Source organism: Osmerus mordax, chromosome 7, assembly GCF_038355195.1.
Source record: "Osmerus mordax isolate fOsmMor3 chromosome 7, fOsmMor3.pri, whole genome shotgun sequence".
In the NCBI taxonomy this organism is placed as follows: Eukaryota; Metazoa; Chordata; class Actinopteri; order Osmeriformes; family Osmeridae; genus Osmerus; species Osmerus mordax.
In genome coordinates this window covers 3,018,356-3,090,444 of record NC_090056.1, presented here as the reverse complement: position 1 = coordinate 3,090,444, position 72,089 = coordinate 3,018,356, and the positions used below count along the sequence as shown (strand labels likewise).

Genomic DNA, 72,089 nt, shown 5'->3' with positions numbered 1-72,089 from the left:
GTAGAATAATCTTAAAAGGGGGTTCTTTATTAATGAATGAATGCAATATGAGTAGTCTAAATGCCTGAAAATATCACGAGAAGGGACAACTTAAAAGGACGTTTAAGTCATAGAGATTAGGTCCATTTGTACACCGGTCTGCCAAATGTATTCGTTTTGATTCAGCCTGTCAGCTGCCTCTTGCAGGGGAAATGAGAAGACATCATATTTCATTCTACACTTCACTCATATTTTGAGTTGTAAATGAGCAGCAAAAAAAAGATGCTTTTAAATCTATGTAATCTTTATAAATAATAAGTAGGCCCGATGCATTTTTATATAAAATATACAGACCCCTGTGCAACCGACGCAAGCAAGCACACCCTACAATTTCCCCAGAAATTGTACCCTCTCTAGTTATTATTCTAGTTCCATGGGAGTCAATGGCAGCCCCTAGAACCCTTGGATAACTTTTTGTGAAATTTGGCACACTCATTAAGGACAGTTCCTTCTATACCTACACCAAGTTTCATGTATCCCATCAGACCACTCTAGCGCCACCAATGGGTCAAAGTTGGACTTGTGTTTACACACGCAACTTTTGAACCGTATGACCGATTTTCAAAAATGAGGTACCATTGGATTCCCTGGATCAAGACGAGTCAATTTCCGGTTATATAGATTTTCCGCTATTTACGGTTGTATCAAATACCTTTGAAAGCCTACTCCTCCTACAATTTTTGTCATATCTTCTTCAAAATGACCAGAGATGAGCTTCAGACCAAGCCTCACAAAAGTTATCCCATGGCGTTTTGATTTTATAAACCGTTTGTCCGGCACAGACAATCAAAATCAGCAATAAAAGAAACCAAACAGGAACTTGGGTCAAATCTCAGCAAATCTTTGAGATATCAACACTAAACTCGGTATATCGGTGGACGACACTACAACATGTTACCATATGCAAAGGCTATTTCATATCTCAAAAAATGGTTGATATAAAGCAAATTGAATTTATCGCTAACGCTAAAATAATGCTTTACACATCCGCCGGTAAAAAACTGATACTCTGATTCAATCACAAGTTCATATGAAGACTCTTGAGAATGTTTAGTACGAAACGAAATTTTCAATGTAATGTCTCCATCTGCTCCTCAGCGCGCGCGCTCCACATTCTCACACACTCAGCCTTTCCCTTGACTCACGCGCGGGCTTGGGGAGACGCATACACAACATTTCAGGCAATTGTGGGCTGACCAAGCCCCCACTCATTCCTTGGCTTGAAGTGAAGGCCCTTGTGGATCTTGATGGTAATGCATTTTAGAAAAAGTTCTCAAAATCCTGAAACATTGATAGTATAGGCCAGGAGTAACTACCACACCACAAATGACGCACCATTATCCAAAGGTGGCGCTACGGCCAAGCCCCAATTTTCCATTTACAAAGTGATGCCATTCGCATCCCATTTGTCCCAAAATTCTGAAATTCATTAGATATGCCTTATTTCTCATGAGGAACAAAAAAGCCTCAATAACCTATAACGGCCGCCATATTGGATTTTTTGGGACAATAAAGATTTAGGAAACACGTTTCTTTGCTACTTCTCCTACAATTTTTGTCCAATCTTCCCCAGAATTGGCAGGTATCATCGTCAGAGCAACCCTGACTGAATTCTTCAACAGATTTTTGAATTTCAAAAGCGTTTGTCCGGTACAGCCAATCAAAATCGTCAACAAAGCAACCAAACAGGAAGTTGGATCAAATCTCAGCAAATCTTTGAAATATCACCACCAAACTTGGTGTGTCACGTGAAAAACACTACATCATGTTCCCATGTGAGAAGGCAAATTAATATTTTAAAAAAGGATTGAAATAAAGGAAATCTAATTCATTTCTAACGCTAAAATAATGCTTTACACATCCGCCAGTCAAAAACTGATACTCTGATTGAATCACAAGTTCATGAAGACTCTTGAGAATGTTTAGTACACAAATCTCAGAAAAAGTTGACTGTAAAATGAAAAGTTGATTTTTGGTGAATATTAAAAAAATGCATGCTTTGCTAATTGTTAAGGAAATTTCCAATGAAATGTCTCCCCTGCTCCTCAGCGCGCGCGCTCCACATTCTCACACACTCAGCCTTTCCCTTGACACACGCACAAGCTTAGCGAGACGCATACACAACATTTCAGGCAATTGTGGGCTGACCAAGCCCCCACTCATTGCTTGGTCTTTAGCAAAGGCCCATGTGGATCTTGATGGTATTGCATTTCCGATTTTGTATGCAATGGTAAAAAGTTCTCAAAATCCTGAAACATTGATAGTATAGGCCAAGAGTAACTACCACACCACAAATGGCCCAATATCACCCATAAGTGACGCTACAGGCCACGCCCTGATGCACAAAGATACAAGGCTTTCTGGAATGGGTCGGCTCACCAAGCCCCCTCCCTTCACTCCTTGGCTTGAAATAAAAGCCCTTGTGGATCTTGATGGTATTGCATTTCAGATTTGGTATCCCATTGGTAAGTCTGCTGCATGGAATTTTACAGTGACTATTTGTAAAGAATATACATTTTTCAGTGGTTTGCAATGTTTGGAGGAATCCGCCATTGCTGCTTGCAGTTATATTTAGTAGGATTCCTCCGTAAGGAGGAAACCTATTGTTATTGTTAGTTTTATTATTATTATTCTAGTTCCATGGGAGTCAATGGCAGCCCCTAGAACCCTTGGATAACTTTTTGTGAAATTTGGCACACTCATTAAGGACAGTTCCTTCTATACCTACACCAAGTTTCATGTATCCCATCAGACCACTCTAGCGCCACCAATGGGTCAAAGTTGGACTTGTGTTTACACACGCAACTTTTGAACCGTATGACCGATTTTCAAAAATGAGGTACCATTGGATTCCCTGGATCAAGACGAGTTCAACGCACCCTATGACGTCAATTTCCGGTTATATAGATTTTCCGCTATTTCCGGTTGTATCAAAAACCTTTGAAAGCCTACTCCTCCTACAATTTTTGTCATATCTTCTTCAAAATGACCAGAGATGATCTTCAGACCAAGCCTCACAAAAGTTATCCCATGGCGTTTTGATTTTCTAAACCGTTTGTCCGGCACAGCCAATCAAAATCAGCAAAAAAGTAACCAAACAGGAACTTGGGTCAAATCTCAGCAAATCTTTGAGATATCAACACTAAACTTGGTATATCGGTGGACGACACTACAACATGTTACCATGTGCAAAGGCAACTTCATATCTCAAAAAATGATTGATATAAAGCAAATCGAATTTTTCGCTAACGCTAAAATAATGCTTTACACATCCGCCGGTCAAAAACTGATACTTTGATTCAATCACAAGTTCATATGAAGACTCTTGAGAATGTTTAGTACACAAATCTGAGGAAAGGTTGACTGTAACATGAAAAGTCGATTTTATGTGAATATTTGAAACATGCATGCTTGGCTAATTGCTAACGAAATTTTCAATGAAATGTCTCCCCTGCTCTTCAGCGCGCGCGTGCTCCACATTCTCACACACTCAGCCTTTCCCTTGACACACGCGCGGGCTTGGCGAGACGCATACACAACATTTCAGGCAATTGTGGGCTGACCAAGCCAACACTCATTCCTTGGCTTGAAGTGAAGGCCCTTGTGGATCTTGATGGTAATGCATTTTAGAAAAAGTTCTCAAAATCCTGAAACATTGATAGTATAGGCCAGGAGTAACTACCACACCACAAATGACACACCATTATCCATAGGTGGCGCTACGGCCAAGCCCCAATTGTCCATTTACAAAGTGATGCCATTCGCATCCCTTTTGTCCCAAAATTCTGAAATTCATTAGATATGCCTTATTTCTCATGAGGAACAAAAAAGCCTCAATAACCTATAACGGCCGCCATATTGGATTTTTTTGTACAATAAAGATTTAGGAAACACGTTTTTTCGCTACTTCTCTGACAATTTTTGTCCAATCTTCCCCAGAATTGGCAGGTATCATCGTCAGAGCAACCCTCACTGAAATCTTCAACAGATTTTTGAATTTCAAAACCGTTTGTCCGGTACAGCCAATCAAAATCGTCAACAAAGCAACCAAACAGGAAGTTGGATCAAATCTCAGCAAATCTTTGAAATATCAACACCAAACTTGGTAGGATGACTCGGAACCCTCTTCTGAGGATGTCCAATCAATTTGGTGTCATGTGATCGTGTCATGTGATCGGCGTGGCCGCAGGAACCAAAAATGTGTTTTGGCCAATAACTGTTGATTTGTTTGCCTTTAGTTCATGAAAACTCTTGAGAATGTTTAGTACACAAATCTTAGAAAAAGTTGACTGTAAGATGAAAAGTCGATTTGTGGTGAATATTTGAAAAATGCATGCTTGGCTAATTGTTAAGGAAATTTCTAATGAAATGTCTCCCCTGCTCCTCAGCGCGCGCGCTCCACATTCTCACACACTCAGCCTTTCCCTTGACACACGCGCAAGCTTGGCGAGACGCATACACAACATTTCAGGCAATTGTGGGCTGACCAAGCCCCCACTCATTGCTTGGTCTTTAGCAAAGGCCCATGTGGATCTTGACGGTATTGCATTTCCGATTTTGTATACAATGGTAAAAAGTTCTCAAAATCCTGAAACATTGATAGTATAGGCCAAGAGTAACTACCACATCACAAACGGCCCAATATCACCCATAAGTGACGCTACAGGCCACGCCCTGATACACAAAGATACAAGGCTTTCTGGAATGGGTAGGCTCACCAAGCCCCCTCCCTTCACTCCTTGGCTTGAAGTGAAGGCCCTTGTGGATCTTGATGGTAATGCATTTTAGAAAAAGTTCTCAAAATCCTGAAACATTGATAGTATAGGCCAGGAGTAACTACCACACCACAAATGACACACCATTATCCATAGGTGGCGCTACGGCCAAGCCCCAATTGTCCATTTACAAAGTGATGCCATTCGCATCCCTTTTGTCCCAAAATTCTGAAATTCATTAGATATGCCTTATTTCTCATGAGGAACAAAAAAGCCTCAATAACCTATAACGGCCGCCATATTGGATTTTTTTGTACAATAAAGATTTAGGAAACACGTTTTTTCGCTACTTCTCTGACAATTTTTGTCCAATCTTCCCCAGAATTGGCAGGTATCATCGTCAGAGCAACCCTCACTGAAATCTTCAACAGATTTTTGAATTTCAAAACCGTTTGTCCGGTACAGCCAATCAAAATCGTCAACAAAGCAACCAAACAGGAAGTTGGATCAAATCTCAGCAAATCTTTGAAATATCAACACCAAACTTGGTAGGATGACTCGGAACCCTCTTCTGAGGATGTCCAATCAATTTGGTGTCATGTGATCGTGTCATGTGATCGGCGTGGCCGCAGGAACCAAAAATGTGTTTTGGCCAATAACTGTTGATTTGTTTGCCTTTAGTTCATGAAAACTCTTGAGAATGTTTAGTACACAAATCTTAGAAAAAGTTGACTGTAAGATGAAAAGTCGATTTGTGGTGAATATTTGAAAAATGCATGCTTGGCTAATTGTTAAGGAAATTTCTAATGAAATGTCTCCCCTGCTCCTCAGCGCGCGCGCTCCACATTCTCACACACTCAGCCTTTCCCTTGACACACGCGCAAGCTTGGCGAGACGCATACACAACATTTCAGGCAATTGTGGGCTGACCAAGCCCCCACTCATTGCTTGGTCTTTAGCAAAGGCCCATGTGGATCTTGACGGTATTGCATTTCCGATTTTGTATACAATGGTAAAAAGTTCTCAAAATCCTGAAACATTGATAGTATAGGCCAAGAGTAACTACCACATCACAAACGGCCCAATATCACCCATAAGTGACGCTACAGGCCACGCCCTGATACACAAAGATACAAGGCTTTCTGGAATGGGTAGGCTCACCAAGCCCCCTCCCTTCACTCCTTGGCTTGAAGTGAAGGCCCTTGTGGATCTTGATGGTAATGCATTTTAGAAAAAGTTCTCAAAATCCTGAAACATTGATAGTATAGGCCAGGAGTAACTACCACACCACAAATGACACACCATTATCCATAGGTGGCGCTACGGCCAAGCCCCAATTGTCCATTTACAAAGTGATGCCATTCGCATCCCTTTTGTCCCAAAATTCTGAAATTCATTAGATATGCCTTATTTCTCATGAGGAACAAAAAAGCCTCAATAACCTATAACGGCCGCCATATTGGATTTTTTGTACAATAAAGATTTAGGAAACACGTTTTTTCGCTACTTCTCCTACAATTTTTGTCCAATCTTCCCCAGAATTGGCAGGTATCATCGTCAGAGCAACCCTCACTGAACTCTTCAACAGATTTTTGAATTTCAAAACCGTTTGTCCGGTACAGCCAATCAAAATCGTCAACAAAGCAACCAAACAGGAAGTTGGATCAAATCTCAGCAAATCTTTGAAATATCAACACCAAACTTGGTGTGTCACGTGAAAGACACTACATCATGTTCCCATGTGAGAAGGCAAATTAATATCTTAAAAAATGATTGAAATAAAGGAAATCTTTTTTATTTCTAACGCTAAAATAATGCTTTACACATCCGCCAGTCAAAAACTGATACTCTGATTCAATCACAAGTTCATGAAGACTCTTGAGAATGTTTAGTACACAAATCTCAGAAAAAGTTGACTGTAAAATGAAAAGTTGATTTTTGGTGAATATTAAAAAAATGCATGCTTTGCTAATTGTTAAGGAAATTTCCAATGAAATGTCTCCCCTGCTCCTCAGCGCGCGCGCTCCACATTCTCACACACTCAGCCTTTCCCTTGACACACGCACAAGCTTAGAGAGACGCATACACAACATTTCAGGCAATTGTGGGCTGACCAAGCCCCCACTCATTGCTTGGTCTTTAGCAAAGGCCCATGTGGATCTTGATGGTATTGCATTTCCGATTTTGTATGCAATGGTAAAAAGTTCTCAAAATCCTGAAACATTGATAGTATAGGCCAAGAGTAACTACCACACCACAAATGGCCCAATATCACCCATAAGTGACGCTACAGGCCACGCCCTGATGCACAAAGATACAAGGCTTTCTGGAATGGGTCGGCTCACCAAGCCCCCTCCCTTCACTCCTTGGCTTGAAATAAAAGCCCTTGTGGATCTTGATGGTATTGCATTTCAGATTTGGTATCCCATTGGTAAGTCTGCTGCATGGAATTTTACAGTGATAATTTTTAAAGAATATACATTTTTCAGTGGTTTGCAATGTTTGGAGGAATCCGCCATTGCTGCTTGCAGCTATATTTATTATTATACTTCTGAAGACTGGGTGTCTATGGCAGGCCCTAGAAGCGCTTGGTCGAAAGTTGTGAAATTTGGCACACTCATTGGGGACAGTCCCCTGGTCCAATTCACAAAGTTTCATGTCCCATACTTTGGCACTCTAGCGCCACCAATTGGTCAAAGTTGGAGTTGTGTTTACACACGCAACTTTTGAACCATATGACCCATTTTCAAAAATGAGGTCATAGAAATTTTGTAAAATCTTCTTCAAAATTACCAGATATGATCTTCAGACCAAGCCTCACAAAAGTTATCGAAAAGAAGGAAGTGAAACCATATCTCAGCAGTTCTTTGAGGCAGTGACACCAAAGTTGGTACGCCTACTCGGAACTTTATTCTAAGGATGTCCTGCAAGAATTGTGTCATGTGACTAAAAGGGGGCGTGGCCGGAAGCATAAACGTGTTTTGGCTAATAACTGTTGAAGTTTTTACCTTAATAAAGTAATTTCTTTGTCTCTTGATGTCTTGTGAGATATCAAGCCTGACTATTGATAACTTTTCATAAACTTCGAATAGACGTGGCCGCCATTTTGGATTTTATGGAAAAGTGTAAAAACCTTTTGCACGCCCCAATTTTTGTCCAATGTTTACCAAATTTGGCAAAGATGATCTTTAGACCTAGTTTCACAAAAGGAATCAGATGAATTTTCAATTTTCAAAAACGTTTGTTCGGTAGAGACGATCAAAAGCGGTGGCAAAGCCGCCAAACGAGGCGCAAGAGCATATCTCAGCAACCATTTGCGCGATTGTCACCAGACTTGGGTTCCATCGTTCCCATGAGGAGCAGAGGAGGCCTGCAGTGTTATACCAGAAAAATTACTTTGAACTCTCAGTACTCTTGAACGCAAACATATTTCAACCAAACTTGGTGTGTTGCATGAGTGCAACAGGTTGTTGTGACTTAATTGTTGCACAAGTGCTATGGAGGCCATGTCCTGCTCTGGACTGCTTGGCCCCTCCATTGCTGCTTGCAGCTATATTTATTATTATTCTTCTTAAGACTGGGTGTCTATGGCAGGCCCTAGAAGCGCTTGGTCGAAAGTTGTGAAATTTGGCCCACTCATTGGGGACCGTCCCGTGGTCCAATTCACAAAGTTTCATGTCCCATACTTTGGCACTCTAGCGCCACCAATGGGTCAAAGTTGGAGTTGTATTTACACACGCAACTTTTGAACCGTATGACCCATTTTCAAAAATGAGGTACTATTTGATTCCCTGGATCAAGCCGAAATCAATGCACACCATGGCGTCAATTTCCGGCTTATAGATTTTCCGCTATTTCCGGTTTTATCAAAAACCTTTGAAAGCCTACTCCTCCTAGAAATTTTGTAAAATCTTCTTCAAAATTACCAGATATGCTCTTCAGACCAAGCCACACAAAAGTTATGGTAGAACTGCTTCTACTGAAGATTCCATCTTCTACTGCCGGGTAACGTCGTAGAATAATCTTCAAAGGGGGTTCTTCATTAATGAATGAATGCAATGAGTAGGCTAAATGCCTGACAATATCATGAGAAGGGAAAAACTTAAGATGACGTTTAAGTCATGGAGATTAGGTCAATTTTTACACCGGTCTGCCAAATTTATTCGTTTTGATTCAACGATGAGGCTGCCTCTTGCAGGGGAAATGAGAAGACATCTATTTCATTCTACACTTCACTCGTATTTTCAGTTGTAAATGAGCAGCAAAAAAAATGCTTTTAAATCAATGTAATCTTTATAAATAATAAGTATGCATTTTTATATAAAATATACAGAAATATCAGTTGTCGAAATATCATTCAAAAACGGACCCCTGTGCAACCGACGCAAGCACACCCTACAATTTCCCCAGAAATTGTACCCTCTCTAGTTATTATTATTCTTTGTAGGACTGGGTGTCTATGGCAGGCCCTAGAAGCGCTTGGTCGAAAGTTGTGAAATTTGGCACACTCATTGGGGACAGTCCCCTGGTCCAATTCACAAAGTTTCATGTCCCATACTTGGGCACTCTAGCGCCACCAACGGGTCAAAGTTGGAGTTGCGTTGACACAAGTAACTTATGAACATCAGGTCCGATTTTCAAAAATGAGGTACCGTTGGATTCCTTGGATCAAGCCAAGTTCAACGCACACCATGGCGTCAGTTTCCGGTTATTTAGATTTTCCGCTATTTCCGGTTTTATCAAAAAGCTTTGAAAGCCTACTCCTCCTACAAATTTTGTCAAATCTTCCTCAAAAATACCAGATATGCTCTTCAGACCAAGCTTCACAAAATTTATGGTAAAACATTTTGATACCCACAACCGTTTGTCTGTGACAGCCAATCAAATTCAGCATAAAAGCCGCCAAACAGGAAGTGAAGTCATATCTCTGCAGTTCTTTGAGGCAGTGACACCAAATTTGTTACGCCTACTCGGAACCTTATTCTGAGGATGTCCTCCAAAAATTGTGTCATGTGACTAAAAGGTGGCGTGTCCGGAAGCATAAACGTGTTTTGGCTAATAACTGTTGAAGTTTTTCCATTTTCAAAAACGTTTGTTCGGTAGAGCCGATCAAAGGCGGCGGCAACCCTGAGACGGGTTGACTGAGGCAAGAGAGGGACTTGGCTGTGCTTCAGAGCTGGGTGGTCTTTCGGCTGGCCCTGGCATTGCTACCCAAGGTTCGAGCTGCAGCGGTTGAGCTGGTGGGAACAGAGCGAGGGGGCCACTTGGCCAAGGGGTTGCAAGTCGTTCATTTGGTGGACTGTTGTCGTTTGTCAAGGGTGCATCACCTGGGCATCAGCGGAGGTTGTTGCGATGAATCGTCCGAAGGGGCCCTTCCTTCCCCTCGGGGCATATCGTGAAGACTGGGCTATCTTGGTAGGGTTGGGTGACTACGATAAAGGGTGTAGGTAGCCACTGGGGTGCTAGCTTCCCCTGGGCTCGACGTCGAAAGTTCTTCATGAGCACCTGCTCCCCAGGCAACAGTGGCATGGTCCTTGCATTGCGATTGTAGCGGTCTTGGTTCCATTGGGTTCGTCGTTCTACATTTCCCCTGACAGTGGCATAAGCCTGCAGGAGTGTTTGGTGATGGCTTCGGACCCATCTCTCCAGGTCCTCTCTACGCTGGGGGGGTGCAACATCATGGAGCATGTCTACAGGTAGTCTGGCATGGCGTCCAAAGACAACGTAATGCGGGGGTATGCCTGTACTCGCATGTGTGGTGTTATTATATGCTTGCAGAAGGGCAGGAAGTAAACTTGGCCAATGAGTTTGAGAGCTGCTCTCAATAGTGCCCAGCAGAGACAAGAGGGTGCGGTTGAAGCGTTCGCAGGCTCCATTTCCCTGCGGGTGGTAGGGTGTAGTGTGTACCTTTTTACAGCCATACACCGTACACAATTGTTGCATTTGCACTGACTCAAAGGCTCCGGGCAGCCAAACGGGACTATGATGGCCGTCCATAGAGCCTTCACAGTTGTTGGAGCGGTTTGGTCCTTTGTTGGTACTGCCAGAGCGTAGCGGGAGACGAGGTCGGTGATGACAAGGATGTACTGGTAGGTGTCAGAAGGTCGCCCGAGGGACAGGAAATCCAATGCCACAGTCTCAAAAGGGTAGCTAGAGGGAATAGAACATAACGGGGCTTTTGGCTGCGCACCCAATTTTCCCACTATGCAAGTGGTACATTCTGCTGCCCATGTCCGTGCTCATTCCTACCCAGTAGAATCTTCTCCTCAAGAGAGACACCATCTTGTCGCCACTTGCATGGCCCCTGACCTTGTGGTAGTCCTCCCAGAGCCGGCGGGCATGTTGTTCTGGGATGAGGACTTGCTCGACTGGTTCGCCGGTGTCTGGTTCCGCGACACACCTCACCAATATGTCGTTTCGCAGCTCTAGTCGATTCCACTCTCTGAGGAGGCAGCGAAGCCGAGGGGACAGTGAAGAGCAGTCCGATGGAGGCCTGTTATTCACTTTCCAAGAATGCAGAAGTCGGAGGTCTTCTTTCTGTTGTTCACCCCAACCCTTGGGCTCGACAGGCTGTTCCAGGGAAGTGGTGCACCCTGCCACATGCACCAACAGGTTGGTAGCTTCCCCTGGGAGCCGGGATAGAACGTCAGCATTGCGGTTTGCTGTCCCCGGTCTATAACAGATGTCGTAGGAGAGGTTTGCAAGTTGGGCCACCCACCTCTGTTCGGTTGCGCCAAGGTTCGCAGTATCAAGATGGACCAACGGGTTGTTATCTGTGAAGACGGTAAATTGTGCCCCCCACAAGTAGTATTTAAATTTCTCTGTAATGGCCCATTTCAATGCTAGCAGTTCTAGCTTAAAGGAACTGTAGTTTTGGTCATTGCGCTCACCAGCGTGGAGGCTACGACTGGCATAGGCAATGACCCTCTCCCTCCCATCTTGAACTTGAACTAGAACTGCACCCAGCCCACTCAGACTAGCATCCGTGTATAGTCGGAAAGGCAGTTGGAAATCGGCGTAGGCAAGGATGGGGGCAGTGAGGGGCTTGCTTCAGATGGTCGAATGCGGCCTGGCAATCCGTTGTCCATTGGATGCGGGCAGAGGGTCTTGTAGAAGTTGGTGTAGTGGGGCTGCTACCTTGGCGAAAGCTGGAATAAACCGGCGGTAGTAGCCGGCAAAGCCAAGGAATGAGCGTACCTGCTTGACAGTTGATGGTGTGGCCCAATCCTGGACTACCGCAGTCTTGTCAGGGTCAGTAGCAACGCCTTGCTTGCTGATGACGTGTCCGAGGTAGGTTACGCTACGTTGAAAGAGGCGGCACTTGCGAGGCTGTAACTTGAGGCCATGCTCCTCGAGGCGGGTGAAGACCTGCTCAAGATGCTTCAAATGGGCATGGAAAGTTGATGAGTACACTATGACATCATCGAGGTAGATGAGAAGATAATCATACACCTGGGCTCCTAAGCAGCGTTGCATTAACCTCTGAAATGTGGCAGGAGCATTACAGAGGCCAAAGGGCGTGGCACAAGCTGTTTTCTCCTGGTCTTCTGGGGCGACTTCTACCTGCCAATAACCGCTGGCGAGGTCAAGGGTGGAATACCATTCTGACTTCCCCAGGCTGGTGAGGGATTCTTCAATCCTGGGCAGCGTAAAGGAGTCCTTGTGGGTTACCGCGTTGAGTTTACGGTAATCCACACAGAACCTTAAGGAGCCATCCTTTTTTTTAACAAGGACCACCGGAGCAGCCCACGGGCTGGCGCTTTCTTTAACCACCCCACTGTCCAGCATCCCTTGCAACAAGATCCTCAGTTCTGTGTAGAGTTTTGGAGGAATTGGGCGGTAGCGCTCTCGAGTTGGCGGTGCTGTGCCAGTGGGAATCTGATGGGTGGCAATGGCAGTCCTGGCAAAATCCTCTTCGTTAGCTGCAAAGACATGGGACCACTTGCGCAGCAGGGCTTGCAATTGGGCCTGTTGGTCGCTGTTCAGTCCCTCGCCACCCAGGGACAGGGCTGGGTGGTCATTGACTGGGCTTTCCTCTGCATGCCGTATGTCGACTTCAATGACTTGGGGTCCAGTGTTGCGCAACACCAATCTTGACTGCCCTTGGATGTCCTGTTGGTCAATCTGGACAACTAAAGCCAGGGGGCACCTCTGGGGGAGTTCAAGGGAAAACGGGTTAGGGTTACACAGGCGCAGGGTAACCCTACCCCCTCGGGTCCAACTCACGGATCTAGCTACTCTCCATTTTTGGCCACAGTTCTCTAGGTCTTCAATCAAAACATTTAGTCATTTAGCAAACGCTCTTTGGGCAGTCAGGCTGGCTGACAGCCTGTGGTACCTGAGCCCAGATGATCATCTTGGTCAATGGTGGAATCACCACTTGGGGCTGCCGTGGAAGCCTAGCCACACCTTGTAGCTCCATGCAGGTCACAGAGACTTTGTCCTTTGGCAGGCGACAAAGGCAGCATCCCAAGCTTTTTCTGCAGCAGGAGGGAACACAGATTTAAATGCAGCCACCCCAGGATCCCCACTACCGAAAATACCTTTCCAGCAGTCCGCTATGACGTTAATGCCCAAGAGTCCATATTCCGTGTTGATGCAGTCATCTCGGACAACAAGTACCCCTTTCCCTTTCACATCTATACCCCCTATCTGGAAATCTAAAACCGCATACCCCACATAAGGAATGTTCAGCCCATTGGCTGCTTTTAGGGCCAGCCACGATATACTACTAGGGTCAAGCATACTGTCTTCACCAAAGTGGCGCTGGAATAGTGCTTCACTAAAGAGGGTTACTTGTGAGCCAGTATCAAGTATGCATGGTATACGTTGTTGTTGAAAGAACACTTCAATCTCAGGGCATCTGCCCACTATCGAGGGCTTTTGTGGGGGTGCAGTGGGGGGCCCCTCCCGGTTCACTCGCCCTGTTGTGACCGGGAGTACCGAAAACCCATCTGGTTTGGATGTCGCCGGGGGCAGAAGCGCTGGATGTGGCCAGTTTCCCCGCAGTCTCTGCAGATTGCTCTACCTTGAGCATCCCACTGGTAAGTTGACTGCCCTGGGGGAGCTGACCCCAGTCGTTGACGTCGGGGGGAATTTGACTGTGGAGGCCAGGAGGGTTGAGTGGCTGTGCCGCTAGTTTGTGATCGCCCAGTCGGGTGAGAATGAGCCGGAATTAGTGGTGAGGGGCGGATGTTCATCCACAATAGACCTTCCTAGCAGAGTCACCTGCTCTTGTAACTTCACGCAACTCGGCCCGCAAAGCCTCCTTTTTTCCGTTGCCAATCTGCATTACCTGGGGGCTCAGGCGTAGGTGTCCTTGTTGTTTTAGCGAAGGTTGGGCAGACTTGGGCGCCTTCGGCTTGGCCCTGCTCCCGTTCTAATGCTTTAGCTTCGTCAAAAGCCTCTGCGAAGGTGAGTGTGGGGGTCCTGCGGAGTTGTCTCTGTATCTCTTGGCCAATTGGGCCAGGCCCCAGGCCCATGGAAAATTGCGTGCGAAGAAGTTCATCATCAGTCCCGTCTGAAAGGGGTTCTCTCCATTTGTGGTGCAGTTCACGTAAGCGGAGGGTAAAGGCCCTTAGATCCTCCCCTGGTTCCTGTTTGACATTGAAAAATCTGAGGCGCAGTTTAGCCACTGGCTGCTGGTTTCCAAACAAGAGTGCTAGTTCTTTCAGAATTGTGACATCTGTGTTGCGTTTAGCCGGTTCCAACAGTGCCACTTCTCTTTTAGCATTTCCCTCTAATGCACTCAGAATAAAGTCAACCTGTTGTTCTGTATTCAGCCCCTGGGCCCTAATCAAGGCTTCCATTTGAAATTTCCATTCACTAAACCTGTCTGACTCCCCATCTCCACTAAACTTCGGGACCCACGGTACACCCATAAACCATGGCATAAAAGTATTCACTATTTGAGGCTGGGTTGCCAGTTTTTCCTCATTATCACTCATGATGCTGTGTGCGTCAAGGATCCTGCCGACTACGCCAATTTGTAACGGATAGAATGTTGACTTTATGATCCTTGAGGCACACAACCAACACGGTAGGGATGGGTATCGAGAACCGGTTCTTGTTTAGAACTGGTTCCCAGTGAATCGATTCCTTGGAATCGTTAGCAAAATTCCTTAACGATTCTGTTAACGATTCTCTGTGCCGTTAAACCATTAAAATGCTAAGTTTAATAATGGATTAAAAATCGATATGCTCAGTTTTATAATGGGACACGCGAACGTCTGTCTGAATAAACTAAAAGTTTGCGCATAGACAGACTGCAGCAAACATGGCAACTAGGAAGAAGCGTTCTAAAGTTTGGTTGTATTTCACACGACAAAACGCCACTTGTAACGTGTAAAAAGTCTATTTCGTCGAAGGGAGGAAATACTACAAATATGAAGAAGCATTTGAACACACAGCATGGAACAAAGTTACTGGAACGTCATGTGTTCGATGCATGCAGCAGCGCAGCAGCGCAGCAGCGCAGCCAACGTTCGCGCTTCATCTAACTATCTAAGGTAGAGCTAAACTGCTCAAAAGTGATCACAACCACTTGTTACTGTGTGAAGCAATTTGCCTTTATTGTGTGTAGTCGATCTAGTTATCTTCTGTCCCGTCGTTTGAAGCATACATTAAAGCTCCGGCATTTGTCTCCCATTAGTATTGATCTTATTGATCATTTCACGTTATCGGGGCGGCATGTGTTATCAGCAAACGTTCGCGTGTCGCATTATTAAAATGAGCATATCGATTTTTAATCCATTATTAAACTTAGCATTTTAATTGTTTAACCTTTTAATAGTCCTGTTAAATGCGCCTGAAAACGCCTAAACAACATACCCAAAGTACATTGAAAGCTGTTGTTGAACCATTTGGAGTACATGCATGTAAATGGTCTCTTTTGAAAGGTGACACTGAAGTTATTTCCCCTGTTGTTAGGACCCCTGTAAGTCCTACTGGTTTTGAGTAATAGAAGCTTGAACACAAGGAAACTGAAAGTTTCTATCTCCGACTAGATTTAGTTTTGAAAACAGAGGCCTGAAGAGGCCTAGAGGTGGTAGGTATTAGCTCATTTCAGAGCCAGTCAAAGCCAGTTTGAGAAATTCGTTTAGAGCGAGTGTGTGTGTGGGGGGGTGCAGGACGCACAGACCTATGGCTGTAGAGGGGAACATCAATAAGAGAATTGATAAGGAATCGAATCGATAAGCAGGAATTGATAAGCAGTGGGAATCGTTAAAATCTTATCAATACGCATCCCTACAACACGGTGAGGTAGTTTATAAAAATATACATTTATTGATATACAGCTCTAAAAACAGAATACTCAGTTGTAAGCACTTCACAATTTTACATCTGGTGCCAACAGATAGGGTGGGCTAACCCCCAGGGGACTATTGTGAAAATGGGCCTATGCCTTACAAGTAAAAGCACCGCAACAGTTATCAAATCCACAACAAATCCACAGCACCGCAATACGTATATCGTGCACTATGCATATACAGTTAGGTCCATAAGTATTTGGACATTGACACAATTTTCATCATTTTGGCTCTGTATACCACCACAATGGATTTGAAATGAAACAATCAAGATGTGCTTTAAGTGCAGACTTTCAGCTTTAATTTCAGGGTATTTACATCCAAATCAGGTGAACGGTGTAGGAATTACAACACATTTTACATGTGGCCCCCCCCCTTTTTAAGGGACCAAAAATAATTGGACAAACTAACATAATCATAAATCTAATTGTCACTTTTAATACTTGGTTGCAAATCCTTTGCAGTCAATGACAGCCTGAAGTCTGGAACCCATAGACATCACCAGACGCTGGGTTTCGTCCCTGGTGATGCTCTGCCAGGCCTCTACTGCAACTGTCTTCAGTTCCTGCTTGTTCTTGGGGCATTTTCCCTTCAGTTTTGTCTTTAGCAAGTGAAATGCATGCTCAATTGGATTTAGGTCAGGTGATTGACTTGGCCATTGCAGAACATTCCACTTCTTTGCCTTACAAAACTCTTTGGTTGCTTTCGCAGTATGCTTCGGGTCATTGTCCATCTGCACTGTGAAGCGCCGTCCTATGAGTTCTGAAGCATTTGGCTGAATCTGAGCAGATAATATTGCCTGAAACACTAAAGAATTCATCCTACTGCTTTTGTCAGCAGTCACATCATCGATAAATACAAGGGAACCAGTTCCATTGGCAGCCATACATGCCCACGCCATAACACTACCTCCACCATGCTTCACTGATGAGGTGGTATGCTTTGGATCATGAGCAGTTCCTTCCCTTCTCCATACTCTTCTCTTCCCATCATTCTGGTACAAGTTGATCTTGGTCTCATCTGTCCATAGGATGTTGTTCCAGAACTGTACAGGCTCTTTTAGATGTTTTTTTGGCAAACTCTAATCTGGTCTTCCTGTTTTTGAGACTCACCAATGGTTTACATCTTGTGGTGAACCCTCTGTATTTACTCTGGTGAAGTCTTCTCTTAATTGTTGACTTAGACACAGATACGCCTACCTCCTGGAGAGTGTTCTTGATCTGGCCAACTGTTTTGAAGGGGTTTTTCTTCACCAGGGAAAGAATTCTTCTGTCATCCACCACAGTTGTTTTCCGTGGTCTTCCGGGTCTTTTGGTGTTGCTGAGCTCACCAGTGCGTTCTTTCTTTTTAAGAATGTACCAAACAGTTGATTTGGCCACACCTAATGTTTTTGCTATCTATCTGATAGGTTTGTTTTGATTTTTCAGCCTAATGATGGCTTGCTTCACTGATGGTGACAGCTCTTTGGACTTCATATTGAGAGTTGACAGCAACAGATTGCAAACACAAATACCATACTTGAAATGAACTCTAGACCTTTTATCTGCTCCTTGTCATTGAAGTAACGAACTCCCTTTATGAGGGAATAACATACACCTGGCCATGGAACAGCTGAGCAGCCAATTGTCCAATTACTTTTGGTCCCTTAAAAAGGGGGGGGCCACATATAAAATGTATTGTAATTCCTACACCGTTCACCTGATTTGGATGTAAATACCCTGAAATTAAAGCTGAAAGTATGCGCTTAAAGCACATCTTGATTGTTTCATTTCAAATCCATTGTGGTGGTATACAGAGCCAAAATGATGAAAATTGTGTCAAAGTCCAAATACTTATGGACCTAACTGTATACAGCAAACCGGCAATAGGCTCATAACCCAAAACCTCCCATGGGAATAGCATAAATACACAGATTGGCATAAATAAGAATTAGCCACCTAAGACCACACTTGAACTGAGGAATAGTAAAGTGGAACACTTCTATAAGAGGATTTATCAATAGTTACGCCGGCAGTCCATACACCACTCACGACCCCAATGATGACCCAAAGTTCCAGTGCACCGTAGTCGCGACCGTACTGTTGTTCCACCGAGATAGTCATTTCCCCGCAGCGGCTCGTACACGATTCCCCCAGAACTGCGGAAGAAGACAATATAATCAGGACGCACACTGGTAGCGAAAGTAAATCACCATTTCACGGCAATGTGAGATAGGCAAGAGTATTTCCTTTTTGTAGGAATAGAGGGCATTGTATCTCTACGGTTTCCTTGGCGTTGTCTCGTTGAGGGCGATGAACTAGTTGTTCTTGTTCGATCGCAACGTTGCTTGTTGACTCACTCCCTGTAGGTTCGTTTTAGGGTCCTTCACGGGCGCCTGCTACTAACAAGGAATCACCCCGTTGAATGCCGCCCTCGGCATTTAATTCCTCCAGCCACCAATCGCGTCAGTCTCATTAGGGCTATTCGGCACACCTATTAGGGAACGCAACAAGCCATCCACACACTCCAACGTAACCATATACAATTGTCCAACCCCGCCCCCTACCATCAGTCAATGTTCACACATCACAATACACACAAACATTTTCTGCCCCGTTACATAAACCATCAAGATTAACATGGTAGAATAGTCATAGTTGATGGGATACCATTTACTCAGAAGTTTTTTTTAAACAATGCAAATGTATTGAAAGCGCTACTCAGGAGCTGCAAAGCATTAAAAAATGAACGTCTCCAAAACTGATTCTGAAGCCAAAATCGTGTCAGTAGTATGTGGATAGGACGAAATACAGTTGATTTGAGTCAGTTGGACCTGTTTTAGGCTGAAATATAAGCACTGTCATGTATTGTGTGGCACTGAAGTAAACATGATATTACTGACTAGTAACACGCCATTTCAATGCCAAAAACGTTTTCCCATGTATGAACCACCAAGATTAACATGGTAGAAGTCATAGTTGATGGGAAACCATTCACCCAGAAGTTTCATACAAATAATGCAAATGCATTGAAAACACTATTCAGGAGATTAAAAGCACTTTAACCCTGGTGTTCGGGTCATTGTGATTTATTTTCTTTTAACCTTCCGCAATGTCCCCCCCAGTGCACCGACACCCTAGCGCTGTCTTTGGGTCGTTGTGACCCACAGCCATGTTGTGACAACTTTTCAAAATACAAAAATAAAGTGAAAGATTATTTTATTCCTCGCGCTTGCGCTAAGTACTAATTTCTATTAAAACATGTGTTAGTATTTAAATAGTTTAAGAACTACCCATTGTTCACCTGGCTACACTACAACAATATACTCTTAAGTGTGCATTCATATTTATACAATCATTTTATTTGATTACAATCATGTTCAAAATAGCCTGTTTGACAATAGCTAGCTAACCAGTTTTTTTTTGTTTTTGTTAACTTCATAGTCTTCATTCGTTCTGCTCGCCATAAGTTAAGTTAACCATTTAAAACCTTCAGCTACTTTAATAATAAATTGTGACATAACATAGTTAGTCACAATAGTTGCTAACAATCTAAAACGATTGTAATTTACCTGGCTTGAAAAGACACAAGTGATGCTAGTTTTCCACAGCAGTTTTCAATCAAACGAGTGCGAGCAAGAAGTTAGAAGCAGTGATATGAAGCTACTATAGCAAGCAGTCCCCTCTTTTGACCAAAACAAGAACACAACACATCAACCAATAGGTTCTGCTGCCCGGTCTTTCTTGTACACTATTATTTCACGCCATGTACAATAATATTTCACTTTGTGGTCTGTTTTTTACGCACAGCAAAAACATTACAAATAAAAAAATAACAGGGACAGTCTCTGGAAAACGGGGACGCCTGGTCACCGTAAATTAAGGAAACACAAAAGCTGGGCCTGGATGGACATGATTCAAAACAATACAGACAAATAGAGAGAGTTATTTTCCAAAGGCAGACTAGCTCAGGAGGCACCTTGTGATTTTTATTGGTAGAGAAGTGATGGACAGTGTAACAGTACAGGCGTCACACAGAGCAGATTTGACCGGAGGCAAGCAAAACAAATGGTCAGGTAATCAGACCTCGATACAAATATATATAGTTCAACATGTATTTTAGATATGTATTTTGCTTTAAGTGAGTTTAACCACAAAACAAGTATTTGTAAAAAAAAATATTTTAGTCACGTCTGGTTAACTTAAGTTCAGGCTAGTTCCAATTGAACCAAGATCCATTTTGAATTACTACTTGGGTCCATCAACTTATGATCTTTCTGTAGTTGAGGAAACTTCTATTCTAACCATTCCCCCTCCGAAACAGTTAAAACCACTGTCAACAGCACATATTTATTTTAGTCTAGGGCCAGGAAGCCCTTTCAATTGAGGAGCACCAACATTTCTACCAAAGCTCAGTCTATGTCCTGGAAAATGTCCAAATAGATTTACAGTATGCATCACCAAGTCAGTCATTGTCAACACAGTCACAGATACATAGAAGTGGTGCCATCCTCATAAAATTGGCAAAAACAAAATAAAACTGGGGCTGGTGGTAGACAGAAATCCCAATTCTTATCATCAGAACAAAAGAAGACATATACAAATAGCTGATATAACAAAGATCCTTAGTGTTGCCAAGAAAAATCTGTATCAGTACAGCCAATGGCAAGAAGGGGGAGGGGGGATTGTACCTTGTCGATTTGAAATATCACACATAAAAAAGAAAAATAGCACATTTGTTTAAATGAATTTGCCCCTCTTGGCTGTACCGCTAAGAAAACACACACACAGAAATTAGGTTTATGCTTTACACATAAAAATGTCATCATAAAAAAGTGACCCAGGTCTGACATTAGACAGTACCATGTCTCGAGTATCAGCTCACAAAGTTTACATCCTATACATCAGTGCTGCTGGGTTAAGGCTTATAGAACCATACACACCTTAAATGTCACCACATGCCCCTGGAGGTAGAAATACTGCAGGAAGCCCTTGTCCATTACCAACCAGCTCACAAATTCAGGCCTGACAAGCTTGTTTAAAACTGAACAATAATAGTGTCAATCCTTTTATTTAAACTACAAAATGATATTTTAGTGTGAAGAGAGAAAAAAAATGTAACGTGCAAAAATCAAAATAAAAGACGATTCGAGTGTTATGTTTTGAATTCACAATCTCTTATGGTCACCAGGGAGGGATTAGTGTATAAAAACAAAGGCGTATGACTGGGATGTGTAGTGTGGGAGGGAAGGGGGTTACAGGGCTGTTACCGTTTGCTCCTCACCCAAGAATTCAGGCTGTCAGAACTGAGATGTGTTTTTAAAAAGGTGAGGCGCATGTTTCCTGCAAAAAAATCAACCGAACTATGAGAGCATTTTACAATGGGACGTATTGAGGAGGCATTGGAGCGCAGTCAAAAATCGAATAGTGTGCGACCTATGAACATTTGACTCATGTCCTCTGACCCCAACCCCCTTACAGCCAACACACCTGCAGAACTCCCATTGCCTACAGAAGAACCTGTGGTGGAGTCGGATGAAAGCCAAAGACACCGCTTTTCCTGGGGGGGGGGGGGGGGGGGGGGGGGGGGGGGGGAGGAGCTGTCTTTCAGCTGTCATCTGTTTCCTATGTGTTATAAAGTCAAAGACTGACTAACTATAGAGGCTGGATATGTGTTGTCTGTTCAGAGGCTCTGTGAGTATCTCCTCGTCTGCTTTTGGTTTGATTGGTAGATTGGTGCACTATGAGACTGTGTGTGGGAGTGTGTCTGTACATGTGTAAGTTATGGAGAACGTCTGTGGTTTGTATTTGCGTGCCCGTGTTCAGAACAGTCTGTAGAGAGGGTCGTGTGTGTAGTAGTCTGTACAGGAAGGGGGCTTTAGTGTGTTAGTCCTTGACAAGGCGGTAAACGTGGTATTGAGCTCCGTGTTCGCTGGTGGAGACCTCGAACACAAAGGCAATACACAGCAGAGTCTCCTGAGTTTCCCTGTTAGACACCACCTACGGAGAAACAAGGGAGGTGAGGGGATGCAAATGCACACTACTAGGACACTGCACACACAAACACCTAATTCACACTGTTCCCTTCAGGATAGATAGCTCATCAGATATCTTGCTTGTGTGATTGTCTGGAGACACCTTTACTCACAATTTAAAGTCCAACGGTACATGGGTGACACTGGCAGGCCACACTGTGCCAGTACATAATTCAGTAACATGTGCCATCTCCCCAGTTCTCCAGAGGCCTGTTCCATAGAGCGAGTTTACCGAATAAGCCAGACTTACGTCTGACTAATTTCTAGTTCATTCGATAGCTCAACGTAGTTCGAACTCAGTTACTATGGTAACTTATGCTTCGAAACGAGTCTGGTCCGGGGCAGGCTAATTGGCAGGCTTACACCGTGTTGTTGCTTAACCAGACGTGCCTGTAACACTGACCCAACGCGAAAACGATGATTTACCACGGACATTCTCATTTTCTTATTTTCATCAGTTCAATATGTAGGCTACATTTATAGAAAATCAACTTAAATAGCCTACATAGGCTACAACATTTAGCCTAATGCATTAAACAATGATGAACAATGATTTGATACACACCATAGCCGTTAAATGTATGGCTATGGTGGTTTGTGATTTCAAATGTTTAGGCATCAGGCATAGGCCCTATATCTCAATCTAAACTAGAGAAGGTACAATTTCTGGGGAAATTGTAGGGTGTGCTTGCTTGCGTCGTTTGCACAGGGGTCCGTTTTTAATGACATTTTTACAACTGATATTTCTGTATATTTTATATAAAAATGCATAGGGCCTACTTATTATTTATAACGATTACATAGATTTAAAAGCATCTTTTTTTTGCTGCTCATTTACAACTCAAAATACGAGTGAAGTGTAGAATGAAATATGATGTCTTCTCATTTCCCCTGCAAGAGGCAGCCTCATAGCTGAATCAAAACGAATAAAATTGGCAGACCGGTGTAAAAATTGACCTAATCTCTATGACAACGCAACGCAAAATGCGATGCCATGTGTGGAGAAGCTGCCCCGGTAAATTCTACTTGTACAGTACTAGACTACTGCTGTGTTCGTCTTGGTAGCGATTGCGTTGGTTGAATTCGATGTAACGTTCCGTTGTAAGGTTTAGGCTGAAATTTATTATTTTCATGAACAGATTGACAAAGTTTAGGCTGTGGCAATGAAGTTCAGGTTAGTAGTTAGATAGTTTCACCTATTGAAAGACTTTTGATTTAAGTAAGGGGAGTGCCGAACATGTTCTGTCGCCGTTTGACTTCCTAAACAGCTGTGTAGATGTTTTTGTAGTGTGTCTCGCGTAGGCTACAGCGTTGCAGTGAGCAACACTGGTTTGAAACCACAGGTAATGATAATTTCACCAACAAATCGTTGACTTGTAATGTAATGTCATAATAAATCCTACAACGAAAATGTATTTGTGAGGAATGTTTATTTTAACGATTGAAAACAGATGCATCATAGACCACTGTAGTATGTGTTGCCCGGGCAACAGAGGCTAATGTCATGCTAATGCTTCAGTGAAATAGTAGACTACCGTTTCCGAAAGTAGATGTGGGCCTACTTCCTTAATAATATCAGCTAATATTGTACATTACATTTCACAATTGTGTTTCACATCACAAAGTAAAATGAGTAAATAGTTACCACCCTGGCCTCTGCTTGTGGCATTTCTGAAGCTGCCTTGCAGTAAAGCTATAGTTAGCCTAGCTATCACCCAAGTTAACAGAACGAATGTTCTGCTACAGGTAGTCACGCGTGTTTTCGTGACGTTAGTGACGTAAGTAAGGTCAGTGACTGTGGCTAGCTTCACTTTTCGCCACCGCTAGCTTCACTTTTCGCCACAAAAACTTAACTTGAGCCTAAACCATGCAACGGAACATTAATAATCCATACATCTATCCTCCATTTTCCCGACACAAAAACCATGTTAAAAAGTTAGGCTACTGGATAATGTATCGATTAATAGTAAGCTATTTATTTTAAACAATGTCAAAGTTAATTTAGATGTGTGTAGAGGGCGTCTGTTTTTTAATCAACAAAGTAAAGGTCTAAAAAATACCTTGACCTTGTAGCCTATCGTTCACCTCAATCATGGCGTGTCATTTTATTTTGATGAAGCGGTGGATGAGAGCTGTCATAGTACACGGCTTAAAGGGAACGTTCTTTCTGGAAGAAGTCACGTGGCCGTGTGCATTGCTTTTGCCGTGGTGGATTGTATGATCCAGGTTTTACCTCTCGGGCTGCTTAAGAATAGGGTGCACTTGCAATTACATTGACTACTTAAATCTACCTTGAATTTGTAGGAGTGCGTGAGATGAAATTGGCCTTTATGGAACCGCTTTAGCCCCGCTTGACTAATTAAAATAATTGAAGTCTGGTTTGGGACTTTAAGTCCAACCTTTTTGAGCTGCCTTTATGGAACAGGCTTCAGGTCTTGACTGAGCCCACAACAACAAGTGAAGCAGAGTGATGTGTCAACGTGCCCTTCCCCAAGCCTTTGTAAGAAAGGGGTCCTGATCTACTTCAGCATGGACAATCCCTAAACATGTGTCTTTTACCGATGTAAACTGCCATATGCCATAGAACAGTGCAGTGTTATATGTTGACAATGCTAAACGTAGGGCACCTTCACTCCACTGCAGACAACTCCCACAGACAAATCCAAACCATGGGTTTTTCGTAATTAAGCACATTATTGTCTCATACAATCTTATTTGTCTCATCTCAAGTGTCATACAAAATAATTACACACACACCTGTAGGATGGTGAAGTTCTCCAGGACGCTGTTCATCATGTACTTCTCTGGCAGGTGTTTCAGCTTGTGGATGAAGTTGACCATGTATTCACACATGGGTGAGCGATGGATCCTAAAGACACACTTCCCTCCCTCCATTCGGGCATACTCCGTCTGGGTAGGACAACACAAACGTTTGAATAGAAATCCATCCATACCTGTCAAATGCATAGCCCAGGCATGCAAACAGGTAAGGGGTAAAAAAGGTGAGAAGGATACGGCGAACCCCTGACCCTCTAGGGGGTCCGGGGGCATGCTTCCCCGGAAGGAAATGTATAACATTTTAAAGTTAAACGCATCAATCTGGTGCACTTTGAGAGCAAAACCTTAAGGTTGCTTTCCGACGGGCATTTCGTTCTGCAGTTCGGCAGTGTTCAACTTCAGTTCGGTTCAGTTGTCGACGGACAGCTCAGTGTTGCAGACTTTGAAAAAAAAAAACTCTCCCCACTCTGCCTCTGATTGGCTGTGAGGTTTAGGCATTAGGAGTGACGATTGGTTCCAGAGCAAGTTGTAAAGTTGCGAAGCACGGGTAAAATGCTGTGCTGGCCACGGCTATATTTTCTCATCGGATCTGCACGAATCACGTAGGTTACCCATTTTGGTTTCAAAAAGGTTAGTTTCACCTAAAGGTGAGTCAGGTGGCTGAGCGGTGAGGGAAGCGGGCTAGTAATCTGAAGGTTGCCAGTTCGATTCCCGGTCATGCCAACTGACGTTGTGTCCTTGGGCAAGACACTTCACCCTACCTTCCTCGGGGGAATGTCCCTGTACTTACTGTAAGTCGCTCTGGATAAGAGCGTCTGCTAAATGACTAAATGTAAATGTAAAGGTGAGGAGTTTGCATACCTAAAAAAAAGAACCCTGCTAACAGCATACATACACACACATTTTTCCCCACTCACCTCCACCTTCTCCACCACCTGCTTGCCAAAGGAGCAGACCTTGGTGGAGACGCTGATGGTGATGTTTTCTGTGCCGCTGTACTGGCTGCTAACGCCATAGAAGGCTCCAGGTCCCTCCTCCAGGTCACTGCTTAGGTCCGCCTAGGACATACACACACGCACACATTACAGCACATATGCTCTACAGCAGGGGTCACCAACCTTTTTGAGAACTACTTTAAGGGCTATCTGTTGCACAGATCACCTTTTAATAATATATGTGAAGAGACTGTCTGATCACGTCAAAGTCAATTATTCCTCATAAGAATGATAAAAAGTGTTTCCGACAGTGTTTACCCTAGGATTTTTTCAGGGGGGCAGGAGACAAATATGTTGCCTCCCATTTATTTTCAATGGAAGTCACATGACAGGCCCCCAAGGCAGTGTGAGATACCTGGCAGCGTGAACAGGTAGCCTAGCAAGAGAAACTAACCCTATTCTATGCGTTTATTAGGGGATTTGTGGACGAGCAACGTCAGTATGTTACCAGTCAAAATGAAGCTAGCCAGCATAACACAGCTTGTACAGAATATGCAAGGAAGTAAATGCTATTCCTTGCACACAAAATTGAGGTTTGACTTCAGACACGGTCAGAGTACCGTATTTTCCGCACTATAGGGCGCACTGGATTATTACATTTACATTACATTTATTCATTTAGCAGACGCTTTTATCCAAAGCGACTTCCAAGAGAGCTTTACAAAGAGCATAGGTCACTGATCATAACAACAAGATAGCCACAAAAACATTGCGAGTAGCCAAAACATGAAGCACACATTGTGAACAACCAAAGTAAGTGCCAAAGGGAAGAACCAAAAGAGCATGTAGTTAAACAAGTCACAATTAAACAACATGAACCGCTATAAGTGCAAGTGTACCTGTGGAAAAAACAAGCAACAATAATAAAAACAATATATCACAGCGAGTACAACATTTTTAAATCAGTTACCACTAACCACAAGAGCAACAAGTCTCTAAGCAAGAGTCATTGTGATCCTTGAGGAAACTAACATCGGGTCAAGCAAACCATTCCTAAGTACCGTTGTACTCCCGGAACAAGTGCGTCTTGAGCCTTTTCTTGAAGGTGGAGAGACAGTCAGTGTCTCTGATGGAGGTGGGGAGTTGATTCCACCACTGGGGGGCCAGACAGGAGAAGAGCTTGTGTTGGGACCGGGCGGTCTTGAGCGGTGGGACCACCAGGCGGTTGTCTGAAGAAGACCGTAGGTGACGGGTGGGGGTGTAAGGCTGCAGGAAAGACTTGATGTAGACGGGTGCAGTCCCGTTCACCGCTCGGAAGGTCAGTACCAGGGTCTTGAATCTGATACGGGCCATGATAGGTAGCCAGTGGAGAGAGATGAGGAGCGGGGTAACATGGGAGCGTCTGGGTAGATTGTAGACCAGGCGGGCCGCTGCGTTCTGAATCCTCTGAAGAGGGCGGGTTGCACATGCTGGGAGACCAGCGAGCAGCGAGTTGCAATAGTCCAACTTGGAGAGGACAAGTGCTTGGACTATAAGGCGCACTGTCAATGAATGGTCTATTTTCAATATTTTTTCATACATAAAGTGCACCGCAACAAAACAGTCAGTCAGTCAAACTTTATTAAACGTGTTCACAATAACTCTCAACATTGTTCAAACGTTAATGAGCGTATTCACAATTACTCTCAACCTTGTTCAGTTGTAACACGTAAAAAAAAACTGTCTGATACAGCTAAATCAAACGTTAGCGTATTCACAATAACTCTCAAAATTGTTTAGTTATAACACGTAAAATACATGTTGAATTCTCTCGTAGCGGCTTTATTCCCATGTTCTACTGGGTGACTGATAGCCTTGAGTTTGAAGTCCGCGTCGTAAGCATCTCTTGACAGGTGCAATTTTGGGGTCCTTATACACACACACACACTGTAATATTATGGTGAAGCACAGTATGTATTACTCCGCAACACTCCTGACTACGGTAGCCGTAATGCTGCGGCTTTGTAGTTTACCAAAGTCGTACTAAAACATTGACAGAGCGCCGTGTACCACACAAAATCCAGTGGCGGCTGGGAAGCCCCCGCAGCCCCCGCGAGGCGGGGGGGCCCCCACGCCCAAAGGGCCCTGCCCTCCATATCAAAAAACAGACTAGGACTATATATTATAAAAAAACAAAAAACAAACAAGGAAAACACTTTGAGGGCGCTCATTGAGAGCCCCAAGTTTAAACTGCCAGCCTGGTAAAGTAATTCCGTAATGTAGGCAACGTGACAGATCTTCATCCACTTGCATGGGCTAAATAGTCTAAAAATCCCTGAATCTGGCAACAATATCTTTATCACAACTGAAGTTACATAATTTTAAAGTTGACCTGTGTCAAAAAGTGATAATGGAGAAAATTGCATTCAAAGATTCCACTCCGTTTCATTCTAATTCTGTGGCGAATATGGAAAAGAAATCCTTTTGTTCGTAATCACGTTGTAAATGTCCGCTCTGGATAAGAACGTCTGCTAAATGACTAAATGTAAATGTCAGTTTAAGTATAGGCTACATTAATAACTTCTCAGCAAGTTATTTTTAAGTTTACAGCCTGACTTAATTAATCAGTTGTTTGGGGCTGCAGCAGCACTCAAAAGAGCAGGCAAACTGAGCATTTGATTTTTAAATGGCTTGGAAATCTTGCTAGCTGACATGTCTAAAAACCGTTGAAATTAACTGTTTTTCATAAGTAATTATATACTTTTTGTACATTACAATGAAGTTTAGGGTGTTAACTACAGAAAACATCAAAAATCTCCATTTTGACAGAAAACGATTTTCGATCTTTTATGGCTTATAGCCAACAATGAGCGGCCGCGACATCCGACGGGTTTCCGCAGGACGCCACACAGATAGGCTGCTGTTGTGCTTTTGTTATTTTAAAACTTTGTTATGTCTCTCTCACATTGGTGAATATAGGCTATATTTAAAGGTAGACAGCAATGTATAAGATAGGATGGATATACATTTTGAGTGGATGTCGGGGAGGGGCCTCAAGCTCCAACTTTGCAGGGGGGCCTCTGCAAAGTCCCGGCCGCCACTGACAAAATCGCTTCGAGGTCAGTAAGCACAACCAGAATTAATCCATATATAAGGCGCTCCGGATTATAAGGCGCACTGTCGTTTTTTGAGAAAAATTAAAGGCTTTTAAGTGCACCTTATAGTCCGGAAAATACGGTACATATATACATAAAACATTTTTGTTTTAAAAATCTATCCATCATCTGACGCTTTTCCGGGGGTCGGGTCGCGGGGGCAGCAACCTAAGCAGGGAGGCCCAGATTTCCCTCTCCCCGGCCACTTCCACCAGCTCTCCCTGGGGGACCCCGAGGCGTTCCCAGGCCAGCCAAGAGACATAGTCCCTCCAGCGTGTCCTGGGTCTTCCCCAGGGCCTCTTCCCAGTGGGACGTGCCCAGAACACCTCACCAGGGAGGCGTCCTTATCAGATGCCCGAGCCACCTCAATTGGCCCCTCTCGACACGGAGGAGCAGCGGTTCTACTCTGAGCGTCTCCCGGATGGCCGAGCTTCTCACCCTATCTCTAAGGGAGAGCCCGGACACCCTGCGGAGAAAACTCATTTCGGCCGCTTGTATTCGCGATCTCGTTCTTTCGGTCACTACCCACAGTTCGTGACCATAGGTGAAGGTAGGAACGTAGATCGACTGGTAAATACAGAGCTTCGCCTTTCGACTCAGCCCCTTCTTCACCACGAAGGACCGATGCAGAGCCCGCATCACTGCGGACGCCACACCCATCCGCCTGTCGATCTCGCGCTCCATCATTCCCTCACTCGTGAACAAGACCCCGAGATACTTGAACTCCTCCGCTTGGGATTGCACTCCACCCTTTTCCGGTCGATAACCATGGCCTCAGATTTGGAGGTGCTGATTCCCATCCCACCCCTGAATAGACTTTCCCAAGGAGGCTGAGGAGTGTGATCCCCCTTAAGTTGGAGCAAACCCTCCGGTCCCTCTTTTTAAAGAGGGGAACCACCACCCCGGTCTGCCAGTCCAGAGGCACTGTCCCCGATGTTCACGCGATGTTGCAAAGTCGTGTCAACCAGTAGTTGAAAAATTTATATTAAATATTGTCATTTTAAAATCTACATTAATGCAAGCATGTTTTATTAAAAAAGAACTACAATTGTTTGATGGAGCTCCATGGTGAAAAGTTATATTTTAAGAACATGCCTTGTGGGCAACTCACATGGTCAGGGTTTTTCCTGCATAGAGAAAATGTTGGCAAGCGCCAAAGCCGTTTACCCAAGCGCCAATGACAAATCCTGAGTGCCAAAGGCAAAAAAAAGTCTGTGATGAAGAAAAGAAAAAATCTGTGTTCATGTTCTCAATAGTATGTTTCAAGTAGGCTACAGCCGAACCCTCGTTCTGTTTTGATCAATACTAATCGAGTTGATAAGCGTGTCTTCTTGTCTGATCAATACGCAACTGTGAGGTGCGCGAATGGACAGAGCGGCCAGTAAACTGTCGTTCCGCTGCGAGGGCCAGCCCGACGTGCACGAATACACTTGTACAAATGCAAATGAAATTTCCACTCAAAATGCTGACAAAAGTTTGATTTGCGATTTCCAACTCTATTGGTATTCTTAACCTGGAATGATAATATATAGTCCAGTGTTTCCTCTATGGCTAAATTTCTGCTGCCACGGTATCAGAAATCAGGCTGTACAAAATTCAAGGCCGTCTATCAGCAGTGATTGTTAGAGTGCATGTCGGAGAATTGCACGGACACGTGCTTAACACCGCAGTTGAGATTGCGTGTGTGCGTCCTTGAGAACTTTAAGTCATATAACTTATGTTGTCAGTTCATTTAAGCCTGTTATTGTATAAGTCTATAGTTCTTGCAAATTTAAATCACGTTGTTTGTATTCTTCCCCTGCTAGCTAAATTGTCTGTTGATTCGATAGCGATTGCTGCCCTTGCTCAGGTTTGTATTTTAGGTGCATTATTAGGTGCAAAACACCTGGGAATAAATACATTAGAAAAAATATATATGTATATATATGTTTTGTTTTTTTTGAGCACCGAAAACCAATTTTGACCCAGGAAAAACCCTGATGGTCCCTATGGGGTGAGCAGGTGACCTTCATACTGCTCTACAATACGAAGGTCTAGTGAGAACACACATCTATCAGCTGTTACAATATGTGTGTGTTGGGGGGGGACTGACCCAGAACTTGACGAGGAAGAAGGCGCTGTGTGGTCCCTTCTCATACAGCTCCTTCAGACCCCCTTTCTTCTCAGGGAACTTGTCGTAGATCTGCCTCACGTCCACTGACTCTAGCACCGGGTCACTGTAGCCCGGGCTGCACTGACCGATGTGGACAAACAGGTGCTTACTGAACTATAAGGGGGGGGGGGGGGGGGGGGGGGAGACGGAGATGTAGAGGGGACAGGGTCAGGAGATGGGAGGAAGAAAGGAAGGAAAGGAGGAAGAGCAAAAGTTTCCCAATTAGATCCAAAACATGAAGAAAAGTGATTTGACGACCCTGTCGTTGCCATTATTGTGTGGTACCACTTATGTTGCGTGTGTGTGGTGTATACCGTGTCTGCGTCTCTCTGGCTCTCCATAAAAGCAGAGTACTCTAGCAGTCGGAGCTTGTCAGAGGCGATGGTCCGGTCCTGCCACACTGGCGTTGCTATGGTAGCAGGGGCCCGAGGAGCAGGCAGTGGCTCGTAACCTGAGATGCAGTCAAACCAGACGAACGTTATTAACACGGTGACACTCAAAGGAATCGGCACAGTCTGTGAGTGTGTCTGTGTGTGAGTACACTTACTAATAGGCGTAGGGACTGGGGCTGGGAGGGTGGTGTATGGGGGCTGTGCAAAAGGCTTGATGCTGAAGTAGAAGACAGAAGAGAAGACATGAACATAGCAGACAGAAGCAAAGCCCTTTCTGCTTAGCTGACACTTCCACAGTTCCTACCAGGCCCCCATGCCTCTTCTTTCTTTCTTTCTTTCTTTCCCTTCCTTTCTACTTTCCCCTCTCCCACACTCCCCTTCTCCCTCTCTTTCTCCCAGTGAAACTCACTCCTGAGAATGTCCAGGTTGTCCAGGGATGCCAGGCCAAAACTAAGGAGACAAGAAAAGACTGGTTACAGACACTTACAGAAAGGAACACCTCAAACTTTGAGAGTGTGTGTTTGTGTCTCACCCTGACAGGCGGGGGGTAGGGGGGCTGGGGCTTCATCACGCTGGCAGAAACGATCTGAGCCGACGAGAGGTTAGCCACGCTCTGCAACGCCTTGTCCTTTGACACCTGGTCCTGAGAAAAAGAGATAGTATATAATAGTTTAAAGTATATTCTAACCATTAGAACCATGTTGCACTTTTTACGCATTAGCAAAAGGAATAAGAAAAATAGTGTTTCAGCCTTAGCAACAGAATGAAGAGCAGTGGGGGAAAAAAAGGACAGAAAATGAGAGTGTGTGCTGGTAGAAGGGGCAAAGCAAGAGAGCCTGCCAAGCAAGCTAAGCTAAGCGTTGGGTGAGGAGTTGGGCTTTGACTAGAGGTTGTGTATGATTATGGAGGGAGGGTGGGGGTGGGGGGGGCAATGCATGTTCCAGGAAGTGTAAGGGCAAGCAATTGCAGCTGCGGCAAACCGGCAAGCACACAAAGCAAATTTTTTCAAGGTTTTAAAATCCAACTCCAACTTACCAAGTTCATGGCCTACAGCAAAAAAGACACAAATCATTAATTGGCTCATTAAAAGGTAAGAATAACAACATGAACAACCGCCATGAACTTTCCAAGTAGGGACACCATTCGTCAACACAACAACAACTTTTGAAGTGTAGGAAGTTGTGCTAAACATTGAACAGTAAAGGTTGTGCACACAGGCTGTCCAGCCTCTGGCTGAATTGAGTAAAGCTTCTGATAGTAGAGTTGGCCGACTGACAATTCTGTTTATCTTTCATCTAACTTACTTTCCTGACAGAGAATATAGTTCATACTAAGACTTAAGCATTTGATAACCAGGAATGTGGAATTTAAGAGTGTGCGTGATTCTCTAAACCTCTGTACCAGGTCAGGTGGACATGCACACATTCATGGCGTCCACTCATCCAAACTTAGATCACATGACAAATAAAGAGAGAAGTAAAGAAGAGACTGAAAGACAGAAACAGATAAAGAAATACAGGAATTTGAAACTATATGCCACCATCCCAGGCAGACGGTAAAATGGAGTGTGTGTGAGTATTTTTTCCCCTTAAATATCTCAAAAGAAGTTAAATTTAACTCCACAACCATAGGGACAACAGATCTCAATCTGGAAAAGGAAAACACCTGTGAAATACGTAGGTACTAGTGTAAGGTTAACGTGATAAACTGTCAATAATATTAACGTTTATTATATGGCAACGACAGTACGAGCGCTCTGATTGGCTAATGGGTAGTCATGCCAGCCGCGTATTGACCTCATCGCCCGTCTGCGGTCTGATACGGATTATTATTGCCCTCCTCTGACGTCATCTTCAAAATGAGCGATATCGAGGAGTCCATAGATATATATCTATGGAGGAGTCAGACGATACTGAAGACATCAACGGCGACGAAGAAATTGTTAACTTTCTAAAAGAGTCGTTACTTGTGTTGGAATTAAAGCCATTTTAGCAGAACCGTGTTGTCCGCTTTCTATCAAAAGTAATTGGGTGCTAGGCAACAACCTGAAACACACCGTGAGAAGACTTGAGAGCTAGCTACAATTAGCCTACCATTTATTTTCATTTACAAAATGAAAAGACCTAAAATTGCCATATAATAAACAACTTACTAACCTCGACCGTTCGGTCATGCCGGGAAATATCAAACTGAGGCTTGAACGTATCGACCGAGCGATAGTGAGGTTGATATCGAAATAAACATATTCTGTTTACATTACAATTCTGAGTGACCAAATATGCTAATTATAAATTGTTTATTTTAGCTATTAAAGAGCCCATTGAAATGATTTCACAACATGTGTGATATCACTGGGTAGGGTGCACACCATATGGGCCCTACGCAGCTTCCCGGGTTCGATTCCGGCTCGGGCCATTTCAGCATGTCTCATTTCAGCATGTCTCTCTCCCCTATTTCCTGTATAACTAAATATAACTTAAATCTTTCCAAAAAAGGGTCATGGGGCAGTGCGCTTGTTGAGGATCAGTCTGTCGCTTGTTGGACACAGTGACATGCATGGTGTCTCTGTAAACCATAGACACTTGGAGACATCTACCAAATGTATATCTTCTAAGCAAAGCTCCAAATTGCGACCATCGCATATGTCGCATATGCTCCCGACATTTTATATTTTATAATCGTTAGGGTGCGATCTATTTTAATTTCTCTACAAAACGCTTGCTAAATATAATATTGCACAGTATGTGCCTGCTGTGAGCTGATACGGTGACCGGTCCACCATTCTATCAAACTTTACATAACCAATGAAACTTACTCTTTACTTTCTTAACATTAATACAGATTTTAAATTGGTTAATATTAGCCATCAATCCCTCCTTGTCACTAAACTCCGTTGTCACGTGACAGGGAGCTAACTAGCGCACAAAATTCGAAGAGCTGAAAAGACAATACTCCTAAAATGTTACTGGTGGTCCAAACTATTTAAAATTACTAGTGCTATGTGATCTTTTGTGTTATAAACAGACTTATACTGTCAAGTATAACACATCGAAAAAATACGAATAGCAGGTAGACAGTCTCCAGTCTACTTAAGAGGTGATCCACGCTATGATTTTACAAATTTGATGCCAGACCCACAGGCAGACTTGGAGGAGGTTAAAAGAAGTATGGATGTGTGCGTGTGTTATCTGCTATATCATAGCCATGCATGTCCCAAGCATTCCCCTGGACCCTTTACTGAACACCCATGCAAGCCGAGCCAACCCTCCACATTCTAAGCTCCTGAATAACATACTGTATGGATGGGATGCTAAGATCCTCTGAGGTCTTCTAACTCCCTCCTTCTGGTCAGAAACCCATCAGGATGGCCCTAACCAAACCACAACCTTCAGCCAACGTGTAAGAACAAACTCTTATTGTTAGGCAGCAGGGGAGAGGGTGAATGTTTGTCAGAAAGGAGGGTGGGGGGTGGTGGTCGGCACAAGTCAAGTTAGAGTGAAAGCTTCCACTGCTACAAAATGATCTGTTGTGTACCAAAGCTGGGATTGGTCTGAGTTAAACCACTTACATGTCCAGGCCCCACAGCCAATGAAAACCCCTCCCAGGAAGCAGCCATGGAAAACTGAACCCAAACCCTAACTAGCGCCTTAAACCCAGGATGGGGGATGGGGGGGATGTTATGGGGATGGGGTCGGGTAAGCAAAGCGGTAAAGCGGCTAGCAGTAAAGCAGTCCGGTTGAGTGTGTGGGATACCTTCAGCTTAGACTGAATCTCACGTGACTTTCTCCTCGCCAAGACCTGCAGGTGACTAGAGACCTGAGGAGAGAGAGGAGGAGGAGGAGGAGGAAGAGGAGGGAAAGAGAAAAGGAGGTGACTGGAGAGGAAGGAGAGCGAGCGTCTTTCAGTTGGTACCTACCTTGATGCCTGTCTGGTATTCTCGTACCCTTTTACGCGCCAACACCTGAATGTGACTAGATACCTGGGGTGTGTGAGATAGAGTTAAAAAAACAAAAAACACAAATGCTCATACTGGGTTCTTCTACATTATAAAATCCCACAACAACAAAAACTTCTAGATATATACTTTTACTGCTGGAAAAGTAAGACCCCAGTCATTTTTGTTGAGTCTTGTGTTTGTGTCAGGCTAACCTGTTTGCGTGTGCGAGTCTTCCCAGTGCGCAGCTTGATGTAGCGCGCTATCAGCTCATTGCGCCCTGCAACACAACAGAACCCGGTGGTGAGACAGCGGAAACTTCTAAGCACTACCACAAGAGGGTGCCAAACAGGCTTATGACCAGTGAAAACATTTGCAAGGAAAAAGCATAGACTGTATATACAATGGACGTAATCATTGTGACTTCACCCATTAGTTTGTGAAAGCTTGTTTTGAAGCCTTGATTTTTGGACTTCCTGGTCACCATCTTTGTTTTTTGGAGCCAGAAATGTCCAAATTTGGACAAGAGGGCAGTTGGGAAGGGGCAAAGGGCGGGAGAAGCCGAAGACATGATGCACGCCCACCTCGCTAACGGCCTTTCTCCTCTATGCCCTGGCTGGTAGACCTGTCAACCAAGCCATCTACGCCCCCAAATTTACCAATCTTTGAGGCCTAATATCTATATAATCAGGGTTTCCCGCAGAAAATGTGTTCGTTAAGGTGGTAGGGTGCGGTTTGCCGGCGGGGGGTTCAATGCGTTCTGCAGAGAAGGGAGACTGGCATTGGTCACGGTTTGGAATGGAGAAAACAGGACAACGGCGGATATCGCTATTAAAATTTGATGACGTAATTAAGGCAGCAGGCGTGTGTTGCTTAGGCGGCCGCCTTAAAGATCCTGTAAAATGGAATTGAAAACGAGTTAAGTTCATCACACCACAGAAGAATGTGTTGTTAACTACCCATCCAAATTCGAATGAATAAAAACACAGACAAGCATGTTAAAATAGGCTTTAAAATCGTGAGAAAATCAGAAGTCTTGTCTGCTTGAGACTGGGGGCGTGTCGCCTGAAGGAGCTGAAGCTCCGCCCCCTCGCTGGAAGGCGCCGCCTGTCTCAAGTACCTACGACCCAGATAATTTATTTGTTCAATGAGTGAAACATACAGATGCATATAAATGAAGCTTGTTCCCCTGAGCTGTAACACAGGAGTAAAAATGGACAGCAGACAGTGAGCTCTCCAGCTAGGCTACTTCTAGCACATAGCTACCATTACACCAAAATACCATCATTCTACACAAAGTAATATCAAGTTTGCCGTTTGCAGTAACTCATAGCAGAGATACCTCTGGAAAAGTTATCTAGTATAATTATAAACAAGCACACAGAACTGAGTGATGAACTGCTGGCTGCGGTGGACGGTCCAGGTGCGACCGGAGGAGGAACGGCCAGGAGGGGGATGCTCGGTACGGCTCCATGCTGCAAGAGAAGCCGTGTGTCCGTGAACCCTGTCCGTCTCGGGTCCATGTTAAAGTCACTGCAGAGGCGGCTGTTGGAGTTGATGCGAAGCTTTTCATCAGCGTGGCTCTTCACAAAATCAATCCACCTATTTTTCCTTTCTTCATCACTATGGAAATTAAATAGCGTTGCAGCGCAGCTGAAGTTCTTGCATCCAGGTATGCAGTTGCGGGTGGAGGGAGACATCCTGAAGCTAGCTAGCTAGCTGATGTAGGCTACAATAACAATACAGCAGGAGTCGTAGGACCTCTTATGCAAATGAGCTCCAGGCTTTTATCTCGTTTCACCGGGTGAAAGGAGGAGCCATGCAGTGATCTGACGTAGATCAGTCAAAGTGACGTAGATCGGTAATTTTTTGGCTCCGCCTTACAAAACCTGAGCTGAAAACAGAAGAGAAACTATTCTACGGTCTAACTAACATTTCAGTGCGACAAAGTTTTCGCACTTTGCACATGCTTTCAGGAACTAATTTCACACATATATAATGTACTGAGAAGCAAATCATGGAATTTACTTTACAGGATCTTTAACTGAAAAGTGCTGCAGGAAACCCTAACATAATTATCAAATTTATTTTCAGTTGCCCCTTGGGGAACGTCCGGGGCTGAAAAATGCGGAAGTGGCTTAAAGTGCAATCCCGCCGATGGTCGCCAGGGACTGTCTCGAAAAAACTCTGCCTCCAATTGACTCCCATTCAAAAATCTCTCATGAAATACTTTTTTTTTTCTTCTTTTTTTTAACAATTCATTATGTCATTAGCTAGATTCCCTTCTTATCAGTGTCCTGGTGGTCCATCTGAAAATTGTAGAGGCAACCCTCTACAATGCGAGTAAAACACTTGTACATATGTCTTTGCTCTGATTATATATCTTTCTATTTTTGACTGTCTTGATTGTTATCCACTGTACTTCAATCTTATTGTTATTACTGTTTTTTGTATTTTGTTTTTCATTATTGTATTTGTAAACGGTATCTGTACTATGCTTCTGTATGTGACCTGATTGTTCACTTAATAAAAAATACATAAAAATAAAAACACTTGTATATGCAACAAAATTTCACGCTAGGTGACAACATTTTTTATTTCATTAGCCAATGGATAGAAATAAAATCGATTTCACTTGCCTGTGATTGAGTAAGAGGAAAATAATACATTTTTCGCAGATTTCAATGATGCACCGTTGCTTGACTGAGAGCGCTGTCCAGTGTTGTCGGGGGGTGTTAGGGAGTTAGGTGGCTGAGCGGTTAGGGAATCGGGCTAGTAATCTGAAGGTTGCCAGTTTGATTCCCGGCCATGCCAAATGATGTTGTGTCCTTGGGCAAGGCACTTCACCCTACTTGCTTTGGGGGAATGTCCCTGTACTTACTGTAAGTCGCTCTGGATAAGAGCGTCTGCTAAATGACTAAATGTAAATGTGTGGGGGTGCGAGTTAACAGAAGTTGTTTTGCTGCTGCTCATAAACCACAATTTCCAAAGTAACGGAAAGTCGCTCAATTTGATTTGTTGTCGCTATGAAAGGTAAAATATCGCTACACTGCCTCAGTCTCTTACGACACTCGTCACGCACGCTCATTTGTCACCTTTCACAGAGATGAACGCAAAAAAAAGCTACAGTTCCTGTAGATAATTTTTTGTTATCAAGGAAAATTAAAGTCCTGTTCCTTGTTCAGATTCTTCTTTTGTTTATCAGCTCTGCCAACTGCGAAAGGGCCTTCAGTGCCCATAAGAGGATAAAATCTGATGTCCACTGCAGTCTTGCATCCTCACGCCTTTCAGACTTGATCTGTATTTCAACAGAAGGCCCAGAGCTTCAGCAGTACGCCTGTGGCCCATCATCAGCAGTGGAGAGGTGGCTGAAGTCAGCTAGCAGAGAAAGCCATTTGCTAAGAAATGGTAGATTGAACCCATATGCAACTATAAATATTAATTGGATGAAGTATCCCCCCCCCCCCCGTAGAGCGCTGCTAGGTGTGTGTGTATGGGAATGAAGAGGGATTTATAAAAGCAGTGTTTATTAATGGAACGGTGGAGAAAGAGAGAAAAAAGGAGGGAGCGCACATGAATAAAGGAGTGGAAGCTGATTGTGTAAGCCAGAAGTGTTGAAAGAGAAGGTTGCCTCACCAGTTGAACAGGTCAGGAGAGAAGACAACTGGTAGACTGAAGTGCACTAAACCTCTCTCTCCATGTAAAACAAAAAATCAGAGTAAAAACTCATGACACACACTTGATCACTACGAGTGTGTTAATGTATGCACTGCAAACAGTCTGTGCATGTGTGTGAGCGTACTAGACCGTTTCTGGGGTCTTGTATGAGACCCAGACAAGTTGGTGCTTGTCCACTGGTAAGGGGGAGAACAGCAGATGGAGTGAGTCAGTGGTAAATGTAGTGAGCTGATACAACACAGCCTCCACACAAGGCAGCAGTGGTTTGTCAGCTCATCCCTTTCTTTCACCTTGTGCCTGCTTCTCTCTTTCAATCTCTCCCTTTTTTAGCTTATTATTAGCAAAGAAGGGGAGGAGAGGTGTTTTGACTAATAACCACTGTCTAAAAGTGCACTTAATACAATGATATACCTAATGACAAGCTAATAGATTGAAAATGTTTACCCCAGACACACCCTGGCCCTACCCCAGCCTACGGCGTGTCAGTTCTGGGAAGAGGAGGTCCTGAAGACCTATGGGGGTGGGGGTCAAATGATGACTCATCACCTTGCTGAATTTCCTAGACATCACATGGAGCAGGAGTCTCACACACACACACAACCGAAAATGCGTGGGACTGTCAACAATCAGATCCACTTTTTTTACATGCGCAACACAACCACAAATATATAGCTAGTGTGTTTTGGGCATTTGCTGACTTCGGTGTGGCGGTGTGAACCGGTGGAGAACTACTTTGCAAATGACACATCATGGAGGGCAGGAGTGACACACAACACAGCCGCTGGGGGACCGGTGGGGGGGGTGCAGAGAGAGAGGCCCAGAATGTATGTCTGGTAGGAAAGGGTGTGTGGCGGTATGTGCGCACAGCTTCTTATGGCAGAATGGGGGTTGGACCTATGAGCCCCCACTTCCACAAAAGGAGAAAATACCGGAACGCTGAAACAAACCTTCCCTTTCTGTCGCATGGGATCACATATCCAGTTGCGCGCACACATACATACCACGCGACACAGGCTGCTTCTCGCAGGAATGCCACCCCTCAGCCAAGGGAAATATGCTGGGAATGTCTGGCAGTCAGCCAAGGCCTGTACTATGGCAGGGGAGGAGGGTCAAAATACTCAAGACACACACAGCCAGTCAGAGTGGGTTCGATTAAAATAGACAACACTTTTAGCCATATGTCTATCATTGTGTAAGAGGAGAACAGTTTAAAGACAACCTGTACTTTAGACATAGCTTCATGTCATGTCAAATGTTACGCAACCGTCAACTCAGAGGGCTTTAACCAGTAAACACACACATGAGAAATACTGTCAGCTTAAAGGTCCAATCATTTAACACATCTCAATACTCAGTGGCCCTATGCCTTCGTCAGCTATAACATCAGATCCAGTTATTTTATCCATTGGGTGACCAACAAGATACAGGGTGGACTGAACCAGACCACTGACCTCTTCATTGAGAACACAAAAAATACACAAAGGTCCTGTTCCAATTCCCAAAAGGGGAATTTTAACCTTCCTTAAGTTTACCTATAAACGGAAAGCTTTTTCAAAAGGAGCAATGGGGAAGTTTTGAGTATTGAGATGTGATGAGATTTGCAATGCCAGTAAGATGAACCAGAAAGCATTGGAAACTAGAAGATACCTGTGTGTGTTTACTGACACACCAGACTTAACTTATTTTAATGATAGCGTTTGATCCTGTGTGGATCTCTTGATCATTAAAAAACATTGGCACCCTTGATTTGTAACAATTTGTGACAGTGAAGTACCTACTAAGTGGATTTGGACACTGTTTGTTACATGAGTGAACAACTTGGGCCAGCGTTTCTGTGTGTGCACACAGACTTTCCTGAACATCTGAAAAGATTAATTGAACTGTGTGTGTGGTAAATGTTTTAATTGTGTACAGATTTACCTGAACACTTGAATTTACCAGGAACATAAAGTTAATTGAAAGAGTGCTTGTGTGTTGAGTCTACCTACCATACATCTTGCCTTCATCAGACAGGATAATCTTCCTCCTGCCGCAGGGTGGGTAGATGGCCAGTGCCTCGTGAAAGCTCTGCTCGATGTCTGGGCTCCACACACCCTCTGGGTCCCCATCCAGGCCCCGCTCTCCACCCTCCCCCAGCCCTTCCTCCTCTCCGTCCCCTCCATCCTCCTGCCCCCCCTCAGGGCTGCCACGGCAACTCCACTCCGACGCAATGGTGACGGCTCCGCCTACGACACACCTGGTGGGATGGGTGGAAGAGGAGGGAGGGTGGAGAGAGTGAGAGAGACAGAAAGATTGGGGTTACAGCTTGGATCCCTTGCTAGGTGGTCTGATCCTGGACTAGGGACCCCAAGGGACAGGGAGCTGAGTGGTCAGGGCCTTCCACTGCTGCGCAAGGCGACAGATTTTTAAGACTGACAATGTTGCCGTTCAGGGCTAGGCCCGCTGGGGTCGTATTCGATGAAGCGGTTTTATGGCCACAGCAGGTCGGGAGGAGGTATTAATAGCGCTGGGCTGGCACCGACAGTTTGAAAAAACGACCAACGTTCTGGCAAAACATCAAGAGGTTGTGAAAAACGATCGGAGACAACCGCCAAGGTCAGCGTCAAGACCTTCAGTTGGGCTCACTTTAATACTGCTGCGAATTAACAGCCTGAGTTAACAATCACGACTGATGAGCAAATGTTTTTGCTGGGCCTATGCTTACTATTTCATCCACACAAGCTATTGACAAGTTGTTGCGTGAGTTACAACTTAAGATGTAGGTCTACGTGTGGGCCAAGTTGTTTATAGGTTACTGTAGGGTATGTATAGAAGCCAAGCTGACAATAGTCTTTCTTTTCAAATGGGTCAATCCATTTGACCAATGTACTGATGTTGTACGAGCAGCCCTACTGTAAGATACTTGCGATAACTGAGTAAACATTTTAAACAGTCATAGATTCCCATTATTCCTGCCCATTCCTATTCCCTCAGCTGCTGCCCACAACTTGCCTGCGTCGCCATATGAGGAAATGACACATTCTTATGTTATTAAGGAGAACGCTCCTCGGACCTCAGAGTGCTGCGTGTGAGGGGCCTTCTCGTAGACTGTGTAATGCTTTCCAGAGTGCAGCTAATAGGTTCTGGACCACAGAGGCTCTCAGTGGATTCCCCTGCTGTGCTGAGAGCTTCGTGACAGCTTCCAACCGCTGCTGACTCAGCTGTGCCGTTGTCATGAGTACAAAGCAGCCCCTGATGGGGTCTTGGGTAGATGGCCAGGCCGATACGATGATATTGGAGCAGAAGGCTTGGGAAGACTCATTGAAAATGTTTATTGAGACAGGGTATGGTGTGGTTGACCTGCACAGGAGCTAGTGGAGCTGACCTCGGTCTGCAGTGATGTCGGATAACACAAACACTCAAACTCCAATAGTTTAAATTTAGCCCAAAAGGTCATGTGCATGGGGAGGACCACTGCAGGAGTCAGAGCAGTGTGGTGCTAAATACAGCCCATGAGGTAAGCAAATATACACAAACAAGGGTGCTTTAAGTCCCAGTATCAAACACACTGCTCATTGGTGGCCCTAGCCAGGTCTACTCTCTCCTGATGTCCTACAAGTTGACAAAGCCCATTGTAGATAAGGGATCAAAGATAAAGCCCCACAGACGTCCTCCTTCACCATGAGAACAATTAATTGGCCTATTCTCACCTTGGTTTCAAAAGTGGCTCCGTTATCAAGTCTTATTGTGCTCCTTTTCTGCTCCACAAATCCAATGTGAGAAAATAGGATACGGTTAATGAGACTTTAAGAACTCTAAGGTGTTCCATAATACATTAATTCCCCAGGCATGAAAGAGAAGCAAGTTCAACTGGAGTATCTTGTTGTTCTTAGGATGTTGCTTAAAGGCCTAGTTCCTTTCACCTCTGAAACTACCGAACAAGTCAAACCTGTCCCGGTTCTAATCTGAGAAAGTTCACTAATACAACTTCAATCAGCGATATAACTGATTTATGGAGGGAGAAAGCAATAATTTAAAACAAAAACTACCTCGGGTTGTCCAATAAAGCTAGGACAAAACACGGTCCAGTTCTAAATATGATCCATTTAAAAAAGCCTATTCCTTTCCTAATTCCGCATATCAATTCAGTATAGGTACGCACAGGCCTACAAGGGCACTTCACCGGGGGTACATTAACTTAATCCAGTTTTCTAGTTAGCTTCGCCTACAATTAGCTAGCTAGTGATTGCAACTCAAAGTTCTCCCTGGCCCCGTATCACTGCAGTTAGCAGGAGCACAACCTTGCTAGTAGCTAGCTAGTTAGCTTAGCCTACCAACCAAAGAAGCATTGAAAAATCCAACAAGTAGTTAACTCTGGAAAATAACCGCCATTACAACGAAAATGCCCAATGAGTTAGCAAATATACCATGCCTCCTAAAGCTTTACTCATTTTAGTATGCAGAGTGAGGATCACATACAAAGAAATGCGAAATATGACAAAGATCCGAAAAACTTCAGGCGCGCCGAGCAGCTGCATGAAAGTTGATCAAAACAACAAAGAGCTCCATTCGGTGCTCACTCACCTTACAGTGGCGGCTTACGTCTGCTTTTAGTGGCACGGTTTTAACAAATTGCTCATTCACTGTATCCGATTGTTTGGCCGTTGCCCTTTTCCCAAAAATTGTATTTAAGATTGACAGTAAAGTTGGTATGCGAAGTATGAGTTTGGAATGATTTCAACGTTTTCAGAAAACGGAGAAAAAAAGAGGCGTGGTTAAAAACACGCGTACACAACAAAAGTTTGTAGACCGCGCAAACTCCGCCCCCGCCCCATGGTAGCAGTGAAAAGACAGAGGAGGAGGGGGTTGCCATCCTAAATTGAAATACAATACAATGTACAGCACATTTTCCTGTCTATACGAGAAAAATGATTCAGACTCACAGCCTGGCAAGCATGAATTCATGTACAAGTATGTTACAAGTGTTTATTATGTGCACATAATGATGCAAGCCCAACCCCTGAGTCATTTTCCAGAACACCTACTCATATGTGAAAAGACATGCACACCTTCCATATTTAAAAATCTAAATTTTGACGCAACAAAACAAAGAAAAGACTATAACAGACTATAACAAAACATATGAAAAGTCAAGACCAAAAAATAATAAACAAATAGTCATCACCACACATTGGTAGTAAGGTCTAAATCTAGTTATTGATTGATACAATTAATCACGACCTTGTATGTCAACATAAATCAATAAATGGTAAAAGTAGATACATCTCATATTTTTACACAAGATAAACATAGAACCATCAGCTTCTGATGCATAATAAACAAAAATAACAAAAAATAAAAGTATGAGAATGGGAATCCTCTATTTTTCTGTCTCTGTGGCAAAATTGATAGAGCCACTATATACTACTGCCAGTATGGAGTGTTGCCAGTGTTGTATGAACACTTGTCATGGTCCTTCAAGTGCCATCTTCCAGAGTTGCAGCATTGAGCGGATATGAAGCTAAGATGGAGTGTGTTACACAGGACTAATAAATCGTTAAGTTTGACTTTAACATCCTGCTGTCATCTAGAGCCATTCATGCCCACCACCAACATTGCTTGTTAAAGACTTGACATGTTTGGAATCCATGTAGGACATGTATGTGTGTATGACACGCACAGCGTCTTGAAGTTTCACCACATACAGGTATGAGCACGCAAAGGCCTCCATAGATCCAGTTCATTGATACAGGCTCGAAGCAACTGTCTGTGGGAGAATAGAGCATTGAAACCCTCTTACCCCCCACCAGTAATGGCGGATGTGAGTGAATAGTTTCAGCACTTCCAGAAGAAATGATAGAGCTGTTATTCACATGCCAGTTTGCCATCGAAGCTGGAGAGGGCAAGGGCAAAGGCCTGGACAGCACACATGGGGTACTTGTAGTCCAGAGTAAATGTGTCGTCCGCCACACGTCCAAACTGCATCACTATGTAACTATCTGAGAGGGCAGAGAAGCACAACAATCAACATGGAACCATTTTTTGACATTATCCGCATCAAGGATACATACATCCAATCCGTATCAAGCTAGCAGATTCTCCATGGTTTAAACAACCAGTCAAAATCAACATCAAGATAGAGATTAAAGAAGGTTGGGTCAGATTAAGGTGAGGAGAAGAGAAGATTAGGTAAGGCTAAAGATGAGTTCATGGCATACTGTCTTTGCTGTGGACAATCTGGAAATTCTTGACGGAGGCTTGCGTGACACGTCCATTAAAGTTGAGCATGTAGGAAGCTGTGTTGTCGTTCCACATCGGTGTCTTGTTGTGCAGCTCAATAAGGTTCTCCATCTGTCTGTTCTGATAGCGCATCAGAAGACCCTCATTATCCTACACACACGTGCACAAACAGGACAAACATGCAGGTGAGTACGCATGCACAAAAAACATTTTCAACATAAAACAAGTTTTTTTCAATAAAGATTTTTAATACATCATCGGGCTCAGTCCTTCATGACATAAAAAAGACCTTTGTTGTAAACTACCAAAATCAAATTTGCCAGATAAATAGTCTGTCTTGTTGGAGATAACTTGAGGAAAAAATTAGACAACCCCAATCTCACTTCAGATTCATGTAACAGTGACTGCTTGTAACTGGAGCTGCACCAAGCCCAACATACACAATCACAAGACAAAGAGACTTAAAACCTCTTAAGCTGTAGATGTCAGTGTCAACCTTTTACAGTAAGCTGCCTTTACTGGTGCGCACGCTCAATATCTGCAGTTCATACACATGACCAGTAGGTGGTAGTCCAGAACAATACTTATTCATAAATGTATAATTGTTGAGTTCTTACACTCCAAGCTCGAATGGGAACTCTCTCACTGTCATCGTCCATCCCGGGAATAATAACAGACATCTTTCGGGGGCCTTTGAAACCCAGGACATTAGTCTCCTGGAATATCAAGATCAAAACAAAGAGAAGTTAAGGAATCAAAGGACCAATTACTCAGTCTGACACTGGGACACCAGAAACACAGTGACAAGGTATACATATGAAACAGATTCACAGTGCAGAGGTTATTCTAGGTATTGTGTCATTGCAGATATGGAACTATGATCAACTGTGGCAAACTACAGAACCAGTCCACAATTTTGGGCAAGACTTACGTATATGATGGCTGCCAGCTCCTGCCTAGCATTAGAAATGTCTCTGAGAGCTCTGTCTGGATTCAGGCCATTGTCAAACACTGTGAACTTGGTTCCCATTAGATTCGATCTGAAAACAGCAAAGAGACATGGATGTGTACATGCAAGCACACACACACACACACACACAACCAAGCAGGCATGCAGTACACCGGCATGTTTATGAAAAACCTGGCTTTGTTTACCTCAATTTGCCTACATAGTTCTCTCCTCCCCTGGAGAGATCCGTGGCATCGATGGAGATGAGGTAGTTGGAGGTGGTGCTTTTCTTCCGCTTCCTCCCTGCTAGTAGAAATACCTAAGAAAAGGAAAGGGAGAGAGGGAGGGGTGAAAGAGAAGAATAGAAAAAGGGGGCGGGGGGCAACAACTTACCTCTGTTTCTTTTGATGCCTAAATAAAGATCATAGGTAAGTTAGGTTGATGTAAGCTGACGTTAGATGCTATCACTGGTTAGAACAGTTTATGTAGCTTTTATTAGCATTTAATTTATGTCAGAAGAACCATGTATTTACAGTACATCAACACGGCTCCCACTCTTCTACTCAGCCTCACCTTCTTGTTAGTGTCCAGATGAAGGTAGTAGGTTGGGAAGAAGCCACGGTCCATCCCTCTTTTATCCCTCGTTACTTTGCACCTCACGGTTCTGCCCTGGGGGGCAGGCTGCAGGACAAACTCCTCCAGATTGTCAAACTCGATTTCTGGCGATGGGGGGCGTTCCTCCTCCTGAAAACACATAACGCACATCCACTGCAGTTACACACTGTTGTCCATGGAAGCATGTTGTGTTATCGACACTTGATATGAACTTTCAGATTACCTTCATACTGTATTTTATCATTACACATGTGATTATCGTCACTTTATAGCTATGAATTTGCCATTATAAATGTCACTGAAGCTTCATATAATTATTTCACGCTTTTTCCATCAACATGTCGTACATCACATATATTTGTCATATGCATTCAATCACCACAATACACTCATACCCTAGACATGTGCAATTTTCAATTAAACCTTTTACATCTAACTACAAACACATTATCATATTCATATGATCAAATCAAATATGTACAATGATATTACAGCAATGCTACTACCTAATGTTTCACATCAGCTCACATCATATACAAGTCATTCAAATTAAGTAGATTCTAAACACACCAACTTCTGGTTCTTATTCACCTCCATGTGAGACTCACCTTCTTCTTTCCTTTGCCTTTCTTTTTTTTTGTCACTTCCACATCCTCCTCATCACTGTCCTCTGCCTTTCCTGATTCCCATGGATGGTAAGTTGGAGGAGGGGAGGGAGGAGTGATGGACAGAGGAAGGTGGATGTCAGGTAGACAAAGGAAAAGGGATAGAGAAAAGCAAGGGAAGAATAAGTAATGCCCTCATTGATTGCTGTAAACATTTAATGGTAAACATGTAAACAATGCATAAACAAAGGTGTGAACAAGACACAGTGTTAAAAATTACCTTTCTTCTTCCCTTTCTTCTCTTTCTCCTTCTTCTCTCCAGTCTGGAACATGGAGGCCGGACTGGATGCAGGCTTCTTCTTGTTCTTACTGGGTTTAGTCTCAGGTTCACTCTCACTGTCCTCACTCTCTGCCTTAAAGGCTGAAGGATACACACACACGTTGTAGTTGACCGCACAGTATTTCAGTGTATTTGGAAATGCTGTAAACAAGTATGTGGCTCTAAGATTGTAGGAAAACTGTTGCATGCTCACTCACTTTTCTTCTTGGTGACAAAGTCAGGCTTATTACCGTTGATCTGGAACATGGAGGCTGGCTCCTTCTTTTTAGACTTGTCTGACTTTCCTTTGGCATCACTTTTACTCTCACTTTTGTTGTCTGAAAAATGATTCAAGACATATTAAATGTAACAATATTTTTGTATTGATATGGCATCACAAGGGTGTAGGCTGGTAGACACCCCTGCCCCACCTCTCATATGCTAAAGACTTGAGTTGCTGGATGGAGTCTTTGCTTGATGGGCCTCACAAATTATTGTGTGACTTTGCTGCATTGCTAGTCACATGTTGATAAATAAGGGTCTGATTGGTTGTTCTACAGATAATAGGTATGAAAGGAATTGTGAAGCAGTGTTCTCTAGATTATTTATTTCCTGAGGTTCTTCTCCTCAGTTCTTTGAGTTCTTGTAGCTTTACAAGTTGAACTCCGAGGTGAAGGTACGTCAGTTTCTGATCGCACTGATCTTCATATTTTGAGCAAAAGTTGTCTCCATGGAAGAAGACCTCGAGGACTCCAATTTTGAAGGAAAAACATTAAAAAACCAGACTGGAATTTGCTGAAATGCACATTGACAAGGCAGGGTGCCACGAATGAAATTGCAAACTCAAGGTATTATGGAGTAAAACATACTGCCCAATGTCAGAAAGCTCATTCTTAGTCCCAGGTCATGGGTCCTCCAACAGGATGATGACCCAACCCACACAGCTACAAAGCACCCAAGAATGGTAAAGAACAAAACATTGGACTGTTTTGGAGTGGCCTTTTATTAGTCGTATTGAACATCTATGGAAATAGCTGAAACTTGCAGTCTAAACGGAAGCACCCATCAAACCTGAGTCAGCTGGAGCAGTTTGCTGAGGAAGACTGGGCCAAACTACCTGTTAACAAGTGCAGAAGTTTCATTGAGTACTACATCAAATGTTTGATTTCAGTGATTGCCTCTAAAGGTTGTGCAACTAAATATTAGGTTGAGGGTCCCATCATTTTTGTCCATTCCATCTTCAGTTGTTATTGACAATATTATGTTGGAAAACTAAATCTAAAGCAAGGTCTGATTCTATTAAATATAGAGTAAACAATGGTGGATGCCAATTCAGTTTCAAGTTATTTCATAGGAAATTGTGCATACTTTGTTTTTTTGTGGATGGGTACCAACAAATTTGAACACTTCTGTATCTGCATGTGTTTCAGTGTGTGTGTGTGTGTGTGTGTGCACAAGTATGTCTGTGTGGCTCACGTGTGTACGTGGGTTAATGAAATGGAAGTTATTTTCTTTAAGTACCCAGATTACTGTGTAAGCTTGTGAGGTAATGAGATTAGTTAAAACAATGCATTTGTGTAACTAGGAGAGGTAACACAAGTCTTATACTATTGTCAGCTTTGAAAACAGACCATCCAGTACTTTTAGAGAGAATAGCAGTTACAGATTATTCAGTTTGCTTTTGATGAGCCAGCATTGTATAGGAGGCTGTTCTGGATTGACATATTTGTATTTATAAAGGATAAATCATTTTAAAAGCTTGCTAAAGCCCATATCCTTTAAGATGACCTAGAGCAAGGCTACTCAACCCTGCTTCTGGAGAATTACCTTTCCCCTGCCCTAATCCAGTGCACCTGATTCTAATAATTAGCTAAATAAGGTAAGGTTGGAGGGAAAAACTTACGGAGGGTAGCTCTACAGCAACAGTCCAAGCAAAAAAAAAACTTAGCGTATTCTTACAAGTATAAGTAAAAACATAAGTTTGACAAAGAAAGTTAATAGTCAAAAGTCAATAAGTATGTGAAATACAAAATTAGAACATATTATGTAAACTTCCAATTGTGAAGGCAAATATAATGAAACTATCAATGTTAGAAAGGCCAGAGACCGTAACAGGTTGCGCATGCGCAGAGATCTGTTTTCTCAGCAACATCTGGGGCCTCATGTATAAAGGATTGCGCAGCTTTCATACCAGAAGATGGCGTACGGCCAAAAGTCGAAAAGTACCTACGCACAGAAATATTCACATGTATAAAACCAGTCGTACGCCAGGTCCTGCGCACCTTTCCTTTATAAATCACAATCAATGTGAGATTGACCGCACGTGAACGAGCCACTGACCCCGCCTTGCCTCCTCCCATAAATGAATACGCAGATTAACTATAAATGCGCTCCTGAGGTCATTTCTTTGTCTGAATTACCGTACTTCTTCGAATAAACGCCACCCTCGAATAAACGCAGCACCAAAAATGAATGTTAAACGCTGTGGCGTTTATTCGAAGAAATACGGTGACTGTGAGATCGAGGTTCTGACAACAGAGGTTGAGGCGAGAAAATGTGTCCTGTTTGGCGGCCTGTTATCAGGTATTAGCGACAAAAGAAAGTCGGCGGAAAACTGTCACTATTTGCGCCCTTTCTTGTTTTTAACCTGTAGCACTTTGAGATTTAGCTAAATGTAAAGTGCATTACAAATAAAATCATTATTATTATTATAGGGCCATAAATGCTGTGGGTTCAGAGAACTGGACCATGGCAGAAATTAAGAAGAAATGGTCCGATGTAAAACTTTAAATGAAGAAACGAGTGGTGGTGCATCGTAACAGCATGGCAGCTATAGGGTTAGCGTGACATGCATTTCCAGAGTGATTTTGTCGTTCGTTTGACACCCTAAGGTTTAACAGAAGTTATTAAGTGATGGCGGATTAAACAGAAGGCTATATAGCATTTCCTGTTTTGGGTTTTGGCATTTTGATGGGATCATCCACATTAATGATCAAACTTGTATTAGGTACATTTACATTTAGTCATTTAGCAGACGCTCTTATCCAGAGCGACTTACAGTAAGTACAGGGACATTCCCCCTGAGGCAAGTAGGGTGAAGTGCCTTGCCCAAGGACACAACATCATTTGACATGGCCGGGAATCGAACTGGCAACCTTCAGATTACTAGCCCGATTCCCTAACCGCTCAGCCACCTGACTCCCAAATATGTTTTTTGAATAACTAATGATATGCCTACGTATGACAGAAACTGTAGTGGAAACTTTATTTTGTAATGTTTGGTGAGTTTCGGCACTTTTCAGTTAGAATTCTCCATGTTACAGAGCCAGACAATACTTTGCGGACGGTCCGCACATTCTCACGTCTGCTCAAAACTTTCCGTGACGGCCCGCACATTCTCACGTCAAGTAAATCTTTATACATCACAAAGTGTGCTTGAAAACCAGTGTACGCAAGCTTTTTGTGCGTACGCAACGTTTATACATGAGGCCCCTGGTGATTGTGGAAGTTCGCGGCAAAAACACCAGAGGAGTCTGCACACAGTGTTAGTTTGGCATTTCCTATATACGTAAGGGATAATGCCCGACGAGGTGTACAATATCACCTGATAATGGACGATGCGGAGGCGTGAACCGTCCGACGCGCAGCGGGGGACGGTTCTTTATTTATTTTAACCTATTTGAAAAATTAAACTTTTCTGAATGTACTGTGTCAGTGTCACGTAACCGCTCATCTCACATCCCATTCGCTATTCCCCTCGATAGTCAATGTACTTAAGACAGGCTGCGGCCAACACGACAGTAGCCGCAACTCTACACATGGCCGATTATTTTCTTCTTCAAAATCTTGATTTTATTTTGGGACAATGACATGACTCGTTAGCGGGCTAGTCTTGTTAAACATACTGTCAAATTATAATTACTGTTTGGAGAATATGTCAACTTTGATGCGGTCCTCTCACATAGCCTACATTTGCTATTCAACTCGCTCCACAGGCTGCGGCCGTACTGTAGCCTAGTACTAGTATATGGCAGATGTCTATTAATACCTTACCTCGTGTTGGCCGCAGCCTGTCTGAAGTACATTGACTAGCGCGGTGAATAGCGAATGGGATGTGAGATGAGCGGTTACGTGACACTGACAGAGTACATTCAGAAAAGTAACATTTTTCAAATAGGTTAAAATAAATAAAGTCACTCATTGTTGAACCGTCCCCTGCTGCGCGTCGGACGGTTCACGCCTCCGCATCGTCCATTATCAGGTGATATTGTACACCTCGTCGGGCATTATCCCTTACTTAATTAGTAGAAGTTAGTCCTGTTACATATTATTCTCAGACATTTTTTGTGCGTCACTGACGAAACGTAAGTCGTTTTTTTCTGTAATATGATTGTACGTGAGAATTCCGTTCTGTAATGACGTTGGTTTAGTTAGCAGCTAGCATGTTAGAGTTTGTTAGTATGTGCTACTGTGCTACTCTAAACGCAGTTTAGGTGAACTATTATTGACGTTTGTGAGTATGTTGGACCTGTGTAATATGTGTAAGCTTTCTGGTATTATTATTTGTAATGTGAATGAGTATTCTATTCACATTACAACCGCGAGGATGCACGTTACTGGCATCATATTTATAACTAGAGAGGGTACAATTTCTGGGGAAATTGTAGGGTGTGCTTGCTTGCGTCGGTTGCACAGGGGTCCATTTTTGAATGACATTTTTACAACTGATATTTCTGTATATTTTATATAAAAATGCATACTTATTATTTATAAAGATTACATAGATTTTAAAGCTTTTTTTTTTGCTGCTCATTTACAACTGAAAATACGAGTGAAGTGTAGAATGAAATAGATGTCTTCTCATTTCCCCTGCAAGAGGCAGCCTCATCGTTGAATCAAAACGAATAAATTTGGCAGACCGGTGTAAAAATTGACCTAATCTCTATGACTTAAACGTCATTTTAAGTTTTTCCCTTCTCATGATATTTTCAGGCATTTAGCCTACTCATTGCATTCATTCATTAATAAAGAACCCCCTTTGAAGATTATTCTACGACGTTACCCGATAGTAGAAGATGGAATCGCGATTCAAACAGTACCATCTGCTAACTGAAAATATGCCCCCCAAAACGTAAATAAGCTTGACATTTATTTAGTGGAAAATCGCTCATTCATAAAAAGCTCACTGGTAGCGATCATTGTCAGTAACAACGCAAAATGCGATATAGCCCTGTGTTGAGAAGCTGCCCCGGTAAATTGTACTACTACGGTACAGTACTAGACTACTGTTTGTCTTGGTAGCGATTGCGTTGGTTGAATTGGATTTAACGTTCCGTTGTACGGTTTAAGCTGAAATTAATTATTTTCATGAACAGATTGACAACGTTTAGGCTGTGGCAATGAAGTTCAGGTTAGTAGTTCGATAGACTTTTGATTTAAGTAAGGGGAGTGCCGAACATGTTCTGTCGCCGTTTGACTTCCTAAACAGCTGTGTAGTGTAGATGTTTTTGTATGGTGTCTCGCGTAAGCTACAGCGTTGCAGTGAGCTACACTGGTTTGAAACCACAGGTAATGGTAATTTCACCAACAAATCGTTTACTAATGTCAGAATAAATCCTACAACGAAAATGTATATGTGAGGAATGTTTATTTTAACGATTGAAAACAGATCATAGACCACTGTAGTATGTGTTGCCCGGGCAACAGAGGCTAATGTCATGATGCTAATGCTTCAGTGAAATAGTAGACTACTGTTTCCGAAAGTAGATGTACTTCCTTAATAAAATCAGCTTATATTGTACATTTCACATCACAATTGTGTGTCATATCACAAAGTAAAATTAGTAAATAGTTGGCCTCTTTGCTTGTGGCGTTTCTGCAGCTGCCTTGCAGTAAAGCAGTTAGCTTAGCTATCTCCCAGAAGTTAACGAGCTGCTAAACTAATGTTCTGCTAGAGGTAGTCACGCGAGTTTTCTAGACGTTAGTGACGTAAGTAGCGTCATTGACTGTGGCTAGCAAGTTAGCCACCGTTAGCTTCACTTTTCGCCACAAAAACGTTTTCCACTTAAACCATGCAACGGAACGTAAATTCCAATAGAAGCAACTCAATCGCTACCAAGACGAAACTTTTGACACCTAGGTTGTCTATGTAGGCCAAATATTGACTGAGTTTTAGGGGGGCAAAAAGAATAATAATAATATATATGTGAGAGAACAAAGGTTGTGCCCTTGCCGAAGGCAAAGCACACCCAATAATAATATAGATGTGAGAGAACAAAGGTTGTGCCCTTGCCGAAGGCAAAGCACACCCAATTATAGGTTACTGAAACGGACATGAATGACCGGTAGATGGCAGTATAATCACACAGTAATCACCATTATTATGCTGTTATTAGCAATTGGTTGTGTGTCTGAGGTATGTTCATATTAAGCCTGTATGTGAATGTTATGTATGCATACTAATGTATAATCTGTAATTGATTCTCTTTTGAGAGACACAAACAAGAAGATAAAAGATCCTTGAGTTACACTGAATATGCCTGAGTCCTGTGTATTGCTGTGCTGCCTACAATAGCCACGTAATCCCATGAAATTCCATTCCGACTCCAGAGGTGTTCTTACAGACACACCAGGGCGACACCACCATATCTGAACCTGAACCTATACAGTCCTTTACACCCGTTTAACAGTTTAACAATCAAGCTCTCATTTAATGTTTAAAAGAGATGTATTAAATTCATACTTTAATTGTATTTGATTACATTTAATTTACCGTATTTCTTCGATTAAACGCCGCCCTTGAATAAACGCTGCACCAAAAATGAACATTGTGTAATAAACGTTGCTGCGTTTAATCGAAGAAATACGGTATGTATTATAAATATGATTCTTCCACTTTGGGTTGAGGATCGACAGGTTCACCTTGTGTTTTGGACTTCTTGTCTTTGGCATCGGAAGGGTCACTTTCTCTGGAGGCTTTTTTCTTGGTCTTCTTCTGAGGAACCTCACCCTCATCCTCACTGTCATCTTCATTGTCAGAGCCTCAACACAAGAACAGAGAGAATGAGTCATGTAAATTGTTGAATCAGCTCAAACATATAGTAGCCCTAAATTTGTTTTCCATGCCACCAGTGGTGCACAGGCCAGTGTGATCCTTGAATTCTCTGGACATCCTTTCAGAGTTTAGGTTCAATACATTTTACAAATACAATACAGTCTCAACAAGTATTATTTGTGAAGATCAAATTAACCCAATTTAAAGAAAATGCAGGTTAAAGAACAGTTCCTACTTTTCTTCTTTTTAGGAGCACTTTTGACTTTCTTCTTTACTTCCTTTTCAGTTGTTTCCGGTTTGTCCTTCTCCTTCTCAGTTTTCTTTTTTTTCACCTTCTTTCCATCTGTCACACAATTTCATGGAGCGTGAAGAGGTGTTAGTGGAGAGAGAATAGTAGTGTTGGTTTTTCTTTAAATGGGTGGATGGATAGAAGGACCCCTACTTTTAGATGGGGTGCTCTCCTCTCCTGAAGCTTGCTCACTCTTCTTAACTTTGGTCTTCTTCGGCTTGGCCTCTGATCCACTGGTCAGTGTGGATTCCCTATCAGGCTTCTTCTTAAGCTTCTATTGAGGATGGTTTAACATGGTTACCACACATCCACACACTCTCACAAACTGTACCATATGCCATCAGGCATGTCACATGCACACACATACACATGCATTCATGCTAGCACACACAGACAAACTATGTGCCCCATGTGTCTGAAGGTAAGGTATTAATAGAGGCATGGGATTGTCTGTAATCAGATTAGTCTATGCTTTAACACAATTAAAACAGGGAATCAAAAAGATAAGGATAAAAAGCATGAACACAAAAAGGAAAGAGACAGAGTGGCATCATTTAAACATAACAACATGAGAGGGGGGCTTGTCAAAATATTCTTTACTTTATATAATAGCTATTTGTTCAATCTTGAAATTATCTTTTTTATCTTGCTGAAGAAAACATGTAAAACAGTTACATTTAATATGTAAAATCTGGACTTAAGTTGTTGATCTTTGTGGCATTACAAGTGAAGTATATATAAATAGGTTGCTATTTTGCTTTATTATTCAAATAAAATTCTGTCAACAGACAGTTGACAGAAGTTTAACCAACAGAGGATTCAACTTGACACCCTATTAACTCCCCACTAATATTGCAGCACCATGAAGTAGTTCTAGCTCTGACAGGACAGACAGCTGATGTGATAAGATCACTGGGTCTCTAGCACAGTCTCCTCAACCCACCCTCCCTTACATAAGGAGATTTCCAGACAGTCTTTGGGGAGTACATACTGTATCCAGGAAAGGCAATCATGTGGGCATCCTGGAAATGTAGGCCCTTCTAAACATAACTGGATGTACTATGTAAAACACTGACATTTATGTGTTACAGTATTGAGTCCTTATGTCCTCAAAAATAAGTAAACAGATGACATATGACATTGTCATCTGTTTGCATATAGTCCCTTTAACCCTGACATCAAACACAAATGTGTGGTGTAACTATTAACAACCAATGAGTATATGTAACTATTAACAACCAATGAGTATATACATGTCACTGTGCAGTTGTAAATAAATGAGCCAACACAACCCTATATACCTAAACTATAGGGTAAGGGATAGTAGACAGTGATCTCACTTTCTCACCACAATTGTCCTTACTTAGGGAGGCACTGAGCTTGTTTATACTACAGTCTCTAGAAATGTTGACTGTCCACACTGTTAAATGTTGGTGAAGCATTATCAACAATGTGAAGCCGGTTATCGTAGGTGTAGCCTGTCATTTCAGTTAAACATAACTATTGTAACAGAGATTTGTGCTTTCACTGACACTACCTCCTTCTCCATCTCTCTGAGTACCCCTCCCTTCCTCTTTCCAACGTTCTCTACAACTGTCCCTTGTCCCCTGTCCCATCCACTAACTTACCCACTTACCCATTATCTATCATTCCTCTCTATCATCAAGACTCTATGACAGTTACCTTCTCTCCAGACATGGTCGGCTCCCAAAACAGACTTTCTCACGAGAAGATGAGGTGGGAAACGTCGCTGACACCAACTCCTGCCTAAAGGAGATAAAAGCTCAGAATGGCTGCCCTGGCTACGGCAAGTTCACACACTCTCCAGGACAATAGCTGCTAATAGGATTCAGGACCAAGCCATCTGCCTCAGAGCAAACCAAGGCGGACAACGAGGAGGGGTGCAGCTACACACACTCATGCTTGAAATACACACGTTTAAAACTAACACAATAATGAGCAGGTGGATCATGGATGAAGAAACACACACACGCATGCAGAGTTGGGTAGTAACACGCTACATTTACTCTGTTACAGTTACTTGAGTAACATTTTGGGACAAAATGTACTTTTAGAGTAGGCTTAAAAGTGGGTACTTTTTAGTCTAACTCAAGTTAATTTTGAACATTTAGTCATTTAGCAGACGCTCTTATCCAGAGCGAAGAAATCACTGGTGACGACTCAGTTTCTCTCAGTGTTGCCATGTTGGCTTATTATAAGCGAATTTGAGCTTATATTGCTGACCAGATCACTTGTTTCTCTTGAGAGATCTGGCAACACAAGGTGCTGAAAACAACAGTGTCCGCCCAATATTTCAGCAGGCTTTCAGGGCTTCATCTGGAAGGTAATGGCTGAAATGGGAAATAAAGTGACAGTGTCGACAGAGACACGTCACCCATGGCCTCATATAGAAACACTTTTGTCACTCCAAGGCGTGAAAACAAATAGTTATATAATGCGATTCCTGCTATGTGCACCAAAACAAGTGGACCTATCAGCATACAAGAATTCAAGCTCCATCCTAAGAAAACACGTTGCGGTAAATTGTCCCGAGGCACCTTTTCACATTTTAAAACATTGAAATCATTTATTTTTATGCATTAAAGGGGGTGGGGGGTTGCTTTGTACTCAGCAATATTTTGGTTGGCCCCACCAAATCTCACTCCAAGGGTTTTTGAAAAGTTGGGAGCCCTGCTAAGGCTCCGTAAATGTTTGCACTACATACACAACGTTGGTGTCAAAATGTTCGTATTGGTCCCGATTGTGTTGTTTGTATTGGATTTTGCGCTCTTTTGCGTTCTGTTAATTTACTTTTTTTGTGGCAAAAAGTGAATCTATCAGTGGCTAACTAGCTAGCCACAGTCTCTTCATTGCCACAGCCTAAACGTTGTCAATCTGTTCATGAAAATAATTAATTTCAGCCTAAACCGTACAACGGAACGTTAAATCCAATTCAACCAACGCAATCGCTACCAAGACGAACACAGCAGTAGTCTAGTACTGTACCGTAGTAGTACAATTTACCGGGGCAGCTTCTCCACACAGGGCTATATCGCATTTTGCGTTGTTACTGACAATGATCGCTACCAGTGAGCTTTTTATGAATGAGCAATTTTCCACTAAATAAATGTCAAGCTTATTTACGTTTTGGGGGGCATATTTTCAGTTAGCAGATGTTACCGTTTGAATCGCGATTCCATCTTCTACTGCCGGGTAACGTCGTAGAATAATCTTCAAAGGGGTTGTTTATTCATGAATGAATGCAGTAGGCTAAATGCCTGAAAATATCATGAGAAGAGAAAAACTTAAAATGACGTTTAAATCATAGAGATTAGGTCAATTTTTACACCGGTCTGCAATAATGTCACGAAAACACGCGTGACTACCTTTGGCAGAACATTCGTTTCGCATCTGTTAACTTGGGGGATAGCTAGGCTAACTATAGCTTTACTGCAAGGCAGCTGCAGAAACGCCACAAGAAAAGAGGCCAGGGTGATAACTATTTACTCATTTTACTTTGTGATATGACACACAATTGTGATGTGTAATGTACAATATAAGCTGATATTATTAAGGAAGTACATCTACTTTCGGAAACAGTAGTCTACTATTTCACTGACATATTAGCATCATGACATTAGCCTGTGTTGCCCGGGCAACACATACTACAGTGGTCTATGATGTATCTGTTTTCAATCGTTAAAATAAACATTCCTCACATATACATTTTCGTTGTATGATTTATTCTGACATTAGTAAACGATTTGTTGGTGAAGTTACCATTACCTGTGGTTTCAAACCAGTGTAGCTCACTGCAACGCCTTAGCCTCCCCAAGACACTAGTGTGAGTTGCTAACACAAACTCCTCAGCTGTTCAAGTCAAACGGCGACAGAACATGTTCGGCACTCCCCTTACTCAAAAGTCTTTCAATAGTTGAAACAATCTGACTACTAACCTGAACTTCATTGCCACAGCCTAAACTTTGTCAATCTGTTCATGAAAATAATTAATTTCAGCCTAAACCGTACAACGGAACGTTAAATCCAATTCAACCAACGCAATCGCTACCAAGACGAACACAGCAGTAGTCTACTAGTACTGTACCGTAGTAGTACAATTTACCGGGGCAGCTTCTCCACACAGAGCTATATCGCATTTTGCGTTGTTACTGACAATGATCGCTACCAGTGAGCTTTTTATGAATGAGCGATTTTCCACTAAATAAATGTCAAGCTTATTTACGTTTTGGGGGGCATATTTTCAGTTAGCAGATGGGACTGTCTGAATCGCGATTCCATCTTCTACTGCCGGGTAACGTCGTAGAATAATCTTCAAAGGGGGTTCTTTATTAATGAATGAATGCAATGAGTAGGCTACATGCCTGAAAATATCACGAGAAGGGAAAAACTTAAAATGACGTTTAAGTCATAGAGATTAGGTCAATTTTTACACCGGTCTGCCAAATTTATTCGTTTTGATTCAACGATGAGGCTGCCTCTTGCAGGGGAAATGAGAAGACATATATTTCATTCTACACTTCACTCGTATTTTGAGTTGTAAATGAGCAGCAAAAAAAAATGCCTTTAATTCTATTTAATCTTTATAAATAATAAGTATGCATTTTCATATAAAATATACATAAATCAGTTGTAAAAATGTCATTCAAAAACGGACCCCTGTGCAACCGACGCAAGCAAGCACACCCTACAATTTCCCCAGAAATTGTACCCTCTCTAGTTATACTTATTCTGCCATGGGAGTCTATGGCAGCCCATAGAACCGCTTGTGGGAAAGTTTTGAAATTTGGCACAGTGGTTGGGGACAGTACAGTGGCTCTTGTCACCAAGTGTCATGCCAGTGTCTCAAGCACTATAGCGCCACCAATGGGGCAAAGTTGGAGGTGTGTTTACAAATGTAACTTTTAAATCGTATGTCCTATTTTTAAAAATTAGGTACCTTTGGATTCCCTGGATCAAGACAAGTTCAACACAGTCAATTGCGTAATTTCCGGTCATTTGGATTTTCCGCAATTTCCAGTTTTATCAAAAAGCTTAGAAATGTTTCACAGGTCACAAATTGTTTTCAATCATCCCCAAATTTTGCACACATGATCTCCAGACCAAGCCCCACAAAAGTTATTGAATGGATTTTTGCTTCTTCAAATCGTTTGTCAGTTACAGAAAATCAAAGATGGCAACAAAGCCGCCAAAAAGGAACTGAGGTCATATCTCAGGGAATCCTTGCTGCATTGACATCAAACTTGGTACAGTGACTCGGGACCCTCTTCTGAGGATGTCCAAACAATTTGGTGTCATGTGACCACTGGGAGGGGCCACAGAAAGCAAAAATGTGTTTTGGCAATAACTGTTGAATTGTTTACCTTAAATAAGTGATGTCTGACACGTGTTAACTTGTGATACCAGCCAAATTGATGCAGCTTCCATTCTGAAGTAATTAAAAAAAGTTTTTCCGCTACCCCTCCTTTCAAAGTTTGTCCAATCTTCACCGTCTTTGACACAGATTATCTTCAGGAAGTCACAGCACTGACAATAGCTCACTGGGATAAGATGGTCTCCTGTGAAGTGCAAGGTCATAGATTCAAATCCAGCCACAGCCTTCAAGTCTGTCATGATACTGATTATCTGTTTAGTGAAACAGGAATCCAGGTACATCACAGTAGCGGTCTAGCAGTGTAATCATAATGGTAATGTTTCATTCTGAGGGGATTTCTACTCAAGAAGAGCCAGAACTATTTTGCTTTGTAGATAAGATGCTGCTAGTCAGCGCATCGGATTTCTTACATCATGTGTTTAGGAAACCTGGCATGACAGCAAAGTCAGTGGTGTAACGGGTAAGACACGTGTATTCAAGTCAGAAGGTTGTAGGTTCGATCCCCTAGTGTGCAGCATCATTTTGTATTCATAAATTTGTAATAAATACAATTTATACCTTTTAAACATGCATACACAAACAATTTACAACTTTTTTGACAACAAAATCATTGTTACGTTAACCATATGTACTTGGTATGTGCAACACTAAAAGAACACTACAGCATTGTAGTGGAGACGCTATTGGTTCCCAGCATGCCTTGCTGCAGGACAAAAAGGATACCGTCTGGGATTTATGTCGTTTGAAAAAGCATTATTTAATTGTGTATTGCTGAGGTAGGGTTTATTTAGATTTGTGTGTTGGAGGTAGCTGTTGGCTTGGGTAGTTAAGTCAGTCACTCTAAAAGTGTCAGCTAGCGAACTAAATGGCTTGCAAAATATCTGCTCTGCATGCCGAATGTGTTGGGGTTTGTAGAGGAAATTTGTTGGCTGAGTTTTTGCCCAGCCTATACCTAGTTTGACTGCGCTGCATAGCAACACTTTCACAATGTGGCCAAGTGGTTTAGAGTTGTCAAAACCTTGATCTCAGGTGTTATTGGGCTTGTCTATGAAGGACTACATCCATGATTATCTCTACAACAATCATATTATCATTGAGATTAAGGCGATATATTTTTAAAAGCTCATTATCACCAAATGTTTCTAAAATGTTTACGTTCCAAAGTGGATTGCCAGCAGCAGACATTTTTGATTTGTTTAGGTTTTGGGGCTAAAACACTTTGTGAAATACTTTAGAACAGAAATGTAGGAATCCAAAAATGAAGACCGACACGCAGCCTTACTACTTTTAAGAGTTTCTCCTAAATCGGCAAGTTAGGAACTACTTTTAGCCTTACAATGTTTGGTGAACACGCCCCCTGATCAGCCAGCTAATTATTAGAATCAGGTGTGCTAAATTAGTGTTGGAGCCAAAACCTTCAGGCAGGTATCTCAAAAGGAACAGGGCTGGAAAGCAGTCTTTAGGAAGTTGCAGTAGGTCATACGCGATCAGAACATGGAACCAAGCAAAAGAATGAAGGTCGGTGAAGCAAAACCAGAGAAGATCGAAGGATTCCTTCATTCGGTCTCTCCACTTAAAACCTCCGCTCGAAACACGAAGTACTTTAACGTGGTTTTTTAGAGTGGAAGGGAGGAATACCACAATACTGTGGTGTTTTCGCCGGAGAAGCACAACGCGTTCAGTCAAGCGGTCAAAAATGGCCATTCAATCAGGCTGTGCAATGTTAAGAAGGCACTGAGTAAGTTTTGTCCTTTTGTTTACAGTTCAAGTTGCATATTTCCTTTTAGGTAGGTAGACTCAGTTGTCCTCACAAGGTTTTAGGTGATTTGTACAGAGAACCGTGAGTACGCCTATGGTATGAATTGAAACGGAACACTTGACTCCTCAGTAGGCCGAGTGCTAGTTGAGGTAGCCTACCTGTTATAGCGACAACCGTTTCAAGCTGCGTTTTTAGGCATAGGTTTTGTTTATTAGCAATGAGCTTGTCGAGAAATGTGACATTACAGAATTTCATGTATTGAGTTCAAGTGGTTAATTCAAATGCCACTATTATGGCCCATAGAACGTGTTTGTAAATCGAGTGTTCGGGAACGCCGTGTAATGAATGATGCAACGGAAATATCATTAGGATTTTGATCATACTCTCCAGGTTTCAATAGCACGGCAGCTTATGATGTACAGTGCAACAGGAACACTGAAATATGGGTGACCAAGTTCCGTTCCCATCCAGAAGGCCAGCAGAACTGCTGCCCTTGAATGTGGTGAAGGTGAATGCTTTGGGCCCGCGACAGCATGTAAGTAGGCCTATTTGGTTGATTTAGATTTTGTTGGGGCCATGCTACTTGTAAAGGCTATCAACTGCAGGTTTGAAATCTACAAATTGTCCATAAGACATTGCCAACAAGATGTTAATAGGAAAGTGGAGTATTTAAAGTTGTGGACTCCATACTACAGTGGGTGGCATTGCATTGAAGGATTTCTATTCACTTCCATTGTAAGCAGGTTTATTTTGGCAATGCTTCACTTGAGGCATGCTCGTTCTTGTATGTGACAGGTGTAAGGGCTTAAAGGTGTGCATTTTTTTAAAGTCTGAAACAAGCATGTTTGGTCACTGAATGCTTGCTAAATGATTTTATGTTTTAGGTTGGTGTGTTGGAGGCCAAGGTCATCTCCTTGAAGATTGGCACAGAAATGGTTTCTGTACGCAACTCTCAAGCCGAGGTGAAGTAGGTGATGCCAGAGGAAGCATTCCGCTTAAATTGTGGGACAGTCAAATTTCGTCTGTGCAGGAGGGCTTGTCCTATAAGTTCACTAATCTGTCGACACGGCAGTTTTTGGGATCCGTCTTTCTGACTACCACGAGAGCTAGTGCAATTGATAAAATGGATGACATCAGTGGAGTTGTAGCCAAGGAAGATGGAGAGGGAAGTGCACGTGAGAATGTGACTAAATTCTTCAGTGATGTCGAAGGGGCTCATATTGAAGCAAAGCGGCAGTGTCCGAAGTGTTATACACAGCAGTTGACTTTTGATATAAAAGTTCCTTACCATAGATGTGAGAAATGCAAGATTCTGCGCAGGGGTGGGAGTTATGTCTCAAAGCTTAGTGGAGAGTTGGTGTTTTGCACTGACAAGGGGGAGCACAGCTTGACCATTCCAAATTCCGTTTTAAGAGTTTACTTGGACAGTGTAGGCTCTTGCACTGACATTTTGGATGTGCAGGATATTGAGCAACACTTCATCAGTGGTGGCTGTTATGAAGTCGAGCACAACAGGGCAGATGTTGTAATGAGTATAAAAAAGAAGGTTGTGCAGCAGTATTTGACAGATGCAATAAGTGATGTGTCAGATTTATATTCAGCGGAGTTTGTAGTTTCCAAAGATGTATACCACCCAGAAAGTCAAATTTTCACCAGGTGAAGGGTTTCCCCAGGACACCACACATACAGTATATGCCGCCCATGCCCATCCCCCAACAGTCATCCAAGGGTCAAGACTAAACCAATTCACCTTGGTGGTGTGCCACAGTCTGGTTTTATATTATTTCTTAATGATTTCGCACAAAACGGTACAAAATTCAACTATTTATCTGTAAAACTATGTATTCACAGTATATACAAGGTGAATACTCCCACACAGTGACATTATAGGCAATCATTTACCCATCCATCATCTGCCGCTTTTCTGGGGGTCGGTCGTGGGGGCAGCAACCTAAGCAGGGAGGCCCAGACTTACCTCTCCCCGGCCACTTCCACCAGCTCTTCTTGGGGGACCCCGAGGCGTTCCCAGGCCAGCCGAGAGACATAGTCCCTCCAGCGTGTCCTGGGTCTTCCCCGGGGCCTCTTCCCAGTGGGACGTGCCCAGAACACCTCACCAGGGAGGCGTCCAGGAGGCATCCTTATCAGATGCCCGAGCCATCTCAACTGGCTATCATTTACGTGCCTTTCAAATGAGCAATAGAAACTGATTGCAGGAATGTCACCATTCCAATTATTATTTATTGCCCATGTCGCCCCCTGTTCCACAGTTGATCTCCATTCCAACGTGTCTTTCCTTCCTCATTCTTCCATCACATACTCAGTATTTCCCTGAAACGTTTTTGTTTAAAAGCAGATGCTGCAGTCCGAGGTGCTCACATACAGTAGGCACCATGTCTGGCTCTACCATCCTGCTGCCACTGTTACTGCTGCTCTCTGGATCCTCAGCCTCCAACTTCAACGGAGGGACCACGACCTTTAACCCCAAAGGAGTCAACTCAGACGGATCCTACACAGTAAGACCACAAAGTAGAAAGTGTTCTGACAGGGGAGTGTGGATATCTGCCTTCTGCAAAGTAGCAAAGATAAAGACTAATGTTCTTGAATGGAAGATACTGGTAACTGGTTGGCATTTATTTCACGCACAGTCTGGGATTTCACTGCCTATTTGATGAATAGATGTAAGATTACAAATCAAGCCCATTATTAGCATTGAGCCTGCTACTGTTGTGAAAGTATGTCGTATTTGTTATGTTATAAATGATTCATCTGTGCTGGATAGTTACATGGTACTCAACTTTTTCAGTATGTTATCTATTAGGGGTGGGGGGGAAAAAACTATTCACATTTGAATCGCAATTCAGTCTTATCGATTCACAAATTTTAAAAATCGTTTTTTTTTGTTTTTTTTATTTTATTTATTCGGATCTACCTCAAATCGTGACCCCAAATCGATTTTAATCGAATCTTGATGTACCAAAAGATTCCCACCCCTATTATCTATCGCCCTCTAATTGATTGAAAGCCAAACTACAATGTTTTTAGGATTTTACTATGTGTGTTTCACTTTTCATGAGTTCGACCATCTTAGAAACTACAGTATAGAATTGTGGGTTAGACTTTACATCTCCTTAATGATTGTAGGTGGACATTCACTTCAAGTTGGCCATTAACCTAGAGTGTCCCAATTCAGCCTTGGCTGACAGATGGACATGTCAGAGTGGAAATTGTGGCAGTATTAGCAGCAATGCTCTGTATAACCTGGACAGTAGCAGTGGAGAATGGTGCCAGTGGGAAGAAGTCATGATAAGAAATGTTGACGCCAACCTACCTTTTATACTTGGGTAAGTGTTGAATGAAACTGAGAAACAACACTTTACACAACTGCATTTATATTTGTAAATGTTCATAGTATTTGCTCAGTAAAGTCCCATGCCTGTGTGCTGATTGTTCACTACCTGTACCAAGCATTTTTACACTGAAAGTGAGGACCCAAGGAGCACACACCCAGACAGTTGAATAATTATCATATTTCAAGTGTATATCTCCCATATGAAACAGCCTGTTTCACAATCAATCTAAATGTTAATCAATGTTATTGTTTGTACCCTTCAGTCACCATGCACGCTATCTTACTTGAACACTTCCAACTCAGTTGGAAACACGTACGCGGTGCAGCTTATGATGGAGGACTTCCCCACTGCGTAACCTACAAGGATGGCTCGCTGTCCAACCGAAATCCCTCCAGCCCTCTCAGCAAGTTGCCCGTACAGTTTGCAGTCACAGGTAGATATTATCCACAGTGTGTAGGCTATACGTTTGTCTATGACAGGCAAGGTGGGGGAGTGTGTGTGTGTGGGGGGGGGGGGCGTAATTAGCAAAGTGTCCAACCGTCGAGTGTGTGTGTGTGGGTTGGTTGTTCCATTTATCAACGTATAGAACTATGTAGCATGTGAAAGACAGAAGTACATCTCGGTATTCATGGCTGCCTTGTCCTCCAGTTGGGGATGAAGTGCCCTCCTGTGCAGAGGGGGAATATCTCCCCAGGTTCCTGTCCCCGATGCCGGCCTACGGAACCCACTTCTACATCGCTGTCAACAACACACTGGAGATCTCAGTCAGGGCAGAGGCCAATCTTTCTACGTGAGGAAAATACACTAACTCATGTATTCACCACTAGGAGGCAGTGTGTACTTAACATCAAACAGTCCGGATATGTAGGATCATTCCTAGATAGGCAAAGTGTAGAAGAATACTTATGGGACCGTGTTGTGTTTCTGAGCTTCTGGTCAGTGGTCCGCGCAATTTTACAAAGACCATGACTGCACCTGGACAGTTCAGGATAAGATGGACACCAGCAGATGATGACAGACAGGACCATCCTATCTGCTTCGTCTCCCAGGCACAAGATGTCGGGTCAGTCTCCATTTTGATAAATCAAGTGGTTCTCTATCAGTTCAGTTGTTTTATAATCCGTGATCTATCATTTTAAGTACCAAATTTGTAAAGATTTACCATCTAACAAATTTGTTAATTAAATATTCTTTTTACAGCCCCAAATATCACTCTGAGCTGCGTTGTGTAATTGTCACCGTTGGAAACCTATATACAACACCAACACCCACAACTACCTACCACACCAACACCTACACCTACCACACCAACACCCACAACTACCACACCAACACCCACAACTACCACACCAACACCCACAACTACGACACACATTTTAACAACACACAACTACTATACCTGATGCCACAAGTACCACACCAACACCTACAACTACCACATCAACACCTACCACACCAACACCTACAACTACCACATCAACAACTACCACATCAACACCTACAACTACAACTACCACATCAACAACTACCACATCAACACCTACAACTACCACATCAACACCAACAACTACCACACCTACAACGACCAAACCAACAACTACAACGACCACGCCAACATTCACAACTACCACACCAACAAATACAACTACCACACCAACAAGCACAACTACCACTCTAACAAATGGTACTACTTTAATTATTTTTATTACTTGTATTATTGATTTATGTAACGCACCTTGAACTGTAATTCTTGTGTGATATGTGCGATATGAATAAAGTCTTCTTCTTCTTCTTCGTCTTCTTCTTCTTCTTATTATTATTATTATTATTATTATTATTATTACTACCACACCAACCAATACTACTAGTATACCTGAAGCCACAACTACCACACCCACATTCACAACTACCAAATACAACTACCTAATAGAAAACCTCTCTTATCTTTTACAAAGGATTAGAATTATAAATTCAAACTATATTGTATTCCTTTAATGAGAAAGCTGTCTGTACTCTTTATAAGGTCTTTGTATGATTTGTTCTGTGCTGTACCCCCTTGCATTCTTGTCTGTAATTGACTGTATTTCTGCCTTTATGCAATAATAAAAAAAAAGAAAGGTTTGTGACAAAGAAAAAAAGAACTAGCCTGCTCCGTGTCAGGCTCAGACCATAGACTTATATTTAGTAGACACGGCTTGTTTTTTTTCTTACAAGATGGCGTCCCCATTTCATTTCTACGAAAAGTGCGCAGTGAGGCAAGGGAGAGTGCGAAACGGACCGCGCCATCGTTCCAGTTCCGGCTCGTCCAGTCTTGCGCAGAACAGTGGCTCGCCTTTTTCCTAGCTCCGAGACTCGTGCACGCTTGCAACTAGCTATACCAACAGTTAGCAGGGGGTGCATTTCATGGCAAGAAGGAATACAACAAGCCTGTTGTGAAATGCACCCCCCTCTATTGTCTGTTCTGTATATCCCAGTATCAAATGATTCTTACTGCACACTGAGGGCACTAATATGAGTAACCACAGTAAGTGTCAGCAAGTGACACTCCTAGTCAGAGTTAGCAGGGGGTGCATTTCATGGCAAGAAGGAATACAACAAGCCTGTCGTGAAATGCACCCCCTTCTATTGTCTGTTCTGTATATCCCAGCATCAAATGATTCTTACTGTACACTGAGGGCACTAGTAAACTTACTGAGTAAGCACAGTAAGTTTCAGGCATGTAACACTTTCTTAGTCAGGGTTAGCAGGGGGTGCATTAATAGGGAGTGGACAGGCTCTCCGTAGACAGGCTCTGGTTGCACTAATTAGATGAAAAGTTTGTTCCTCTGGTATCCCATGGAAACCGCCGTATCCGATTTACTGTAGGAAGAGGTGTGACCGCGACGCAATGGCCCAGTATAATTTACATACATTAGGACTATTTTTACTCACATAATCGACACAAATGTGGGACAATTGTTTTTTATTGTTAAGTTATCCGATAGCAATAGTTGAGATATGTGATATGCGTTGCACATGGGTCTAAATGACGCATTAGGAATGAATACTCTACCGGTTCACCTTTTTATTTGAACCAAGGGACAATAAACAGAAATATCAGTATGTGTATTCAATAATGTACACATTATTATTATACCTAATCCTACATTTACTTCATGGTATTTAAATGGAGTTTGGGGTTATCTTTGCAATATGAACAAATGGCATGAACAATACTAATCTAATTGAGTGGCTTAAAAGTTAATAGTGCACATAATTAGGGCTGGGAAATACTTGGATAAAATACATTGTGAATCACATACAATATCAAAATATATACATTTTAAGATACAAGAAGTCGGCAGTTAATCAATCAGATATCTAAATGTAGTCTTTAATAATAATAATAAAAAGTAAAACCCTCTTTCTGCTAATTTTGCAAAAGAAAACAGAACACGTGACCACAGCAAAACATTTTGCCTACACCCCTTACCTCCCTTTCTCCCCATACCCCTTCTCTTTGGTTGTCGGGTTGTGGTCTTTGACCACAGCCTTGGCGGTGGTCTTCCCGGTGCTCTTCAATATGCCCTTCATGCCCAGGTTGTCCATGTTGAAGGCTGTGACGCCCACGTTGACGACAGACTGAACAGCCGTGTCTGTGGCTTGTCCCGTATCTTCACCATACCTTCGCCACGATTGACAGTGGCCCGGGTTAGAAAATATAGTACGCCAACAAGAAAGCTATTACTAAGGACATGTGGGGAGCCAGTTGCAATATCTGTAGGCTACTAGAAAGTGCTGAATATCAAATATAGGATGAGCTAAAGGTAAGGCAATAGGTCAGTGGCTAATTTGTTGTTATTCACCACAGCAGAATGTTAGCGGTTAAGAAAAACAAGAGAGGTAAGGTATTTGAATTCATTTCAGTTTTATTCTAAACAAGTTAGATGAGAGTCACCACCTCACAGAATAACCAGCGGCACCACCACTCATTCCACACAGGCATTTAGCTGTCCACATCACAGATGACTCAGCGAAGACCCCACCAGACCAGCAATTGCAGCAGTCCTGAAATTAAAATCCCGTATGAAACCTTCACTCATACATTACAGAGCACATGAACACTTACATGTAAAAAACATAACAGCGGCTATGAAGCCTGAGCCTACCTGTCAACAGAAACCGAAGATGAAATGCAGTCAGAAGAAGGGAATACATGGTGAGTATGCAACAGCCCAAAGGCGAAGTCAAATACTGCTATAATACATTATTGATTGATTATTCTATTTTATAACCTACAACTTTATATCATTTATAGTATAGTATCACCTAATGGAACCTTTTGGAAAGAAACCCTGCAAAGATTGTTCAAAACACCCTACAGGATGCATACAGAGTTATTTCAAACTTAACCATAATATGTATTAGCAACAAATATACTGAATATACATTTGATGCCTCAATTATTTTTCCATTACTTCAGAACAGGAGACCACATCATTGCCTAAGCTCTACATGAAAGATTACTACAGAGTGCAACTACACAGCTTTGTGTTGACAATATCCTACTCAAGACCTGAGAACAGCGCAGTACAAAGAAACAGATCATATAAGCTACTATACAGCTGTTGCATGATGGCCAAAATGATACACTATGTAACTTTGCTAATTGTATATTCTCAATCACTGCTGCCATGAAAGAACATGTTCCACTCACCACTTCTTGAATTGACTTGTTTATCACATCAACAATGTATACATCAAGACTACAGTAAGACTATGTGATTACTATTTTTCAAGATTGTCAGTCTAACATTTGTCGTTTTGTGCTTGTTATATAAATACATTTTGGCCTTACAAAAGTTATCTGATGGATTTTTTTAATTGTTTGTCAGTTACAGCAAATCTAATTTGGAATCACCTTGGTGTATCGAACAATATATTTGACCAAAGCCAAGAAGCGAATAAAGTTACTGCACGTTATAAGTACAGGTCAAGTGTAACTCCCATACCACAAAGGACCCATATTCGACCGTAGGTGGTGCTACAGGTCACACCCACTTTTTTGAATTTTTTTATTCATGATAGCTTTTTCTGAGCAGAAACAGATATTTCAAACGAACTGGGTATGTCACATGAGTGCAATAGCTCGTTGTGACCTGCTTGTTGCAAAAGTGCCATGGAGGCCATGTCCTGCTCTGGACTGCTTGGTGAAGGATTTAAAGTCTGTGTGTCTATTCCAATATGTAATGATGGTATTCAATGACACAAATCTGTGTTCTAGAAAGAGTGGTCTGGAGTCGCAGAGGTCCGATAATATCAGCTTTAATGCAGCAGTTGGAAATCAACAAGTACAGAGCTCTGGAGTTGTCTAAGTTTCCCTACCCGCAACAGAGTTTTGGGCTGGTTCACAAAGTCCAACTGGCTATCTTTCCCTGCCCCAGCAAATCATATACAATGCAATTGAAAACACAAGTTTCAAAAAAGGGTTGAGCTTGTTCTCTCGTGCGTCAGGGAGTTGTTCTTGCCTATGTGTCCCACCTGCTCTGGTGCCGTCTCCACCCAGATTCAAGGTTGTTCTGAAAATGAAGAAATAGAGACACAAAGAACAGCCTGCTTCCCACACTCAGTGTGAGACCCTATGTTTAAGCCTGAGCACACTTCTAAGTTTCATAACTTTAATAAGCACAATGCATAACTTTAATAAGCACAATATATTCTTTATTGGGCCCTCCATTGCTGCTTGCAGCTATATTTATTAGGATTCGTCCGTAAGGAGGAAACCTATTGTTATTGTTAGTTTTAATATTATTAGGATTACTCCGTAAGGAGGAAACCTATTGTTATTGTTAGTTGTTTTATTAGGATTCCTCCGTAAGGAGGAAACCTATTGTTATTGTTAGTTTTATTAGGATTCCTGCGTACATTTTACATTTACATTTAGTCATTTAGCAGACGCTCTTATCCAGAGCGACTTACAGTAAGTACAGGGACATTCCCCCGAGGCAAGTAGGGTGAAGTGCCTTGCCCAAGGACACAACGTCAGTTGGCATGACCGGGAATCGAACTGGCAACCTTCGGATTACTAGTCCGACTCCCTCACCGCTCAGCCACCTGACTCCTCCGTAAGGAGGAAACCTATTGTTATTGTTAGTTTTATTATTATTATTATAGTTCCATGGGAGTCAATGGCAGCCCCCAGAACCCTTTGATAACTTTTTGTTGAATTTGGCACACTCATTAAGGACAGTTCCTTCTATACCTACACCAAGTTTCATGTATCCCATTAGACCACTCTAGCGCCACCAATGGGTCAAAGTTGGACTTGTGTTTACACACGCAACTTTTGAACAGTATGACTGATTTTCAAAAATGAGATACCATTGGATTCCCTGGATCAAGACGACTTTCCGGTTATATAGATTTTCCGCCATTTCCGGTTTTATCAAAAACCTTTGAAAGCCTACTCGTCCTACAATT

At 42.7% G+C, this 72,089-nt stretch overlaps 2 protein-coding genes across 3 annotated transcripts; both read right to left on the bottom strand.

Moving 5' to 3' along the window:
* Nucleotides 1-19,981: 19,981 nt before the first annotated feature.
* Nucleotides 19,982-41,199, bottom strand: tead3a (TEA domain family member 3 a). Of its 2 annotated transcripts, XM_067239181.1 has the most exons (13): nucleotides 41,068-41,199; nucleotides 35,617-35,681; nucleotides 35,384-35,446; nucleotides 35,221-35,283; nucleotides 32,503-32,514; nucleotides 32,000-32,110; nucleotides 31,877-31,917; nucleotides 31,623-31,684; nucleotides 31,390-31,526; nucleotides 31,016-31,189; nucleotides 25,772-25,912; nucleotides 24,834-24,986; nucleotides 19,982-22,041 (listed from the first exon to the last, which is right to left on the bottom strand). In XM_067239181.1, the coding sequence occupies exons 1-13, from the start codon at nucleotides 41,072-41,074 to the stop codon at nucleotides 21,928-21,930; spliced, it is 1,143 nt and encodes a 380-aa protein (XP_067095282.1). In that variant the 5' UTR covers nucleotides 41,075-41,199; the 3' UTR covers nucleotides 19,982-21,927. The 2 variants fall into 2 exon arrangements, with proteins under 2 accessions (XP_067095282.1, XP_067095283.1); XM_067239182.1 differs by lacking the exon at nucleotides 35,221-35,283.
* A 2,860-nt stretch (nucleotides 41,200-44,059) lies between these two features.
* Nucleotides 44,060-56,956, bottom strand: tulp1a (TUB like protein 1a). The gene is made up of 14 exons (XM_067239178.1): nucleotides 56,813-56,956; nucleotides 55,283-55,403; nucleotides 55,076-55,183; nucleotides 54,708-54,827; nucleotides 48,005-48,124; nucleotides 47,748-47,888; nucleotides 47,471-47,541; nucleotides 46,821-46,991; nucleotides 46,641-46,658; nucleotides 46,454-46,566; nucleotides 46,230-46,338; nucleotides 45,916-46,014; nucleotides 45,277-45,448; nucleotides 44,060-45,057 (listed from the first exon to the last, which is right to left on the bottom strand). Exons 1-14 carry the CDS (start codon nucleotides 56,825-56,827, stop codon nucleotides 44,924-44,926), a joined length of 1,512 nt encoding a protein of 503 aa, XP_067095279.1. The 5' UTR covers nucleotides 56,828-56,956; the 3' UTR covers nucleotides 44,060-44,923.
* Nucleotides 56,957-72,089: the final 15,133 nt, after the last annotated feature.

Coding starts and splice junctions, on each gene's coding strand:
- tulp1a (XM_067239178.1), bottom strand. Junction 54,828..55,075: donor TGCTCCTAAAAAGAAGAAAA/GTAGGAACTGTT, acceptor TCTTGTGTTGAG/GCTCTGACAATGAAGATGAC. Junction 45,449..45,915: donor TTCCCATTCGAGCTTGGAGT/GTAAGAACTCAA, acceptor ACGTGTGTGTAG/GATAATGAGGGTCTTCTGAT.
- tead3a (XM_067239181.1), bottom strand. Junction 31,918..31,999: donor CCTACCCCCCGCCTGTCAGG/GTGAGACACAAA, acceptor TTGTCTCCTTAG/TTTTGGCCTGGCATCCCTGG. Junction 25,913..31,015: donor TCTTCCTCGTCAAGTTCTGG/GTCAGTCCCCCC, acceptor TGTATGTCCTAG/GCGGACCTAAGCAGTGACCT.